Source organism: Anomalospiza imberbis, chromosome 1 (genome assembly GCF_031753505.1).
Source record: "Anomalospiza imberbis isolate Cuckoo-Finch-1a 21T00152 chromosome 1, ASM3175350v1, whole genome shotgun sequence".
NCBI classification, from domain to species: domain Eukaryota; kingdom Metazoa; phylum Chordata; class Aves; order Passeriformes; family Viduidae; genus Anomalospiza; species Anomalospiza imberbis.
In genome coordinates, this window is record NC_089681.1 from 147,416,862 (window position 1) to 147,477,809 (window position 60,948).

Consider the following 60,948-nt stretch of genomic DNA (forward strand, 5'->3'; position numbering starts at 1 on the left):
TGCAAATATGAGACATTATTTAGACATAAGAATTTTAATTAAAACCTCTATCCATCCTCCTACTGCATTCACTGTTACCACTGCACTCACAACATTCTGCACCTCTCCAGAATGATCACATCCTACTGTGTTTTTCAGAAGTTCACATGAAATCTGCTGTCACAAATATTTTTCTGAATATGAAACATCTGGAATGGACAAATTAAGCAGTTATGGAACGTTCCTTGTACAAGACACTGTGCAATGATCCAATAATCTAGGACTTGTCTGTCTCTGAAAGTCACTGGGGAAAATGCAGGGATGTGATGTCTGAAAGCTCATCAGTGACTCAAAGAAGATAAACAAGGACCAGGTGTCCGTGGTCTCCACCAGTACAGGAATTAGAGACCAACAAGCAAAACTAACAGGCAGATGTCTTAAACAAACACGAGGATGTGGTTCATTAACCCACGCACAGTTGGGCTGTGGAGCTCCTTGCTGCAGGATGCTGTGGATGCTAGAGACGCACAAGGGAAAAAGGAATTCCTCAAAAAGGAATCAGGCAAGCTCTCCCAAATAATCCATCCGGTACAGGAGCTAAAGACACTGCTTCAAAAAGACTCCATGCAACATATGGCTAAAGCCTTCAAGTATCCAATGGAGATTTTTTTTTTTCCTATTTTTCAGCTTTTTTTTCCCTGCTTTGTTTCCAGCTCTTTTCATCTAGATGGGCTAATCCAGCAGTCCTTAAGCATTTTTGGCCTATTTTACTGTTTGAATTTAATTTCCCAGCAGGATTTTGGTACTCTTAGTGAAACAAATTTTGCCATTACCAAGAGATTAGAAGAAAAATCTACCTAGCAGGCTAAGAAATCTCCATGGAGAGAGAGAAAGAATGATATTCCTATTGTTTTCATGAACTCATATGCCAGGGGGCACGAGCTGCTGTATAAGGCTGGAGAGATTTTACAAACTAGACACATTCCTCAAAGTCTATCAAGAGACCTGAAGCAAAAAGCTGCAGACACAACTCTGTGGATAAGGAAGGTACTAAACCACCTCTCACCAGACATCAGGGAAGTGAAAGACCCACTTCAGAATTCCTTTCTTTCTCCTCTCTTCCCTGGGCATCTGCAGGGGACCACTATGAAAACTGAGATGCTGCACTGGTGGACTCCAGGTCAGACTTTTAAGCCTGCCCTGCTCCTCAGCCTGGAAGAAGATGCCCCCCAAAGGGTTAAGAGTTGTTACTGATGCTGTTTTGGTGCCATATGGTCCTCATCATCTCCCTGTTACCAAGGCAGCTGCAGCAGATGCACCTGCACGCTCAGCCCCTCCTGCTGCATGTGCCCAGGGACAAACCTGAGCCTACCTGCCTGCCAGGAAACACAGCACCAGGCATCCAGCGGGGCAAATGTTCAAGCATCACCCCACTGCCACGCCAGGGAAATCGTTGCTGTCACCAGAAATTGACTGCGACACTTCAGGGCAACATTAGTGCTAATAAAGGTTTGTTACCCTCCTCTTGAGCTGTTCTTCTAATCCCCAGGACCACAGAATATTGGATAATGCTTCCCTTTGTGTTCTTAAGTGAAGCCTGTGAGCAACCGGATTCTCAAAGATGAGGAACCTTGACATTTTGGGTTGCACCACTGTCTCTGTGCTGCTCTCTGAAGGATCATCACAGAGGTTCCATTCGCTGGCTTCATGTCTTCCAAGGAAGAGGCAGATCACCAAGTTCAAAATGCTTCATTATCTCCACAAAGAGCTATGTTAATATCAAACCCAGTTGTCTCCTCTGGAGACCCGTAAACATCTTTACAAGACCCTTCTAATTGTTTGTTCACTTGATGTAAAATGTTAACGTTATGAAGTCGGGCTCACAACGTGCCTCATCATCTGTAAATGGCTCATTCTAGTCCCACTTCAGCCCAAGAGGAGAAGAGGAGAACAGCTGCATGGCACAGCATATTCCCTCTCCAGCTAAAGAGCTGCCTAGGCTGGGTTTGAGGTGATCCCTGGATTGGGATGGCTTGCAAAGGTTAATAGCAGAAAAAAAAAAAAAAAAAAAGGCAAAACAAAAAAAAAAAAAAAAAAAAAAAAAAAAAAACAAAAAAAAACAACAACCACAGTTGCTGAGGAGATCTAGAGGTCTCAACTTGTCCACAGGAAATCCACAAGTCGAGGGGGAAACAGAGGAGCGAATTCCCTGGGAAATTGCTGAGATTTCTTTATTAAGAGAACATGGTGTTGTGTGCCTGGCTTGAGCCCCAGCACAGTGAGCTTTTTCAGAGGGCTTGGTTTGATGGGAACTCCATTAAAACCATTTTGTTGGTGCTGGAGGGACTGAGGAGACTGAAGGCTCAGGTGCCTGTGTAAGGCAGCTCAGCTGGGAGGCTCTAGGCACTGGTTTCTGCACAGCCAGCACATACAGACATGCTCTTCCTGATAGTGATTCCCAGCAGGAACCTGAACCAGGCTCTGGAAAAGCTCCATCCTTACTGCTGACCTGCCTGGACTTCCCCCTGACACCCTGAGAGTTATGAGAAGGAGCCCACCTTGATACCACTGAAAAGTCATAGAATGGTTTGGGTTGGAAGGGACCTTAAAGATCACCCTGTTCCAGCCCCCTGCCATGGGCAGGGACACCTTCCACTACCCCAGGGTGCTCAAAGCCCCATCCATCCTTGCCTTGAACACTCCCAGAGATGAGGCATCCACAACTTCCCTGGGCAGCCTATTCCAGTGTCTCATCACCCTCTGAGTAAAGGATTTCTTCCTAGTATCTCATCTAAACCTGCCCTTTTCTAGGTTGAAGCCATTTCCCCTTGTCCTATCACTCCAGAGCCTTGTCTGGCTCTCTTGGAGCCCCTTTACTCTTTGAGGGGGCTCTAAGGTTTCCACAGAGTCATCTCTTCTCTCAGCCTGATTCCGGATCAGAGGTGCCCCAGCCCTGTGAGCATCTCTGTGGCTTCCTCTGGACCTTCTTGACTGGGTCCATGTCATCTCTATATTGGGAATCCCAGGGCTGAATGTAGTATTTCAGAGAAGGTCTAACAAAAGCAGACTGGAGAGGGAGAATAAAAAATAGTGACCTCTTAGAGGTTCCTAGAGCATGACATTTTATGAAGACTCCAACTAACACAAAGTATAATTGTTTAATTAAATTTTGAGGGCACAGTTGACAGAGGCAGAATGATATCTTCATGGTGAGAGCTGACATTGGGTCCTTCCCTGCTTCACACCACGCCCAGGGTGAGAACAGATCACACAATCACTGGAGCAACAACTGCTATGAACAGCAGCTGACTCCCACATCCAGCTCAGTTCGTGGTGTCAGAACCCAGGGATGGATCAAACTGCCTTCAGAGTTTGTTGTTAAAGCTGTGTCAGTCTGATTTTTGCTTCAGGCTGGACACAGTTTACCCGGGGGGACACAACTGAATGTCTCCCAGATGGCCAGGTTGAACTTCTGCCTGAGACAGACTCAGGGCTTCTGGAACTGCACATCCCAATGTTCAGCTCACTGATAACAAACCAGTGAACACCAGGGCTGGGAGCTGCACACAGAGTGGAGACTGCTTCAAAGCTGTGTGGAGAACAGATCCCTGCCTCCCCTCCCAGCACTGCAACCAGCCAGGTGTGCTGGGACACATCAACCCAGCCAGGAGCAATGTGGATCATTCGAGATCTATCTTTTGGTGTGGAAGCATGAACATAATGAGATCTTCCACGCTAGCTGATTTCCCCCCGGTTCATCATGCTGTGAACTTGGATCACAAAGATCTCCTTTTTATGTATGGTGTCCCCTAAAGAGTGGGGACAAACCCTCCAATCTTCACTGCTGAAAAGCAACTAGGGCCAGTGCTCAAAGCCAGAACAGCTCTGGATCACACAGTCATAGAATCACAGAATGGTTTGCGTTGGAAAGGACCTTAAAGTTCGTCTAGTTCCAATCCTCTGCCATGGGCAGGGACACCTTCCACTAGACCAGATTGCTCAAAGCCCCATCCAACATGGCCTTAAACACTTCCAGGCATGGTGCATCCACAAATTCTCTGGGCAGCCTGGATGTCCCAGCACCACCAGGCTACCTATAGTTGGATACCATTGCAAACCCAGCCACACTCTCATCCCCCTTAACTGGCCAGCCTTAAACAAAGAGCTTGCTAGAGCTGCCCTGTCCTCCTTGAAGACCCTTTCCTCTGGCAGTGTTGCAAACCACCCTTGCCCACAGCCGAGTGGTGCAGCACGACCTCACCCAGCACCGTGTTTTGCTCAGCACACATACTTCTCCCTCGCTGCGGTCTCAGTGTTGGGATCATCAGCTCTGTGCGTGTGTTTTTGTGTGTGTGTTTGCACACCACAGTGGAGTAAACTTTGATCTCTGTGAACACAAGCACTGCTGCCGCTGCGGTGGCTGAGGGAGTGATTTGCTGTCACTCACCACTTTCAGCACACCACCAGCAAACAAGCCTGGAAAGTGCCAGGGGCTAACAAACCACTCCAGATCCTGCAGGGAGTGGGTTACCTTCACAGTGCTCTGCCTCACTGCTGGTTCTGCTAAATACTGCGCTGAGCTCTTCAGAAATGAGGATTTTTGATGCAATCAGGTGCAGGCAACAGCATCTCGGAGGGGTGAAACAGCCAGGCTCAGCCTGACCTTTCAATCCTGGGTGACTGCAGCTGTGACTCCGGAGCGGGATGAAGCCAAATTAGTGATTTTCAGAAATGTTTTGCTGATAACAGCAATCACTCTAAGTTGCTGAATGAATGCAGACACTGGTGCCCCGCTTCTCAGATAAAAAGTGATTAAAGTCTCTTTAAGAGCTTCTAAATCTGCTCTTCAGAAATTCCATTAAGCAATCTAATTAGCTAATTCTATTAACTGATTAGGTGATATTAATTAGTTAATTTAGGGGGAAAATTTATAAAGCTATCGAAGGAAATACAGAAAAAGGAGGGGGACTTTCGGCCAAGAGCTTCCTTTCTTCACCCCCACAGAGCCTTAATTAGAAATTTTAATTAGCCATATGCTGGGGGTAGGGAGTCGCTAATGGACCTCTGCTCTCCCCATCCTCTCCCCTGCTAGTCGTGTGTCTACTGGCAATTCATGGTGTCCAAAGCAACTGTGGAGGTTGGAGGCTTGCCTTTTGGGTGTGTTTTCTTCCCTTTTAGTCCAGGCTGCACTGCACAGTGCACCAGACTACTGATTTAGGGGATTGAAAAAAACCCAAACCAAACCTAGTGCTTAGGATAGAGCACCACAGGGACGCTCTGAACATGGACCCCTGGTAGCCTCCAAAATAATTTTTCAATTTACAGCAAAGGCCCTGGGAAGCTGGCAAGGCTCCTCACCAGCTTTACAGGGGAAAAGCCCCAGGCTGGGGGTCCCCAGGCTTCAGTTCACACCACTGCACAGAGTCTCCTGCCAGAGCACGTGGGTGGCCTGTGGATGGCTTGAAACAAAGGTGGGCCAGTTTCCAGGCACACTCCCAGAGGTCCAGGGTGAGGACTCAGTCCTGGCAGCCTTCTGCAGCATCAACCAGACTGGAAACTTGGCCACCACTGCCACTGTACCATGATTTCAGCTCCCGGTGAATACTGGCAGTGGTGCAACTGAGCCTGCAAATCCTACTGACCTGTGAGGATGTACAGGACCTCTAAACATGCCAGAATGATTCTCACTGTACCCAGGTACATGTGAACCCAGCATACCAGTCTGTCACCAGTTCCACACACAACTAGCAGGGGAGGCAAGAAATCTCTCACAGCTGCAGAGATTTTTCCTGAGGCACCCATGGAGGAAAGGCTCAGCGTGCTCCAGGCACCTCTCTAATGTCCGCTCTACCTCTGCTTTCAGCGTCCTTTCTCCAAACACAATGATCCATGAAGGGATGGGAGTGGGTACCAGTATCACAGGACCTCCAAACTCTCAGTGAGGTGCTGAGCTAATTGCACCCCAGCCACTTAAATAAGACTCCCACATTCATTAGCCCTAGTAACCCAGGTGGGCAAGGGCAGAGGCTAGGGAGCTGCAACATGAGGGACAGGGTCAGGGTGAGGTGACTGTGGAGAAGGTCCTGCAAGCCAGAGCCCTTGTGCTTGAATCAGGAGCTTCTTGGGACAGGGTTGTCTCATGCATCACGTCTGCAGCACTGTGAGAGACTGCTCTGGGATGAGTTCTGCCACAGAGCAAATGCAAATGAAGTCCTGGGCCGTGGTGGCTCTGTTAATATTAATGCTGGCAGCGTTTCTGCTGAAAGCATCGGTGCCGCTGCCTGCCTCCTCCCGCGCCCACCCGTAGCAGCTTTCTGAATCCAAGAACTGACAGCTTTTAGTGTAAATTTTGAGGCTTTAAGCTTTCCAATTATGCCTGCACCACGCTTTCAAGTCTTCCCCAGCAACTGTCAGGTTCACAAGTTTTCAAAGGGGAAGGTGAAGATTGGTGAAATCCCAGGAACTGGGGCAAAGCCTGGGGGTGGTGTGACTCAGCCAGGAGCACTGGCAAGGTTACACTGCACTGCCTTGCATCCTGATGGCAAAGGTGGGTGTCCTGGCAGGGAAAGGAGCTGCCCCACAGCATCCAGGTTCCCAAACTGATCTCCTCTGCAAGACTCATCTCCTTGCATGACTTCATGGCCTCAACCACAAATTCTTCCTGCAAAGTGGAAGCTGCATCTCTCACCTGGGGGATGAGCAAAGTGACTTCCATGCTACAGTCCTGCTCCATCCCAAGGCCATCCTGAGACACACATCAGCATGGAGCTTGGTCTGGGCTTCATTTGAAAGGTGAAGAGCCATCCCAAGTAATAGATATTCCAGAGGCTCTCTGATGAAACCAATTTCCACCAACCATGGTTTGGTCCAAGCCAAAAACACACGGGTTTTAAAAAGTATATGGTGAAGTGACTGTTTACTGCCTCTCCTGAGGGGATTCAGGGATTGTCCTGCTTACATGGAGTAAGTCCACAACCACTGTTTGTAAAATCTCATAGGAGAAGCAGTGTACACTTCCCCTGTTACTCATTGCTTTTTTTGAAGGTACCAGCCACACCAAAACAAGGAAATCCATGCCCAGAATGATCCAATAAGGTAATTTGCACACTCAAAATGCACACATGCCATGACCTTGAGAGCTCTACCACTTGGGATACTTCTTACCACTGGGCTGGGAGGGAATAAGGAAGTCCAGAGTTTCCCAGCTTCTTAAGCAATAAGATTCCTTTCCTTCCAAGCTCCCTGCTTTCCCAAGGCCAAAGAAACAGTATTGAGCTGATTTTAATGTTGGCCTCAAACACACTCCTATCAGTGAGTACTATTAGGCAAATCTCTGCTGCAAACCCACCTGTATCCCAAGATACATCCCTGGAGCTTGCAGACCTGAGGAACAATGCTCACCTTCCCACCACTTCCTGTCAGTGTAAGGACAACAGTCTGGGGACAATAAGGACAAGGACAGGAGACCTCTTCTCCTGAAAAGCAAAAAGTCAGCAGTGGAGAGCTCTGGGGCTGACCCCACTGGGAGCTACGTGCACAAAAAGCACTGAGCTGGAAAAGGGCAAATTTTGAGCTCAAACTGTCAGAACTGGGCACCACAACTGAACTCAGCTTCATCAAGATGTTTATTACTATTCCAACCCAAACTTGTTGGTTTTTGCCCTGTATCTTTATTCTGTACCACTCTACGCACTCATCTAGGTCTGTTGAGTCTTATTCATTATTTCTCAGGACAAATTCTTTTCTTCCTCACAGTTTGTGGGCACAAGGAGACTCCAGATGTGTTTTGTCCAGTCTGTCTCATCCTTCTTATCAAGTCTCACACAGAAATAAGTGCATTTTTTTCCAGTGGTGTGTAATTCCATCATCATCCCCAGTAGAGGATGTGAAATTGCCATGGTTTGAAAATGTTTCTCACATCTTTATGTCCCACTAAGAGATGGACAATACCTGTGAAACCTCTGCTGAGAAGTGTCTTAAATTTTGCTTTCTGTGGAAGTAATGCAGGAGGACAGCAAGGATGTGCAGCATTAAGTTTAGGTTATGGAAGGCTCCCATGTGGGAATAGACTGAATGGCTTTGAATTCTTCCTCTGAAAGGAAAGAATTCTCTGAGGATATGATATTAGAGGTTGTAAAACCATGAATAAGAAGGGGAAATATTAATATTAAACAGTTGTTCATTATTTCCCATTCCAGAGGATCCAGGAGCACGCCGAAAATTTGCAATGAAACACATTTTAGGCACAAAAGTAAGCACATTTTCCCAGTGCACATAGTCCAGCCACAGAACTCATCGCTGCAGGATGGTGGCTGGGCCAAAAGGCTGTTTGAAAATTCAGAAAAAATGCTGGATACATTGACCAGTGGCTGCCAAAAACCTTGGTCTGGTAGCAGCCCTCAATTTCAGGAGTCCTCCACTGCAGATGACAACAGAGGGTGGCTTTTGAGGGAGCCTGGAGGGGGCACAGGGTGGGCTCTGAGGGCATCACCACCCTGCAAATCCCGTTCCTTTGCCTCTCCCACGCTCAGCCCGCGCTAACTGCGGCTCAGAGCGCACTTTTGCGAGGATCCCTGGAGCAGCAGAAGTTGGTACTAAAGTTCAGCTGTAACAGGAGCTTTGTTTAGCGGTGCTGGGACCAGAAGGTCAGCAGCAGCTGCTCTGCCAGGCTTTAACCCTTTGCTCACCCCCACGCGCTCGCCGTGCAGAGTTTCCTGTTCCCCAGGCAGCCTGAGGAAGAGCCTTCTTTTACTTTGTTAGCCCCATTATCCATCAATTTTAGCTCTGTGACAACACCGTGGGGCCAGCCTGCCTGCAGCTCTGTCAGGCTGTAATACAGTAGCCAGCAGCAGCTTTTCACTGCTTTTTCTCAAGCAACCCCAGTGGCACCAGGAAATTTTGCAGCTTGTATATTTGCAAAGTGCTGTTCAAATGGTGGAGCTTCTCCAGAGCCACGGGGTAGCACCACTGCCAGGATGTTGAAATCAGGATAAACCAGAAGTGCTCAAATGAAGTCACAGTTTGCAGGAGATCGGTGTAGCAGTATTTCCCAGTGCAGATCCCACCTAGTTTGACTTTTCCTAGGCATCTGCAGGGCTGGGGTGTGCATGTGTTAACCCGACAGAAGTCGGGGAGAGTTCAGAGGTGACTATAAGCAAGCAGAGGAATCTCTAGGAAGCCAGGATGTGGAGTGACTGAAGTGCACAATGGATATCCAGGAGTCCTGTGGCTGCCAGACCCCATTTTGCACCCTGGCACTATCCTGGTTGCACCAGACAGCACGGTGGGCACGAGACCCTTTTTCAGCACATCTATCCTTTTAAGCTGTTCTTGTCCTTCTTAAAGGATAGTCACATCGCTGATGCTTGTTGGGGATGGGTACAGCCTGGGATAACCCCCAAAATGTGCCTGGGAAATGCCAGTAGGACCATGCCAAGGGCCTTCTTACAGCAGGGACACTCTTGTGCTGCTGTGGGAGCCCATGCTCAGGACCTGCATCATTTACCGGTCAAGAAGCAGCTGATGCACCCACATACTCTGGCTGCTCTCAGCCCTAAAGATCACCCCCCAGACCACCAGCATTTGCATTTTCTGCAGCTCCTGAGCAACCAGCCTGGCCATGAGCTGCACCAGACCAGCCAAAGCTTCAGCTCAGCCCCCACAGCCCTGCTCCCTCCAGGGCAGCGCCGTCTCCAGCCCTGGCAGCACGCCACGTCCTGTACACACGGCCAAGACATCTCAGAGGAGATAAAACTACAGCTTCCCAAGCACTCACCCACCCTGCCAGGCCCAGAGCCACGTGCCTCCCCGCTGAGCTGCTCTCTGGGTCAGCTCGTCTCATATCACAGCTCTTCAGCAGCCCCTGCCTGGCCATTCAGCTACAGTCCCTGGAGTTATGGCTTTAAATTATACTGCTGTGTAATGCTGATAGCCTTTGCTTCCCCAGCCTCCTGGCTGAACAGTCATGACACTTTGAGCAGAAACCTCAAGGAATTCCAATTTACTCAGAAATTGTCCCCCCGTTCACCAGTGTTTGCTGGTGTGAAGCTTCTCTCTAACTTTGCCATTTAGTGCAAGACTGAATCAGTGCCTCATAATGCTGGCCATGTCACACACAGGGTTTCTCATGTCACCACCTGGCAGTACTCACTGTCATCTCGTGATGTAGCTCTGGGACAACTGTGCTTTTTCATAAAATGCTGCAGGACTCTTTGTGCCCACTCAGAATTGGCTTGGAGGACTTGGGCACATCTGAATCACCAGCAGATGCTGCTTGGCAACATTCCACAGGGGCTGGTGGAGTACACGCCATGCTCAACTGGTGACTGTGTGGAGGCTGCTTCCCCAGGTCACCAGTCTTCCTGCTTGTGATCACATGAGGAAAAGGCCTTCATGTACAAGGATGCTTCAGCACTTTCATTTCTGTCTAGATTTCTACCATGAGCATTTATCAGGCCAGACTTCCGTGCCATCAATGTATTAGAAAAAAGAGGTACAGGAGAGCCTGTTCAAGGGAGCAGCCCCAAATAAGCATTGCTGCCAGTCTGGAGGAGCTCAAGCAGCGTGGTACAGCCACAGCCATGAGGCCCATGTGCACCTACATCCCAGAAAATCTCCATCTGCCCACGGATGAGTGTAAGGAAAAAGCCTTTTATGAAGCCATGGAGGGGAAGTGGGATCATGTCCAGTGTGATGAAGACACAACCTCCACCAGCTTCACCGTGAGTCGCTGTGGTGAATTCAAGCTCTGGGAATTCAAGCTCTGACATTTCACAACACACCAGATCAAACTCTCCACGGAGGTGAACAGCATTCAGCTGCACCAGAGTTATGCTGGGGGCCAGTTTTGATGTGCCATTGTGGAGGGCAGCAGGAGAAGGCAGATGTTCTTACCTGATCTGAACCAGACCGAGAAGAGCTGGCAATCCCTGATGTGTAATCGAGGGCCAAGCCAAGAAACCCGATCCGTGCTGGGGCTCCAGCTGCTCTTGCACTACATCATAAAACCTGCTCCATTCACCTGCTCATATAACCTGATTCCAGGGGGGAACAGCCTCCCTGACCATCCCCAGAGATCAGCTGTGGCCTGATGAGTGAAGCTGGCCAGCCCCTGGCATTGTAGCTAACACTGGTTTCCCACTGCTCAGGGTTTGTTAGCATGCTTCTAGCTTCCACAGGATGAGTTTGGGGCCTTGGAACTGTCTTCTCCTTCACTGTTCAGTGGTCAGTAAATCCACAGAGAGATGCAAGCCACGAGAAGGTGCAGACACAACTTTCTGCATGGGCACTCAAGACTGGCTCTTATAACACCATGAGCTGGGATGGGAATGCAGCCAGGGATGAATGCAAGGATCTTTCTCTCACTGTCCTCTAGAAACAGGCAAGGAAACACAAACACCATTTGCAAAAACAAGAGTGATTTTTCAAGAAAATTTCAGGAATATTTATCTAGACTCAAGCAAAAGTCCTCAAGCAAAAATAGCTCTTATTAATGACACTCTCTATCAGAACAAAGCTTGATCCCTTCAGATCCTTGGGGTAAGCAGCAAAATACTCAGGACCAAATGGAGGTAGATTTCTACATCACTCTCACCTTTTCTTTCTTTTTCCCCAAAATTCGCAGGAATGTTTCCACAATGCAGCAACATAAAAGGGAATATGATACAACAATATCCTGTGGAGAGGCAGCTGTAAGTCAATTATGAGCTACCTTTAAGCCAAGAAAAAGCCTCTGAATTTAAGAGGAGAGACACCAGTGAAGTCCTACTGGGACAGACTCTACAAATAAAAGAAAGAACATTTTTGCTTTTCTTTTGAAAAGCACAGAAGAGCAGCGCTGGGCAGTAATAAAGTTTTCCCTGTGATCCATCAGGGCACTCAAAGACTCCAGAGGAAATGTACCCTCGTCCAATAAATGATAAAGGACACAGCATTCCCCCTTTCCTCGCTGGTTGCTGTGAAGTCCAAGTAGATGCAGTGACCCACAGCAAATGAGGGTTTGAATTGACGACTCCATGACCCAGACTTTTCCAAGAGCTCTAGGAAGCTGTTCCCCAACAGAACCTTCAGCTGGTCCATTTGTTACAGGATCTTCTCCTGCCCCCACAGCAGGCAGGATTAAATAATATCAAGGACATCTGCTGTCTGCTGTTCTTTTTCTTTCATCCCTCCCCCAGGCAGAAACCAGTCTGGCAGGAACTCCAGCTCCCTTGCATTGTTTTGGATCTCCCTTAGGCAAAGAGGTGGAGAGGAGCCCTCCAGGTCACATCCAACAGTTCCTTTTAGCAGTGTAATTGTAAATATTTGGGACCAAAGCCTTCTGGATCTACTCAAACCTGCCTTTTGCCAGTGAAGAAAAAGACACACATGCCAGGGAGTGTTTTGTTTAACACTGTGTCCTGGCTCTTTCCTAGCTTTCCAGGTACCGAGAGGGATGGGAGGTGACCTCAGGCCAAGCAAAGTCAGTCTGTGGTCTTTCCCACTGGAGGCAGTGGGTAGGATCAAGCCTGGAGCCCCACAGCATCCAAGCATGTGACAAGCAGAATAAATGCATTTGCCTTCTTATCACCAGTTGCAATGGACCATTTCACTTTCCTGCCTCTGGTGCAGAGTCCAAGCCCTATTCCAGAACTCCGAAAGAGTTCTCCACCCAAAACCTCCAAAATTCCTAAGGGGTTGGCACCAGGAAAAAAGTCCCCACATCTCCCTGCCCCAAAACTAAACTGTGACTCTTGGATTCCTGTACACCACTTGCAAATAGGAAAAAAAAATTCTCCTTTCTAAGAAGATGTGGTCACAGCTCCTTTCCAGGTGCAGGTGAGCTGTCATGATAATGGTTTGGATAATAGGATTGGACTCCCTTAGCCTGGATCCAGCCTTGCACCCTCGGTAGATACCATTCCTTCCAACAAGGTAAGTTAAGGCAGCAGAGAGCGGGAGTAGATCCTATGTGCCATGTGCATGTGCTTCAGCCCTCCCAATAACTTCTTCCTTTGCCTTTCCCTCGGTAAGACGTAGATCTTGTACTTTGTCTGGCCCTTGTCTCACTCATTTCCCTGTCCCTGCAGCATCAAAAGGCATCCCCATAAGTGCTGGCAGTGCAGTAAGAGTGTTTCTTGTTGCAGGGCAATTGATTTCACTGCCACTGAGGCAGGCAGCATCACTGGGGACTGAAATAACTTCAAACCAGCTTAATTGATTAAGCAAAGCAGCTGAAATGGATATTAGGACTGTGTATGGGGCATAAGTATGAAAGGCAAAGAGCATGGCAAAGCACATGAATGCCAGCCTCCAACTGTGCTGAAGGGAGGGGAATGATAGGAAAACAGGGAACTTTTTTCCTCATTTCATTCAATCTCATCTTCACAGAACTGGAGAATAATTTGGGCTGTCAGGGACCTCTGGAGGTCTGCAGCACAGTGCCCTGATCAAAGCAGGTCTGGGTTCAAGGTCATCTCCAGTTGTTCAGGGCCTTGCTCCAGTGAGTTTTGATTCTCTCTGAAGATGCAGACTGCTCACTCTCCCTGGGCTTCTCTTCTAGTGCTTCAGTGCTCTCATGACAAAGATGCTTTTTCTTATGCCCAAAATGAATTTCCCCTGATGCAGCTCGTGTCCATTCCATCACCCTTTGTTAAATGTGTCTTCTCAATATCCCCCCTTCAAACACAGCAAAAAGCTGCCTTACCCCTTTTGCCTTCTCCTTAGCTAAACATTCCCTTTGAGCCAGAGTTAAACACTTTGACTTTTAAGTGAGAAAAGCAGCAGCAATGAGTGCTGGATTTTGGTGGGAGGGGTTGATGTCACCTCCCCTTCCAGCTGCTCTTCACACTTTGCTTTCCAGCTGAAATTGTTCAGCAATTTGTAGTTTGAACGTGTAAATGTGCTTCTGATGACCAAAAGTCACATTTCTCATCAAACTGAATACTTACTAGAGAAAATGTACCCAAGGAAAATCACCAGAAATTGGGTTCCTTTGAAAAATTTCACCCCTTCTCAGCATCCTCCCCCTCAGCTCTCTTGGGTGTTAAATATTAAAGTAAGGAGTTGCTGGCTTTGATACAGAAGTAGTAATTCTCTGCCTGAGGTATTTCCTTTCTTGGCTCTCCTCCCTTTCAACTTGGAGTGATTTTTTTTTTTTTAATTCTGTAGTATTTGCCTATTTCCAACACCTCCCCCACGTGGCATGATGTCAAATCAGCAGCAAGCAGGCCAGCAGGAATGTGTGTTCCCTTTATCCAGGGCTAGAGTGGAAGTTTGTAAGACACGGTTGATAAAATCATCCTTCTGCAGGCCAATTGCTCAGCAGAAGTCCCTCCTGCAGGAATGTCACCGTGTGCTTCCCACAGCAAGGCAGCCAGGAGGCTCCTGCTGTTACCAGCAGATGGTTGGAAGGTCAGCCACCACAGTGCCAGGGCTTTCTGGATGGCTTCCCTGGGATGCAGGTGAGCAGAATTATTGCTCCGTGTCTGGGAAGGAAATGCAAGACCACAGCCAAAATTGGGGAGCCCCTCAAAGTGTGTTTGGAAGGGTCACCTCTGTCAGAGCCAGCACAATTTCCAGTTGTCCCAAGCCCTGCTCAGCTCTTGGCCTCTCTGCAATCCTGTGAGGGAGTGAGGTCTGCAGGCCAGCTTGAAATTTCCCCCTTGAAATTTGCTTTTCCTACACAAACTCCCTCTTCTTATTACTTTTGTCCCATATCAAAGGCTAAGAGAACAGCAGTACCTTGTCTGTCTGAGAAATGAGATAGAGGCACATGTGAAGCAAATGATCCCAGAATCATTTCCTTAACCCACTAACACATAAATGAAAGCACTTTAGTTTCCTCTTTATTTTTTTCAAAGAAACCAAATCCTTTCCTGCTCCAGCTCAAACCAAGTGTTATTAAATCAGCCATCAGAAGATGACCAGACTCAAGGAATCAGATTAGAGAGATACCCACAGAGGAGGTGTGGCTCCCCACACTTGTTACAGCCCTAAGCTTCAGCTGGCTCCAAGGAGATTAAAAGTGCAGTTCTGGGCTCTGCTCCCAGACCTGGGACCTGATCTCTTCCTGTCCCCAGCCACCCAAAACTTTGTGTGCAGCCCTCACCACATCAGAACAACATTTATACCCAGTAAGGCAGAATACACACCCTTCTGCTTGAAAAACTTCAAGTAACATGCATCAAAAACTCCTTTAGAGAGGGAACTGAACTGGTGAAGACTCTGGACATGGTCATGGGACGCAGGCTTCAGGAAGATGCATGAGCTATGAGGCTTCTGGTGCCCTGCACCACTTTCCCTAATGCTGGGGACAATGGTGATCTATTTATTTCATTACAGACCTTTGTTGTGTTTTAAGTTGATGCTAATTAGAAATGTCTCCTTCAATTGCCACAGTAATACTGATTTAGTTTAATGTAATTTTAAGTGGACTGAAATGTTTCCATCTATAGTATTTCTCTCCTGCTCGCCTGCAAATAAGAAAGATAAATGCAGATCAACCTGACAGATAAGCCAGACACGACTGAGGTGAATTATTTAGACCAACTAACATTTATCAGGCAGTCATTGCATATTCCCATATTCCTGGAGTGTAGCTTTCCTGGACTACAAAAAGAGAGTGTAGGTCTTGATTGCAGAAACCTGAAATACATTTCTTGCCATAGGGATTATTACAGACCTTTGCAAAACAAAGATTTATATCTTCAAAAAGCCCTGTTGCCACATATTTTCTAGCAAAATCTCACTCTGCAACCTGGCAATGGAGAGTCATCTGTATTTTCAGTCAACTTCATCAGCTTCTTCTTGATCTGAGATCCTGACCCACAAGTCACAGTCTGCCTGAGGTGGGCATGCAGTCCCCTCAGCAAAAATGCATTTCCACACTCAGCTGGACATCTTCCCTTCTTTGATTACATAAATAACCCTGGGCAGAGTTTATCTTGCAAACAAGACTCTCAAATCTAGGCAGCTGTGTGCCCCTGCCTGCACATGAGCTAAAAGTCCAAGGTCCCAGAATTGTGAGCAGAGATCTGGGCCTGGGTTTGGTTGTTCAGTGGACACCTGACATGTCTCAAGATTGTCACATACCTGCACACAGATGGCAGCTGCATGCAAGGACCTTTGGGAGACCCTTCTGGGGCAGAGTTGGAGCCCATACCAGGGTTCTGAGACCACCTGAAAGACACAAAGGCAGTGGAAAGGGAGTTGTGACCCTCCCCAGCCCAGCCCCATGAACAGAGGGAGCAATTCATGTGCTCAGCTGGTGCCTGTCCATTCTGGACAAAGCTGATTTTCCATTCTGATTTTCCCTCCCAGCTTCCTTGGCTCTATTGAATGACTCCTCATCAGCTACAGTGGTGGAGAGCCGAGACCTCATTTGGACAGAGAGCATTAGATGCCAAAATCTTTTCATCTTAATTTCACCCGGAATTGCCTCTTGTGTGCACTGGACCAGGTCACATCGCCCTCAAGTGGAGGATGATCACAGCGAGCAGCCCCAGACAGAGATCACCCAGAGGCTGTTTTCTTTTGAGAACACTAAAAAAAAAGCAAGGATCTACCCAGTCCTGCAGGACAACGTGTGCTGTGAAAAAGCTGAGTTGCAAGAAGACAAAGATTTCAAAAGACAGACCAAAACAGCTACAATGGAGAAGGCCATAATTCATGCTGTCGAGCCCCCACCATAACTCAGCCACCTCGTGCAGTTCCATTATGATAGCATCTCACCCAACTCAACATCAAACAAAAGGTGGTAGCAAAGCCAAGACTATAATTCACCTCTCCTGGATAGCCACAGTGTGCATTAACCATCAGAGAAAAGTGTTTGCTTTATGGCCTGACTCAGTGTCCAGCCAGCGTGCTGAGTGAGGTTGGGCCCCTCTGCTGAAATATGCAGGGTCTTGTAAAAAGAAATCAGAATAGGAGATCAAACTGAACTGATGTGAGCAGCCTGACTTCTGGCAGCTTCTAGCACCAGGGTGCTTGGCTTTGAAACCTTACTATTGTTCTTGGTTGGATTTTCTCCAGGTTACGACAAAAACAAAAACAAACAAAATCAAAGCAGTGATGTAAGAACAAGAGCCCTTTTATATGGAAATTTACTGACGGTGCCCACTTACTTCTAGAGAGAAAAATCGGAACCTATAGATGAAGGTACAGCTCTTGGCAGCTTGAAGGAATGACTGGTGGTAGTGACAGGTGATTATCTCCAGTTTGGAGGCTTTGCCAGAGCACAGTACTCTGTGTACTCTGTGTACTTGCTGGAAGGGAGAAGAATGCTGGAAACAAAATGTTATGAATCCTTCACCTGGGTCTGGAAGGAACATTCCAGCAGCAGCAGCACCAGCTGACCTCACAGGACAGACAGGAAATGCAAAGCTGGGATCTCTCCCAGGAAAGGAACCTTCCTTGCTTACATACTGTCCTCTTTCTGCTCGTTTTTTTTAACCCCTTCTTATCTCCTGTGTGGGTGGACCTGTTGCTTGAGATTCTCCTTTTCCTTGTCTCTATTCTCTTCCTCAAAGTCTGCTCCTTCATTCAGTCTCCCAATTTATCCTGTAAACTTGATCTTCATGCTGTAGAAATGGTTGAGCTCTCCACTCAAAGTGAGGGGCACAGACCTGTTCCAGGTTCATAACAAACTGTTCTGGATGCCTTGGATGTACCAAGAATATGGTTGGGGTCAAAAGAAAGTGGCTTCTGAAACAAGTCTTATCCTCTTGACTTACAACAAGTATGTTTCCACTGCAGCATAGCCTGTGCCTAACCTTTTCCCAGATTCCTCTTCTAATCTCAGCCTGGAGCAGCATGTGTGCAGCCCATTTTACAGCACAAGGACCTAATTACATTTTCCAGCTGTGCAGCAGACTCCTGCAAAGCAAAATAAAGCCTAATAATGTACATTTCTTAGCTACCACTCTTGGCCCTCTTGGAGCAGTCCATGACTCTCAGGCTGACAAGTGGGCTGAAGGATGACACTGCACCCTTCCACTTTTACCAGGAGAGCTCTTCCTCTTTCATCCCTGCTGTTCTGATGCATCAGGCCATCCTTTTCCACCCAAGTCCACTTAACATCTTCTCACTTTGCTAATTACCCTCTGGAAGGCACAAAAATTAACCTATGCTCTGCTGAACCACAGAGCAGATGATGAGTTTTGCCCTTCCCTTCCTGCTCTTCCATCTTCACCCAGTGAGCCATTCCTCTGGGAAGGCACCAGCCCCTGCCAATGTGGAGATGAGCACAGGCACAAAAAGGGAATCCAGCAAGGAACAGTCGGTCTGGGAACCAAAGCAGCTGCTCCAAGGGTGCTGGATAGCAAGAGGGTCACCACAACGGTGTCACCAGAACAGAGTCACCACAACAGCCAAGACACGGCACGGTGGAGAAGTGGAGAAAGGGTTTAAATGCAAGGGAGAAGAGGAGCAATGCTCTCCAAGAATCCCTTGCTCATCAAAACCAAAAGCAATCCCAATGAGAAATGCATTCCCCAGGCAGCCACAGTGGGTCTGTTGAAGGGAGATTCATATTCCATCCCCTACAAAGTTTCATGGAGCATTTCATGGCATGTAAGGGATCATCTACTTTATCTCCCCTCTACAACATGCTGTGAGCCAACCCCTTGTGGAGCTTAACAAAGTAGATTTGGAAATATTTCTTCACTGAAAAGGAGGCGACACCACTGCCAGCTGCAGGCCAAGAGCTGCAGGTACCAAGGCACCCCAACCAGAGGTACCTCATGGCCTCCTCCCTGCGGGATGCTGGGGGTTCAGGATGTGCCCCCAGATAATCCTGAATCTTAAGATGATTCTGCAAACCAACCTATTTGGCAGCAGAGAAGCCTGGATGCAGGTAGAGCTGAGCTGCAGAGCTCTCTGAATGTGAGCCAGCCCAAGCATGATGGGCATGGCAGCTCTGGCCCAGCTTTGCTCAGCAAACCAAGTGGAGTCAGTGCAAGATGGATCTGTCATGACCAGACCAATCTACAAAGGATCACCTGGAAGGGCATTAGGCGCCCTGTTTAAACCTAACCCTTAGGGAAATGCAGCATGAGTTGGTCTGGCCAGTAGGTAGAGCCTGAGAATGTCAAAGGTGTGAAGTGTTTGGGGCTTTTCCTGGGGAAAAGGCTAAGAGGAACAGCTTGAGTGTCATGCAGCCAGGAAACAATTTTTTCCTTATTCAGATTAAGACAAAATGGTGTGATTGTAGCCATCTGTTTCAGCTAGATGAGGATATTTTAAATTATTTTTTAAGAAGTAAAAGAGAGATCTGATAGCCCAATTGCATTCCTGTCCCCAAGCTGGCATTCATACAATGTCCTCCACCAGCAGATGCCACAGCCTTGCATGAAATTTAGTCACAACACTTATGCCAAATTTCTAGTAGTCAATTTCCCTACTATCCTTTAAAATAAAAAAAAAAAAAAACCACACAAAAAAACCCAAAACCAGACGAAACAACACTGTAATTCCCTTTTGATTGTAAGCATATATGTTTCCTTGTTTTACATTGGGTTTATTTCCATTTGTGTTAACATTTGCCTACAGCTCCTATCAGTTCCACAAGTAACTTTCCCATGCCATATCTGCCTTGCTTTATCCTTTGTTTGTCCATTGTAGGAACTGATTACATTGTCAAGCAAAATTTGCTTTAATCTGTCACCCTGAAAGCCTAATCATTTTGGGGCAGGCTGCCTGAATTATTGTGAATGATGATCTCATATCTGTGAATCAAACAGGTAAATAGAGGAGAATACCAAGCACCCTGAGGATGCTGAGACCGTACAGACTCCGGACACTTTTGAGTTGTGGCTGAGTTAGTGACAGAACTTTGAGGAAATTCATGGTTTATGGACTATATATGAAACTTGCTTTCTGCCCTAAAGGAGGGAAGACAGCTATGTGGCTTTCCCTCTGCTACCTGCAGCCTGCACTGCCTGCCCTCCTTCAGGTGCCAGAATCTTCGTTTCCAGTGTCTGAGGACTGAGCTCTCACCCTGGGTGGGCTCAGGCTTGGATCCCACATCTGATCACAGCGGCAACCCCCTCATTACACAAACCCTCTCCCCCTGCCAGCAACGACAGCAGAACTGACTGCAACTTTTCCTCCCCCACTGTCCAGTTCCCTCCTGAGAGAGCCATCAGGGCCACCCATGCAAGACTCCCTGGGTTTCCACAGAAGTCACTGGGATGTGCTTCCACTCGCTGTAGGTGTGAGCTCAGCAGCAAGCCAGCCTTGCTGACTCACAGGCCCCACGGTGGCTCCGTCACCATCACCATCCCGCTCCAGATGAGTCACCAGGGTGAGTCACACGCTGCATCTGCACTGCGTATTTATGGCAGCTTTGCATCAGCCCTGACAGCAGGGAAATTGTTTGTGTGGAGTAACCATGGAGAGGGAGGAAATGCTGAGGAGAACTGAGAGGTGAGGGATGAGGAAAAACCAACAAGGGAAAGCGTATTCCACCTCCACAGCCCTGGAGTACAAAAGGAAATGTTTGCCTCTGTGGTAGAAAACCCTCTCTTTTCCATGATGTCCCTAACTGGGAGAAGTGGAAATGCTGTAAGAAGCAGCCTTGCAGGGTCTGGAGCCCCTGCAAATCCCACAGGGAAGTGTGTTGGCACAGTGGATTCGGCTCAGATGAGCTTTTCCCAAAAGAGCTTTAAGCAGATGCATCGAAGGTGCCAGGCAGAGTCCCCTCACCATCCTTTCATCTCACCCTGCACACTCTGTGATCATTTGGCTCAAAAATCACAACTAAGTGATTGCTAAGGGTATACCCCAAAGCCCCACTGCCTTGCTCTTGCTGATGGTTTGTGAGATCAAGGGTCAAGAAGGCAGGAAAAGCAATGGCTGTGTCACTTAGGTCCTACTGCAGATACCTCAAACTGTCTTATTCCCACCTTCAGCGTGGTTGGTACCATTCAGAGAACATTTACAAGGAAATTTTTTTTTTTTTTAAATCCCATCAGCTTATTCTTTAAAGAAAGATGAGATGCCTTTTTCCAGGAATAGTTCACACCATAGGACTTTTAATAGGCAGTAAAGGATTATGATTTTATTATTATGTTTTCATAAATGGTTAATCAGCCAATAGATACAGCCACCAATAAATGTTCCCATACATGTGGGTTTAACATCTGTTAGAGGTAGCATTTGTACCTACACTATCACTTTACCCTGTATCAAACCAGTGGATTAGTCATAGGCATGGTCAGTTTTTCAATTTTATTATTGGTCTCCAGATCAGAAACACCTTCAAGCAATGGGTTTTACAAGGTTGCACATCTGGCTACACCTGAACATTATTTATTTGTCTACCTGCCTTGTAGAAACAACTTCTCTCCCTTCAAACAAGGGGAAGGGGCTGACTGTGACACGAACCCCAGTGAGATGGGGCAGAAAATATTCCTGCCTCTGCCTGGGTTGTACCATGAATGTTCACAAGAAATAGAAATAAAGTCTTTTCCACTGCAATACAGAGCTCAGCTTCTCCTTTTATTTGCAGCAAAAGTCAACTGAAAATGTTCTTTTGGCAAAGATAGGGTGGATTTTGTGGTTTTGGGTTTTTTGGGGTTTCTTTTAATCACGTAAAGCCAAGAAAGCAGCAAAAGTAAGTGAACATGTTTATAGACAGATTTGTAAGGCAGAAAAAGCTGTACTTTGCACCACTGAGAACCAATGGGCACACAATGGGTAAACACACAATGAGAAGAAGCAAGTTTAATTTTCTTTCCAAACAAACTAGACAAGGGAAAGATTATCCCCTCCTTGGAGCTGCCTCTACGAAGTTTACTGCCGAAACTGCTCCACCTTCCCTCTGTGGTGTGTTTACCTTAGATTGCACATAAAAATTTGATATGCCAAGGTAAAAATAGCTGCACATTCTATCAGACAGAAGATAAAGCTCCTTTTCACGTCATTTTATTTAAATGTACTGGTACTTTTCGAACTCCCTCATGCTGGGACCAGTTTCCAGCCAGTCCATACAGCAGCAACTCAGTCCCTCCAGGCAAGGAGTGAGATGTGCTGGTGGTTACCAGCTGCAGAGGTAAAAAATGCACCCACGGTGCAGGGACTGAGTGCTGAAAGCTATTAAAGACATTTAGCAGCTCCCTGAATAGTGTGACTTCTTTCAAGCCAGGGTCTGTCTCAATTCCCATGTGGGAGGTTCCTTGCTGCTGCTGGCTAAAAGTGTTTCTTCGAACACAAAACCACCTATGTAAGTGTTTCACAACCTCACCAGGCACTCAAAATCCACAAGTTAGTAAAAGCTGCCCAAGGTTACTCTCCACAGCCTAGATCCTGGCATGGGAAATATTTTTTTTTAGTTACTTTCCCAGAAGAAGTACCCTGACATGACTGGCTGTCAGGTACCTCAGGGTACAGAAAACCTGTTGGAGTCCCCTTCTCAGAGCCAGAAAGCCAGGAGCAAACTCTGCCTGATGAGCACTAAGAAAGGCAGGGATTAACTTGATATTTGGCAGAAGTGAATTTACAGCTTGTCTACATGATGATGTTATTTCAAACAAGAGGAGAATGTGAATTAAAGGCACAGTGGTTGTTCCAGAATGGCTCTGTTCATGTACTCATTTTTCCTTTCAAAATCCATGCTTCTTTCTGGGAGGGGCTGGGACAGAACAGCTGTGCCAGGCAGGTCTCTGGTGACATCAAAGCCTCAGGGACACACGTGTGTGAAGCACAGGCACTTGCCCTGAGCCCTGGGAATGTTGCTGGCAGCATGACAAGGTTGAGGGTCAAAGGCTGAATGGGAGAGCCAAAATTCATGCATGTTAGTGCTGAGCTGTGTCTGCCAAGGGAGACTGCCCTGGGCCAGGGAGAAGCTGGGGTGTTTTGCCAGCCTGACATCAGAGCATGGATATGAACTGATTAAACCACTCAGGAACTGAACCAGTGTTACTTTTGCATTGGACCAATATAAGTACATTTTTCATTCCTTGGTCTCTAAAACTCTCTGGAGCAGGAGAACACATCTGGAATGCTGCACAGAGGCAGAACTTTTGGGTTCTTCACATGGGGCGTCCCAAGCCCTCCTTGTCCACGGTGAGCTCCTGCTGCCCCACTCCCAGGTGTGCTTGTCAGATGTAGCTGTGAGGTGCTTTTCCAGCACCAAATCATGCCCACATGTGAATATCTTCATGAAAGCAAGTTCCCATCTTATCCCCTTAAAGGTTTTTGAGGTCCTGCTGTGATTCGTCCCACCCAAAGCAGACGTTCAGAACAGATCAGGGGAATCCTTCCTGCAAGGAGAGATTGCTCTCTGCAATCTCTCTGCATCCTGCTGCTCAGCCTGAAAGAGCACGATCCCCCCTCACCAACGGACGGCCAAGGGTAGAGAAAATGAATCTCAACGAGAGGGATGTGGGGGGTCAGCAGACATCTGAAAAAACAGCTACTAAAGCAGACTTCGGGCCCTATATCTGTGATAAAGAAATCTGTGTGGTGTGTTTCAAGCCCAGCTCCAGCTATCAGCTTCTGAAAATGAAGTGTATTTGGATTCAGGTTTGGATGAAAAATAGATTTAGGTCAGAACCTGAATTCCTTAATGTGTATCTCACTTTGGACTTCATCTCCCAGTTCTTTAAAGGTGTGTCTTGCTTGTGACTGGAGATTGAGAAAAACCCACAAAATAAAGTAAAAATTTTCCTCAAAGACTAATGTTGTTGAGATCTGGCAGAAAAATAGAAGACAGGTTTTATTTTGTCAACTGTACATAAACACAGGCATTTCATAAACAAGGAATTGATTCAATTGTTTCCAGAGGTATGAGAGTGGGGGAGAGAGCTGAGATTTAGCTATTAAAGACAATCTCAGGAGAGGGAGGGAATTAGTCTCCAGTTGAGCCAGATATTTCCCTCTCAAAAAATAAATGAATCAAAGTCATGCTCAGTCAGCCAAATTATCCAAGCAGCTGCTGGCATCCCTGGTTTCTGGGGTTTATGTGATTTTGAGAGAGGAATGCTGTATTCTCTCTAAACGGAACATCCTGAAGGGGGTCAGGATTGCAGAGAGTCCCAGTTTGGGGATTTTTAAATAAGACAAAGCTGTTGAGTCTTAGAGCCACTCCACGCTCCAGATGCATGGATTTGATTTGTAGCTCGCTGTCCAGCCCCCTTTGGACTCGATTGTGCCTGCACCGCTCCCTGTGTGGGTCACTCCCAAAGCCACTGTGGAACCCTGCCCGTGCTGGGAGCAGCTCTGCAGTGATTCCCGCTTTGCCATAGGGGGGTCCCACCCCTTGGTTCCCCACTTTGCTTTCGCGTCCTCTGCTCTGGTTCACACAAAGTGGGCCAAGATGCATTTCACAGGATCACAGGGCCATAGAATGTTTTGTGTTGGAAGGGACATCTAAAGGCCATCTAGTCCAACCCCCCTGCAATAGGCAGGGTCACCTTCAGCTCAGTCAGGATGCTCAGCCCCATCTAAATCTTGAATTTTTTCAGGGACAGAGCATCCACCACCTCTCACAGCCAGCCTGTTCCTGTGCCTCACCACCTTCATTGCAATATTTTTCTACTTTATGTTTAGTCTGAATCTACCCTCCTTTTGTTTAAGACTATTACCCCTTGTCCTGCTGCTAGAGGCCCTACTAAAAAATCTGTCCCCATCAAAATTAAGTCACTTAATTAGCTCTGGGAAGGGTGCTGCCCCACACAGCTCCTTAATCCCCTCTCATTATGTAGCAACCACAGCAGCAAGGGCACAGATCAGCATCTGCTACACGACCTCAGCTCCCAGCTTCCCTCCGAATCTCCAGCTGGTCCCATGCAGAGCAGCCAAGAGCTGGTTTTTCACAGCCTCGTCCCTGGAAATGTGTAACTGGCTTGAAACACTTCCTTCTCCTTTCCAAAGCTGTCACACAGAGTGTGGCTGCTGAGGTGAGCCAAGGGCTTGGCAGGTCCAGAGGTTCTGTGCGTCCCCTTGGTAGGACCAGATCATGCTGATGTAAGGGTACTTGAGCTCTGTTTAGCATTCCAGAGAGAGCAGAGAGCTCCCAGACACAGAGGGAAGGGACATCAGCTGAGCTCAGTGTTTGAGTCCTTTCCCTGGAGCCCCCACTTTGCAGTGACTCCCAGGAGCACAGCAGGGCCCAGAAGTGTCACTCACTGGGGGCATTCCCACCTACAAAAGCCACCTCCAAGCACCACCCACACGTAACAAAGTCTGTGGAGTCCAAATTTCCCCTCGAAGCATGACAGCATCCCCTGGCTGCCTTCCCCTGCTCCCTGACTCACAGCCTGAACTCAGCGCCAGGCAAGGGGCCAAGGAGGAGTCACAGTTAACTCACAGCTCCCAGAAAACCTCCTTCAGGAGGGATTTCTGCTCAAGGACGGCATGAAGCAGCTCCAGAGGCCAACCCTGCAGGAAAGGGCGGCTGGGAGCCGAGGGAATGCTGGCTGCTCACCCTCTCCTGCTGTGCTGCATCCCACTCCATCCCACTGTGCTGCCACTGCAGCTCAGGCTCGCCCCTCACCTGCCCTGCCGTGAGCTCAGCCTTGCTGGGGCTCAGCCTTGCTGGGGCTCACCCCTCACCTGCCCTGCCGTGAGCTCAGCCTTGCTGGGGCTCAGCCTTGCTGGGGCTCACCCCTCACCTGCCCTGCCGTGAGCTCAGCCTTGCTGGGGCTCAGCCTTGCTGGGGCTCACCCCTCACCTGCCCTGCCGTGAGCTCAGCCTTGCTGGGGCTCACCCCTCACCTGCCCTGCCGTGAGCTCAGCCTTGCTTGGGCAGAGGGATTGGGCTGACCCCAGTGTCCACCCCAGCTGCCTCCCTGGGCTCTCACTGATCCTGTTAGTGATCCTGGGGATGCCACGGGGTCCGGCCACTGTCACTGCAGGCCCCCAGCCAGGTAATAATTAGCACTGACTCCATGATTGCAGAAGGGTGATCAATTGCTTTATTATATCATCCTGTACTATATTATTCTATGCTTCTTAAGAAACTCAGTAACCCTGGCAGCCCATCCAATACAGCTTTGACCTAATTGGTCAATCCATCCAAACACCATCCAGTGTCCAATTAAGAAATCACCCTTTGGTAAGCAAATCTCCGTGACACATTCCACAAGTGCACAACAGCAGGTACAACAAGTGGAGATAAGAATTGTTTCTCATTCTTTCTCTGATCTTCTCACAGCCTTCCCTGGGAAAATGCCTGGGAAAGTCTGTGCCTGCTCTCTGTGGCCAGAGAGCTGCTGCCACATGCCACGGCCACCCCTGGGGATGCCATGGGGACTGCCAGGGCTGCTCCAGGTGAGCCTGGCAGGGGTGGCTCAGCCAGCAGAGCACCCCTGCACAGAGGGGGAGCCTGCCAGAATCCACCACTGACAGCAGCCCCGGCTGCCTCAGGCAGACCAGCATCTCCTCTCCTGGCAGTGCCAGGAATGGGGACAGACAGACACTGGGGTTTGCCTGTGGCTGGCACAGCTCAGACCCTGCCCTCCATCACCAGAGGTGGAGTTCAGCAGCTGGATGTGAGCGATTCCCCCCTGGAACAAGTGCAGGAGGATGGAGCCGTGCCAGCATCCCTTCCCTTATTCTGGCGGCTCCCCACAGCCTTTACAAAAAGCAGAACTGGGCAATGAGAACTGGCAAATATCTGGCTGAAAAAGTTTGTTGGAGAATACCTCTTTTTGGGTGGATATTTTATTTTTCCTTAACTGGCATTTCTGCACGGGCACAGGGACGTGGATTAAAAAATACACTTGCAACAAGAAGGGCTCTTCTTTGTAGCAGTCTGAGCCCTTGGAAAAAAACTTTCCCTGTGAGGAAAACTCCCACTTCTGGGGAATATGCACAGAGCATTTAGTCCTAGGATTTGTGCTTTGGGAATATTTCTATAAGTCCTGGACTTAGTGTTCACCTGCTGTTGGTCAGATCCCAGTGTAGCCATCTGGATCCACATTGATGTCTGGGTCAGTGTGTGGAAGGTTTAGACCTGTTCAAATTAAAATATAAAGAAAAGAGGGAAAGATGGAGACCAAGGAAAAAAAAATGTTTTTTGTAAAAGGTTGTCTGAAAAATGGATTGCCATCAAAACCAGAATGGAAAATATGATCAAAACTGAGGGAGGCAGTTTTGGTTGAGAAAGATCTTGAACTTCCTGGGCAACCAAAGAGACCTAGCCCAGACTTGAAACCTGGCATGAGACTCACACATGGAGTGACAAATGCAGAAGCTTATAAGCCATGCCATATAAATAAGGAGGTCTCAGAGCATCTCAGCACAGGTCCTGATGAGATGTGAACAGACTCACAGGCTGTGGGAGACGGCATATGGCCTCGCCACTTGCAGTATCAGGGCTGCAATGAGCCAAGAAGGTGGCTTCTGGTCTGGTGGCTCTTTACTGTGACAAATGGTGTCACTGAGTCCTTCAGCTGGATGCCATCTGCCCACCCCACCTGCAAAGCTGGTCTGGAGCTTTTCAGCAGAGATGCTAAAAAGGTTGGATTTAGGAAAAGGTTCCTCACTCAGAGGGAGGTTGGGCACTAAACAGGCTTCCCAGGGAATGGTCACAGCCCCAAGGCTGCCAGAGCTCCAGGAGCATTTGGACAACGGTCCCAGGCACAGGGTGAGATTTTTGGCATGTCCTGTGCAGGGCCAGGAGCTGGATTCAATGACCCCTGTGGGTCCCTTCCAGCTCAGGGTATTCTGTGGTTCTATGGTGAGAAACCGTCATTCGAGCATTGACCCTGGAGGTATACCCATGGACAATTGGGTGGCATTTATCTCTCTCCTGGTGTATCTACTCTGCTCTCAAATGAAACAAGTGCAGAGACACTCTGGGCTTCTGCCTGCCCCTCTGCTCCTGGCACTGCACAGCCTGCTGCTGAACCCTGGTTGGTCTTGAGCCAGGCACAAAGAAATCACTATACTGGAGCAGTTCCAGGGTCAAGAACTCCCTTTACAGCTGTGACCACAAGCAGGTGCTCCAGAGGAGAGCGAGAGGCTCTCTCACAGCTTTTGCTTTGCCCCTCATCCTCACATCTGCTTGCTGCATTCTCTCAAAACACACACGATTTCTTTGGTTTTGGTTGCTGTGGTTGAACATGGCCACGGTCCCTAACAGGGCCTGCAGGGTCAGCTCCAGCACTAATGTCTGTAATGCTCAATTAGGGAATAACTAGCCCTGGGCAAGCCAGCTCCTGTCTGCAGGAGACGGAGCCATGAAGAATCACCGCCCATCCATTTCCTCCCGGTCTCAGGTTCCTTCAGAAGTTCAGCTGCACAAAGTACAATTTTCCAAGCTGTGAGTAGCCAGGGGCACTTACCATCAACAGCCTTGACCTAGAGAGGTTTCTCCAGAGCCACCTGGGAATCTCAAAAACCTCCTTCTATCGCATTGCATCTGACAGCAACTCATAAATCAGCCGGCAGTGGCTGGCAGCCCCTTTGAGGACCCAGTCCCTGTTTGTGTTTGCGATGAAGCGTGTGCTCAGGTGAGGAGGGCCCGGGGGAGGCAGCCAGCTCCGAATGCAGCTGCTGGCTCCAGGGGCATCCACGGCTCCCACCCTCACACGTGGGACTCGCCTGGCAGTCACAGCAGTGGTTTCACCAGGGCTGGACCCAGCCGTGGGTTGTGCACTTGGCTGCTCAGTCAACCCCTTCAACCTCCCCTGCAGCTGCAGCCACACCAGGGAGTGCTGTCACTGCCTCCCTCCCTGCCAGCAGGACTTCACCTGATCATGTCACATGTTTTTTTCTGTTCTTCCCCAGCAAACCAACCTCTCCGTCTCAGCAGAGATCCCATGTGCAACATTTGGAGGTGATTTTGTTTGAAATTGGGATCAGCGCTGCAAAGTAGAGCTGAGTTCACCACCACCCCTCTTTTCCTAAATCTCTGTTTAGGAATATAGTTTGATCCAAATCTCTGGATTTTCATATTATGGAAAGAATCATAGACTAAACTGTGCTGGACCAGTTATTTCATTCTTTGAGTAAACTGAAGAATTTATTTGTAGAGCTAAAAGTAAAATCAAATCAAATCAAATAAAATGAAACATAAAATAAAATGGAATAAAATAAAACTGAATAAAATAATAAAATAAAGCATAAAATAAAATGGAATAATAAAATAAAAAATAAAATAAAATAAATAATATACAGTAGCTAAAAGAATAAAACTCTGAATCTTACCAGTATCAGATCCCAGTGGATGTATTTTCATCTAGAAGAAATGCATTGCATATAGACTCAGGGCTGTTTTGTCCATATGAAGATCATGGGAATTTTGCCATTTATTTCTGTATAAGAAATAAAATGCTAAATAAGGAGCAAGAGTCTGGTTGGCTCCTGACTGAAACTGTCTATAAAGGGAAATCATCCCAGGCTTTCTGTCCAATGACTGCGTCCTCCACTGAGTCTCACACAGGTGATGTGGGTTTGGAAAAGTCCAGTGGGTTGGGAATTGATGGTTTGGATGTAGCTGGCAGCTTCATTGCATCCACCCATCTGCTGCTGGTGACAGGACATGGCACTGTGGCATGTCAAAAAGATTGTTGGGTGACTTTCTTCTCTGTGCACCTGCTCCATGGGGAAGTGCCTTTGGAATCTTTTCACTGCGTGTGGGGAAACTGGAGAGAGGGAGGAGTAATGGAAATCCAAAGTGCCCATGGGAAACACCAGGACAGTGTCTGGGGCTATTCACTTGCCAGGCTGAAATTGTCCTGCTCTGAATGGAACTGATAATTCTACCACTTTGCTCACCTGACAGCCCAGGTGAAGATGACCTTGAGACATTAATGCTCATAGTGTGCAACCAGAACTCCAGAAATCAATGAGAAACCAAGACTCTCTACAACCTCTGGGCCACCAGATCCTTGATCCCCATCCAGTCAATGGAAAGAAGTATTTGTTGAATAGTTGAATAGTTAAACAGTGATCCCTTCTGGCTGACATAGGGGTGCTTGCACTAGCAGTCAGTCTGAATTGCTCTTTTCTGAACATCAGTGACATTGAAAACGTCTCAAATACAGTTTTAAACCTCAGTGATCCTTGTGGGTCCCTTCCAGCTGAGCGCACCCTGTGATTCTGTGATCTCCTGTCATTTCTTCACTGATCGACAGTTTCAACACATAAAAATTCTGCTAAAGCCTGAACTTCTATCTCTTCCCCTCCAACCACCTCCAGTTCATGATTAATGTGCTGGGAGAGCAAGTAGAAGCTGATCTTCAAGGAGCAAGGAGTTTGTTGCACAACACACCTCCAGCCCTGCCAGCAGCTCTGTTTGACAATTGCAGCAAATTCATAATCCTTATTCTCTGCGAGCACTGAGTCCTTGTGCAAGGGACCACGAGGTCTGGGTGAAACTTTCTTCCATGTTCAGAAATGATAAGTTCTTGATAGTGAAAGTTTGAGCCCAGATTGTGCCACTTAGTCATATATGTTGATATACAGCAGCAGCATAATAGTAAATAACAGATTTCCATTCCTCTTCTTCCTCCCCTTGGAATTTAAGCTGAAACACAAAATCTTTCAACTTTTGTTGTCCTTCTCCAAAAGAAGGGAAACCCATATTTTTAAGCAGCTAATTTGCAGAGGAGTGCTAAACAAGATGAAGCAGAGTCTGTGCCAAAGGAGTGGAACAAAGATTTCACATTTGCTCAGCAAAAAGCTCCCTGTTCCTTGCTCAGCCCTCTTTTGTTATGGGATCAGTAAGAGACATAGTTCAATTGCAGCCACGAGTGACCTGACTAATGTTCATATCTCACAGCACCCTTCAGATCAGCAAATACATTTGCATCCTCAGGGATTAGCTCCACTGCACAGCCTTTCTATAAACACCCTTATTTTATGCAAGTAAGCACTGGGGATTACCCTTGGCAGCCCCACCCTGCTTTGTGTCCCATTTTCTGCTTTCCTAAAGGCTTAAAATGACCAACCCTTCAAACATTTTCCTGTGGATGAAGTGCTATTGAAACCAAAGCAGTGGCTGCCTGGATAACTCTCTTTTCCCCATAGGCACTGCAGAGCCCTCTCACCAATAATGTGATGTTCTTCATATCAGGTCAACTGTCCCAAGAGATCAGGAGTTCATATGCTCTGGTTGAAAACTGACTAGGGGTGAGAAGACAGGAGGAAATCCAGTCTGAGCAGAGTAAAGTTTAGGGGAGCAAAAAAAAAAAAAAAAAAAAATTCAGTGAAAAAGTAGAGCTAGGGAAAGAAACCGTCCTAGAAGACAGCACAATTCAACTGTTTGTTTGAAAAGAATAACAAGAGTCAGAGAAAATGCAGAAGTGGTTTTACAATGATTAAATATTAAAAATAATCATAACAAACTGATGGCTTGAGGCAAAAGAGAATGAGGAGATGAATTGAACTGCATAGATGAAAAAGATGGCTAAGGCAGAAGTTTCTGTAAAGGAAGCTATCTTATGAACAGGCTAGAACTCAGAAAGGAAAATCCCATGGCAGGAGAAACACACCGAGACCAAGATTTTTTCCTTTTCCTTGGCCTTTGCTCCCAGTGAGGGAGTTCTGAGACACTGTGCCATTTCTACATAGGCAGTTGGGATTGCTGAGATTTCACATCACTTGCATACTTGGAATTCCTGGTGAAGGAGGAAAGTAAGGCTGATTTCCCTTAGTAGTTCCCTGTCACCTTCCAGGTTGCTGGCAGATCCTGCGTTGCTATCAGACCCTTCTCCAGCAGCCTCCAGCTCTAGGAGTATTTATTTTCTTTACTGTCAGGGCTCATATAGGTAAATAAATAACCCAATCCCAATAAATGATGGAGCTCATGCAGTTGAGGACCATGACACCTGCTGGGATCAGTGGCTGCCTGTGGCCCATGGGATATTGAATGGAAAAGGGGCAAATGCATGAAATCTGAGAGGGAACTGGAGACTGCTGTGATCTGTACCCCAAGTCCTAAGGCATGACAGATCTGGGGCATTAATAGCTCTCACAACCTCCTCACCAACACTTCTATTAATTTGCGTGTGATTTTGGTAACAAGAAGAAGCAGAGGGGGAACTCTTGATGAAATAATCAATGGAAAACATAATGGGGACATCTTTATAGGCTGTAAGATCCATGGAAGCCACAGGCAATTAATTTGCAAAAAAAAAAAAACACCTTTAAGAAACCTTTTTTAAAAATCATTCTAGAAAAGCATAACACAGCAGGAGCTGCACTTTTCATGAAGTTTTGTAACCCAGTCCAAGGGAGCCCATTTTGTACTTTATAGCCCTTATGTTCAATTTTTAATTATTAGCTTTTCCCCCTTGTAAATTTAAATCTGCTTCCATTACATTGAGGCAACAACAGTGAAACCCTCCTGTAGCTAATTTAACACCTTTAAATTCCCATGGAAGGTAGCCAAAGCTCTCGTATCCTGATGGACACTAAAGTGCCTACCTTATTTTAGGGAAGGCAAGTTCAAATCCTGCTATGGCCATAGTTATTAAAAGACACTGTTGGTTAACATTTTGTTGGTTTTTTTCTATCAAGATGGCTAAAGAATAATCCTTGCTCATTAAGATAAAATGGCAGTGAAATAAGTAGCAACTCCAAAGTACCCCATCTTCCCTAAAGATCATCAGCTTGATCCCGTAGGAATGCACACAAACCAAACTGTGACCTATGAAGCAGCCTGATGCGCTTACAGCAAACATCCTTCCACACCAGAAGACACCTTTTCAACCCAAACTTCTACTATCTTGGTTGAGAAGGCCTCAATGCTTAATACACATTATCCTGTACATTTAACAAACATGAATAAGTCAAATCTCAGTTATATCTGGAAGGAGACATACTACCTGTTTTATAGGTCACAACTCGGTTCATAAAAACTAAAACAGTTTGATTTTCTTTTGATGTTCCCATCCATCCTCAGGTTGTATCTGGGTTCTGTGGGTGCCTTGGGTGTGCTGAGGGTACATGCATTTCCCAGAATCAGGGATTGTCTGAAAATAAGTTATCAACAGCTATTTTTTTCCCTCTTCTGTTTCCTCCTCAGTTTCTGATTACATTCTAAGAATTCTGCACACATAGATTCTGGAAAAAAATACCAAAATTCTTTTACCAAATAATTTTGATGAGTAATTCCTAGATAAAACTCCCCAACACCACTTCACTGTTGGGTCAGTTACCAGGATTATTCAGTCTGAATATTGCCTTTTTTAAGGTCTTTTAATTTGTCAGTACTCTGGTGGCCATGTGGAAATCTACTTGCATAATTTCCTCTGCAAGTGGCATTTCAGTCTGTGAGGGAAGAAAAGTCTGCATGTATTTATATGTACATAGAAAGACAGATTTAAGCCTGTACCCCTGAATTTGTTGCATCCAAGCAGAGACACATCAGTTGTCCTTTATTGCAGGTACATCCAAGAAAGATGCACACACCAGCAAGTGACCAGACCTGTGTGCAAGATCCTTCATTAGGCCAACCAAAAATGCTGAAATGAGCAAATGAGCTGCCTCAAGAAATCCTCTCAGAGCCTGGGGAAGGGTTTCCTTAATTTGTGGATTTTTCTAACAGTTTTGGTCTAATAAAAAAATTTTGGTCTTATAAAAATTAACATCTTGTTGTACAAGAGTTGCCTCACTTGTTTCTCTTGACCACCAGTGGTCCAAACCCACCAGATGAGATGCACCAGCTCTCCAGAAACCAGGTGTTTCTCAGACTGCTGGAAACACTCCACTTCCTGAATTCAGAGCAGTTGTAATAGGAGGTTTTACCCACTACAGGGGTCACTTCTCATCCTTGGTTCAAATCACCTTTTATTCTGATGATTATTAGTCAGGCTTTTACTCTAACTTATGTATACATAAAGCTTAATGAAAAACCCATGTCCAAAAGTGGTCCAAAATGCATGTTTATGATACAAAGGTGGCTCGTGATGGTTTTTACTTGATCTTAAGTACAGTATGTGGCTTTATTTCCTGACCTTGTGCACACCGTTATAATGTGCAGCTACTCTACCACCAGCTCATTAGCCCATTGTAAAAATCTCTGAGATAATTTAAGGGTGAATATAGTGAGGGAAAAAAAAAAGAAAAAAAAAAAAAAAAAAAAAAAAAAAGCTTTGCATGTGAAAAGGAAAATAGTGGGAGGAGGGTAAAATCACCAGGGTGAAGTACAACATGTTCAGCAGACTCCTGTCCCTTGGCTGCCTGCCCGGTGACTTTCCCGAGCGGAGCTCTCCTAGCAACCGGTCCCCAGCCGCTTGAATTTTTATGTATCGCTATGTCGGCGGTGATGTCACAGTTTCCATAGCTACTATCAGTTGGAGGAACGATGACACTTGTGCTGCTCAGTAACTGAGAGGGAAAAAGAAAAAATCAGAAAAAATGAAAATTGTCCCGGCTGAAATATTCCGTGGAACTCTGGGAGCTGGCGAACGCGAAGCACGCGGCCAAGCTTTTTGCTGATGGAGCCTCTCGCTCCTTGCGCTTTGGGCAGGCACATCACAGCTGCTGCAATATTCATCCTCCCCTAAGTGCTCCATTGTAGAAATTAAATATTGTTATTAATTAAACTCCCCCATCCCACAGGCTGCCCAGCCCTGTCTGGTTAGAGCACGCTTGTGAGAAGAGAGCAGGCAATCCATTTGTCATGCGGTGACAACTTCTGGCATCGGGAATGGAGTGTTTCAATAAGAGAAGGCTTTGATCCTATTCATAACAGAGTATTTAAATAATTGCTAACCAGGCAGAGACTTCAGGCATTATCCCAGGGAGTGTTGCATTATTGCAAAAGGTTAAACTGAGCCATTGGTGCTCAGGCAAAAAAAAAAAAAAATTAAAAATAGGAGGGCTTAAGAAATTTGGTCAAGGGATTAAGTTTAAGGCATGGCTTTGCTGATGTGAAATAGAGCAGAGACCAGGAGACGGTCTGAACACAACGTTTCCTGAGAATGAGCCTGGAACATGGCACAGAGGAAAAAAACACAGCACTTGCAACCTCACAGCCTCACAGTTTGGATTGCAGCAACCTCCAGACTCAAGTCAGGGAGCTTTTGACAGTACTTTGAATTTTACAAAAGTACAAAACACTGAATATTCCCCACAATGACAATGTTGTTCTCCGCATTACCAAACCTTGCTCACTGCTTTGGGGGGCTTCACACATAATAAGTGATTAAATGCTAATAATAAACCTCTCAGGTACTGATAGCAAAACTTTGAAGAAGAAGCAGCTCCCTTTTCACTCAGTCAAGCCACATCTTTCCCACTAGGGTTATTCTTAGCATGGTCTATCAAGAAAATCCTCCAGAAACAATACTGGGAAAAAAATCTTGAGAACAAATAACCCTGAGAAATAACATTTTGGCCAGTGTTTGACAATGTGTGGTTCTTAGATGGGATGTTGATGGGATGAAATAAGCTGGGAACCTTCCCTGTGGTAGGGAACTCTTGTGTTTGTAACTCTTTGGGATATGCCTGTGAAGGGAGTGAGCTGATCAGCACATGCTCTTCCCCAGCCTCTCAATGCAAATCACTTCCCCCAGAGATCATGTCCTCCCTGGTGCTGTGACCACCTCTGCAGTCTGTCTCACAGTTCTTCATGGAGCTGGGACCAATAGCAATTCCCTGAGATTAAGATAACCACAGATTCAATTTAGGCACTTACAGGTAAGTGTCTGGCATCTAAATGCTCCTTGCAGTGGGAAAAGAGCCAGTAAATACTGCTAAGACTCCAGGGTGCTGTTCAGGGTAGACACCTGCAGAGCAAGAGAGAGAAGTTCCCCTTACAATACAACAAATCTTATTCTGTGCTAAATATTCTAATTTTCACTAACCAAACTAGTACAAGATACAAATGCTATAGCATTTACCTACAGCCTATAAGAATCATTACATTACCTCACTGTGTTACATTTTAAGCCCTAAAAACTACTCTTTGGACCCCTTCTGCCAAGCTAGTAGGGTCTGCTCTGACCCTTGGACCTGTCTGCAAGCAAAGGGTATTGTTTCGTCAAAAAGGGATTACTTTCAGCTGGCCATACAATTGTTTTCCAGTTGTTCAGTAACCCAGGCTTGGTATCTCAAAGCCTACATTCATTTCAATCTTGCTTATAGTCTCCATATTCTCAAAATCTTTTGCCAAGCAATCATATTTATAAGGCTTTCCTGTTTCATCTTCCCAAACAATCAGGTATTTCAAATTTCTCCAGAATCTTCTTTCCTAGTTCTCCACATGCTTGTAGGCATCTTCATGCAGATGTCATACCCTCTGAGCTGCTTTCCTATTGTGTTTTCTATGATAGCTGTGGCCAGATTCAGTTCTCATGTGTTGTCGTGCACCATCCCTTCAGGTGCCCTACACGTCCTCTCTGGTCTCCAGCTGCTGCTCCAAAACATCATAGGTCTCCTGTAAACCCTTTGTTCTCATCTCCCATCCCTTGTGGCTTTCCCTGTGCTGTTCCCACACTGGAGAGCTTTCCACAGAGATTTCCAGAACAGAGGCCATGCCCTTGGTCCCTATTTCAATGCTCACCATCCAGGCTTTGCTGCAGTGCCTGAGCAGCCTCAGTGATGCTGCTCCACCTGTGTAAAACATCCCCATGTGTCCTTTAGGCCTGTGTCCCACCCTCCAGCCAGCTGTGCATGGCACCAGCCTCCCTCTGCCAGCCTGGGGACAGACAGACACCTTCCAGACAACTCAGAGAAGGAAGATGTAAATTGTACCCACCAGTACCAGAGGTGCTGAAACAACCACGTTCAGCCAGACAAGTCATTTCACCCTTGTAACACTGTCCCTCTCTGAGCAGTGAGCTGGGAAATCAGAACACGAATTCGCACCGTGTCGCCCTTGCTTGCTTTATTTGAGATCCCTCACAGGCCAAGGCAGAGCAAGGTGGGCGATCTTCACACGATCAGACAACTGCACACGTGGCAAGGGCTCTGTGATTCCACGACCTACAGGAGTCACAAATCCACATATCATTCCCCTGAATGGTGGGACAATGCCTACACTCACCTCTGAGCCTTTCACACAGGCACTTGTGCTTTATTTCCCAGGAGATAATTAGATTTGCTTGCATCCGTGTGCCTGCTTCCAAGTAATGCTGGATATGCTATTTTCAGGCATGATTCAGAGTAACCTACAGCAGCAGCTCAGGGTTTTTTTGGCAAGTGTTTTGCAACAGCACAGTAAAGTTTTTAATGTGCCATCATTTCTTTTCAGTTGTTAACACAGATGTCTGTTGAAAGATAATGTTGCACATTACAATCTTTCAGGCTCCAGCACAAGGCCACTTTCTCCGAAATGCAAGTCCTTGGCAGGATTAATCCCTGAAACTCCGTCTGAAAATGTGTAGGAGCATTTCTCACAGTCCTGATGCCTGCCTAGATAAGACCAAGCTTGTTAAAAGTGTGAATGTACACATCTGTACATTACACACGCGATTTTTTCGAGGAATCTCTGTAACTGCACTCTTCATGCAACGATCTGCACGTGGGAATGACTCCCTACATATTCACTTTGGTCATTTGCAGAGGTCCTTATGAGGAGCATATGTAGAACTGTGATTGCTTTTGTGATCCAGAGACGTGACCAGCAAATGAAATCACCAGACAGTCCAAGGCTCATTCAGGAGGAATTAACCACTGATGGAGGATGTGAATGAAGGAAAAAACCCAACAAAGTGAGAATGTGCACCTTCAGACTTAAATGCTCAGCCCAGCCTGGCTCAGGCATGGAGAAGAAAGCCTTCTTCTGGCTTGGTGCCCCATAAAGGGCCATCAAATGTCCCCTGCATATTACTCTGAAGCCTGACATTGTGATTTCCTATTGTCACCAGTCAACTCCTTTGTCCTTATGCATAGGAACAACAACAGAGAGCAGTGGACAGCAGAAGCAGCTGGAGAAAATTCATCCTGGAGCTGGTGACTGCAGAAGAGAAGCCACAGGAGTTAGCTAGTGAGGTTCTGGTGCCCCTCTTAGGGTCTGTGTGCAGATGTCTACCCCTCAATGGCCCAGCGTGGCCGCCAAGACTTCATGCCCATCTCCCTACCCTGATTCTCCATCACCTTTCACCACAGCTGTATTGTTCTCCCAGTCCTTGGTCTCCTCCATCAGTGCACAGAGAAGGATCCTATCCAGATCCCTCAGGCATCTTTTCTCCTCTGGGACAGCCCCTTGTCTGAGCCCAGAGTGAGAACAACACTTCTTGCAAAGTGAAACACTCCTTGGTGAGAAAATGTCCTGGACCTCCCCATCATTCTCACTCCCTGCCCTCTCTGGGTGTCTCCAACTATCCCACCCAGCAGCTCAGCCCCTCCATGCCCTGGCAAGCAGGATTTCCTCTCAGTTCTGCGGCATCCTGAGCCTCCCAGCGGATTCCCCGTGGGTTGGGGGGCAGCGTGCCCGGGGGCTGCACGGGGCTGGCACCGAGCGCTCCGGAGGCGCGCGGTGTGAACCGCCCTGAATGAAACGCTGTTCGCTCACGGGCCTGGCTCCCATTGTCACCCGGTGATGAATGGGGCATCAGCGCGCCGCAATACTCTATTTGTTTTAGAGGTCAGTGTCACACTGAAGGGTATTCTTCACACACCCAACCGGGGGGCTGGCGCTGACGTGACCAGAGTGGTAAGTGCACCGGAGCCCCCGGTAGCTCCCATTGTCCCGAGTGGGAACAGAGCTCTTTTGAAGACCTTGCCCATAAATTATCTGACACCCTCCCTGCGCTCCCCCCACTCTCTGCCAGCTCCCCGCTCATGCTCTGATTCAAACACCGGCTCAGAGGTGGTGGGCTTGTGCTGTTGTTTAGGGCTTGCTGCTGTCTGGGGCCTCAGCTTTGCTCCTGAGGGAGCTGTGCAGCACCTGGTGTGAGCCCCCAGCCCTAGTGAGAGGATATCATCAGCTGGGTGGTGAAATTCTTTCTTTGTCTCTCTTTTCTCCCCCTCCTACATCTAAGCATCATCTAGTCTGATCTGACAGCCCACAGGGGAATGCACAGTGCAGGGGCAGGGAGCAGTTGCTGGAAAGTCAGCATCAAACAGGACAGGAGACCATAATTTTGCCTGGCTTTGGAAAAAAGGCTGTTTAGATGTTTCTTTCTTTTCCTTTTGCTGGTGCTTTTGAGATTCCCATAGGAGCTACAAGTCTGAGAGACCACATGTTGGGCTGGTATTTCCAGACAGGACACACAGAGGACTGGCTTGGTACAGGTATGTTTAAATCCTCACCTCTCTCCCTTCACAGGCAAAGGGAGGACCTACATGCTGATCTCCATCTGTCTAGCCAAATTTTGAAGAGGTTCTCCTTTTCCCAGTCTTTGTCTGTCCTGGCTGCAAGGGAATACACCAACCAGGGACCATGTAAAGCAGAGAAAGGGGACATTGCAGAAATAGACCCAGTTTTCCTCCTCATTTGGCCTGAATGTAACAAGCAGACACACAAAATGGAGGCAGAGGTCAATATTTTTGAGGATGAAGTTGAGACATAAAGCTTTCCAGTTGCCAGACCCACATGTCTTTGTTTAGTTTTAGGATGATGCAATGCCAAGTCCAGATGCCCATGATGCCTGGGCAGGAATGCCTACAGATGGAGAAGACTCCAGTAGGCTTAAACCTGATTGCAGTATGTATTTCTTAACATTGACCATACCAATCACTTGTCATGGCTCTGGTGTGCAGAAAGTCATGAGCCTTTGCAGTCAGACAGGTTAGAGCCAATGAATTTCCCTGGATTTTTCTGTATATCCCATCCTTGGAGAAGAAATGACCTTGATTTCCAGCAGGACATCCATGGTTCCAGAACATCTCCATTTGGCACAGCACACCAGAGTTATTGGAGCTTTCTGCTCCTTTGCACAGTAACATTTGCTGCCATGTTTCTTATTGAGAGTCAGGAATTTGTGATCTTTTGCAGTGCAAAGATCTGGAGAATACTCACCAAAAATAAAATAGTCAATAAACTCCAAAACTGCTGTATGTGCATTGCTGATAGAGAAGAACAGCGAGGCACCTCTCAGTCCACCCTGATAGGATCTGTGGTTGGGAAGGGAGTGTGTGTGTTGCACAGCAGATACCCAGTGTGGGGACCATGAAAAGCCTTTTTTCTTTTCTCCCTGAGTGGCTTGTGTTGCTTCAAATGAGTCTTTCTGTCAAAACAACCTGGCCTGGTGGAAGTGTGATTAGATATGGCACCTACCCCAGTGAAGATATCTGCACAAGGGGTACAGGCTGTGGTGGGAAGGGGAGGGTGTGTGCTAATTCTTCCATTGCTGGTCTCCTCTTTGAGGTCTCAAGGCTGGCAGAAAGCATGGAGTAATTAAGTTCATGTCACAATCAAGTCCTTTCTCATGTGCCTGGCTTGTCCAGAAGAAGTAAAATATCAATGAAAGTACAATAATGAGTTTTTTCCAATACAAGAATTGGGGGCATCAGAGTGGAAGGAGCAGAAGATCAGTTCAAAACAAGCAGCAAAAAGTTCTTCAATCTGTGCAGAGCAGGGCTGCAGGTCACCCAAACCCATGCAGTCTGCATACCCCTGTTCAAATAAGGAAGTAGTTTATGATACATTGCAGCAATTTATTTAAACCAGGGAATTCTCATCCCCCAGGACTAATTCCAGGAGATGGGACACGTCCTTGGGTCCATGTTCTTGGTGGATTTAGCTAGAATGCAACAAAAAATGAAAATTAAATCACTCCAGATCCTGTGTTGACAACATCAAACAAACGGATGAAACAGGGAGAGAGGAGCAGGTAATTAAACATATAAATGAAGAGCTTATGGCCCACGGAGGCTCACGGGGACAATTCTGTGCAGTCAGTAAAGGAATGTAGGTGATCACAACTTCCCCAGATGTGTGGAGGTAGAATGAATTTCCAGTGCTGTGCACTGATCAGAAGGTAAATATTAACACTGGGTGTGTAAAAAGGGGGAAAGATATGACAGGGTGTACAACAGTGAGCATTGTCTTACCTGCACATGAGCAGGTCTGGGAACCCAGGAGATCAGGGAAAAGCTCCAGTGATAAGAAATCTGGAAAACACTCAGAAATATCAAACTCTTTATTTTATCCAGGACAGTAAAAAGTGACTTGAGTGTCCCTTCGGGTTCTGTGTGGGGGTGCCACACAGATGTGTGGCAAAAAACACATCTGTGTTTTTTGCCAAAAAAACACAAAAAAAACCCCACAAATAAATGCCAAAGAAAGAGCTGGCAGCAGCCAGAGGTTAGAGAGATGTGTCAGGCAGCATTTGCCTAAGTGTAGGCAAACACATCTCAGTTTAGTTAGCCCTGGTATTGCAAAGAGATCCCCAGCCAAGAGTGAGATTCCTCCCAGCCTAAAGCAAACAGGTGAAACAGGGAAGATGGAAACCATGACCAAGTGGTTTTTTCCCCCCTTTGAATCAGAAAGGACTCTCAGGCAATCAGTTCAGCTGTGGACATCTACACAGTAAACACCCAGATTTAGGTAAGATGAATCCCACCAATTCAGGCTAGAAATGATGTACACACCTTCTGATGGCAAAGGTAATGAACCATTGCGACAACGTATCTATGGATACATGGATTCTCCATCATCCAGGGATTTTAAATGAAGACTGAGCATGTCCTTACAGAAAATGCTGTAGTTCAATCAGATGATGAAAACCAGACACAAAGTGGCCCTGGACCATGAACCTTTCCCCTGTGTTGCATGAGGATCTGGCAAAAACCAACTTTTCCAGTCTTAAAAAGATTTTGAATCAATGTCACAAAGAACTACTAAATATTTCATCAGTTCAAGATCTACAGATCATGTTTCATATTCAAATACACCTTGTACAAGGCCACTTGGAAAATTAGTATTTTCAGCCTCTCACACACTCCTTTTCCTTTTCTAAACAAGAAAGCAAAGCTAGCAAGCAAGAGAACTACTATGCATAACTATGGCTTGGGTCTTTGCTAGAGTTGAAATTATTTTTGTCTTGTCAAAGGTGCAGCAAAAAAAGTAGCAGTGGTCTTGTAAAAGCCAGCATGAAAAGAGCATTTGGTTCTGTCAGGTTTTTCCTGTGGTGCTTTGTTTTCATAAGTTGCCTTGTTTGAAAGAGGGAAGCTGTTTGGCCACAAAATGCAACTGTCACCTCTTGCAGCCCTGAGACTTAGAGCTAAAAACATCAGTGGGAAGAGGGGGAGGGGAAAGGACAGTACAGCCTGATTTGAAAAGTGGTCTGTTTAAATTCTCCTCCAAAACCACAGGGGAAAGGGGCAGCCATCTCCATCCCAACAGCCAGAATTGTGCAGAAATGCTCTTGGCACAAAGGACTTTTCTCGTTTCTGGAGTGTCCTGTTGTGAGAATCACACCCACACTGTACCTGGATGCGGATTATCTGCTAAATTTTTTTACTTAAAAAGTGCCAGTTAATTGCACCTCTGGCTTTCAAGGAAGTATCTTAATAAGCATGTCCTCTCTGCCAGCATGGCTTGTCCCACAGGTGTCCCTTCAGCCACTCCTCTTGGAACTGCTCCACTGTGCTGGTGGCTCAAAGCCCACTGGAGATGGGACTGGGATCTGCCACACACTGTGCATGAAGGAAAGAGGAGCTGACACACACTCCAGCTGTCCTCTCCTCCCAAGTTTATTTGTATTTTTCTGAGCTCAAAACCCCAACATATTCAGATAAAGCAAACTCATAGGGTTCTTCAGTGTAGCATCAACTCCTGGCTCACAGATAATGTGATTGCATGCAAGAATCGTGCTTGGCTCACCACATTTTTCTTGCAAGCATAACAACAACATGATGGTGAGGAGTGACCACAGTTGGATCCAGAGCAGCAATGCTGTGGTGAACAGTCCTGGATACAGTTATCTTTTGAGTCACCCTTCCTGTCAATATTTATAGAGAAATAAAAGGCTCTGGCTGGAAATGAGGAAGGTTATTTTACTGGAACAACAGGCACATTTTGGCTGCTAAAATCATCCACAATGCCTTTTAAAAGTGATCTCAGGCTGTGAATCTATCACTGGACATGGTGACTTAGAAACAACCTCCACAGCTTGAAACGCTGAAATGTGGATGGAAGGCTTTTTTCCATATTAGTGGGGAAACCTCACTCAAGAGGAACAGTCAGTCCTGCACCACCTTTGCTCTCAGTTTCCTGGTCCATCACTTGCTTTCCAAGGTACGACTTTCCATGCAGGTTTCAGACAAGACTAGCAGATCTGAAAGCTGGCTGAAAACTTGAATACTATGGAATCATAGAACCATCAAATTATTTGGGTCAAGGGACCTTAAATATCACCCTGTTCCAGCCCCTCTGCCATGGCCAGGGACACCTTCCACTAGACCAGGTTGCTCAGAGCCCCATCCAACCTGGCCTTGACCACTTCCAGGGATGGGGCATATCTCTTTTCCTCATGTCAGGGGGTTCAAGTAGCCCTGAACAGGGAGGAGGGAGCTATTAAGATACCTGGCTGTGACCTTGCATCTTTTCTGCACTGATTGCACACCTTGGCTGGCAGGTTCTTCTAAGGTGGTTTCTCAGAGTCTTCTTTCAAGACAGTTTCACTTTGTCTGACTGTACAAGTATTTTGCATTCAGGAGTTCCATGCAGAAACAAGGGTATAAGATAATAGAAGATGAATATTCTACCATGCCATGTGAGAGACCAAAGTGAACAGAAGAATACAAATAACTCCTCTAAAGATATTAAGTGGAGAACACGCCTCTCTTACCAAGTAAGCAGGAGAGGAACAAAATATGGGGTTCTTGCTATTTCTGGCTTGATCTGTGGCAGTAAATTAGGCAGTGCCAGGAAATGTTCCTTGCTAGTGGAACTTGATGAGACATACTTTTAGATCATCAGCACAGTCCCTGGCTGGTTTATGCTCATGCAAACAAGCACTGTCCCAAACAATTCCTGGAAAGACCCATTTCCAGCAGTCAGCTGTGAACTCCCTTTTCTTCGAATGCTAACTGAGATTACTAAAATAAAAATGGGATGGCGCAGGCTGGTAAACTTTGCTATCTGGGTTTGACTCAATAGTACAGTCAAGCTGCTAAAACCTTTTGGTTTCTTGCCCAGATCCATCCCCTTGTGTCAGGAGTGAAGAAGACCCAGGTGATTCTGGAGCCTCTCAAACCAAGGGAATTCCTTCCAGAAGATGGGTATGGGTTGCACCCTCAGCATCATTTTAGGGTCAGGAAAAAATAGAGCAGGACAGAATATCTTCCTCCAAGGTCTAGTAAATAGTGTCAGCAAGGCCTGACTCTTCATATGTGTGACTTCTTCATATGTGGGCAGCTGTGGGCTCAATGGAATTGCTCACATACAATGCGTAGATGCCCAGGGGCACAAACACCACATTGGTTCCAGAGGTGGATGGAGAAGCTGCTCAGTGCTGGATCCCAAGCAGAGCCAATGCACTGGAAGACTCTTAGCACTCATCTGTTTGTGCTGCTGTATCTCTAAAGGACACAGGAATTTAAACTCTTCCAGTTACCAGCTTGATTCCTTTTGTGCATACATATCCTCATTTATTAAAAAAAAAAAAAAATGGTTTGTTTTATTCCTGGAAAAAATCTGTACTGGTATAACCAGTATTGCATAAGGGAGTGCTACTGACAAAACAAGAGCATTCTAATTAAACCAGCATATCAGAAAAATTAAAAAAAAAAAAAAAAAAAAAAAACCATACTATGCTCATCAGCTGTGGAAGCAAGAGACAGCAGCTGCTCTCTGCTCTCCTAACCAGAGTGGAATGAATCATGGCACTCAACCTGGATTTGCATCTAATTCAACTCTCTTCTCTTCTCTTCTCTCCCAGTGACTGGGTTGAAGCCCATCCTGCTCTTACACAGTGAGAATGTTTTAGCTCCACCCAGCAATTCCTCAAGCTAGCAGTAAACTTCCCACTACTACAGAGGGCTTTAATATGTTTTTTAAATGACGAGCAAAGCTCTGCAGAGCAGCAGCAGCAGTAGCATGGCATCTGCAAGCAGCCAGTCTTATCCCTCCAGCTCATTTTTCAGCTCTAGTATGTTTCTTGGCAAAATCAACTCAGCAAATGTCCAGATTTATAGAGTTCAGCCACACAGCAACCTTTTTCAGGGCCGCATGAACAGCTGTTATTTAAAGCCTTTTACTGTGTTTGTAGAAAGGAACAAAGAGCATTTTTCCATTAAAGATTTAGAGCCTTTTTGTGGCAAAGTACATGTCGCCCTGAAGGACATCTTGAGTCTTGCATATAGATGCATCCTGTGCAACTTCTACTGCAGGACCAACGGTTTGGCTCCTGGTAGTGGGAATTTTTGGGAATTCTGATCTTACCATTAGGTTGTAGGACAAGATCTTTCTCAGGGCATTAGGAAGTGTCTCCCACACTGGTGTAATAGGGGTTTTTGTTCTGCATTGTACAAAGCAAAGCAAAAGCACAAGAAATATCTCGGGGACACAAAACAATTCCCCATGTCAATGCAGTGCTCTTCCCAAGGACTTAGAGGTCAGCAGCAAGGCATAGACAGACATTTCTGGGCACATATAGTTAGGAGGCATTAATGTGCTGTCATTTCTTCAGCAGTTTGCTACACCCTCTTCTGAAGGGCACTGCTCCCCACCCCTGAGACCTGTGAGCATCTTTAACAACATCTCCTGGATTATCCTGGCTGAACAACTTTTACCTAGGCCAGGCCAAGGCAAATGGGAAGAAATGCAACTGGGCTGACCCTGCCCAGGAAGAAAGGACAATGGAACAGTTCTCCTTTTCTGTGACTTGGCCTCAGGCAGACTTTCAGCCCACCTGGGCTTGAGAAGCCTGTCAAGGTGGGCTCTGGGGGAGGATCCGGGGTGGATTCTATGCTTGGCAGAGACAGCATCCCCCTTAGGAGCAGAGCTGACTTAACCTGGGAAAGAGAAAGGGGCAGAAAAGGGGTTTGGGCAAGAATAGGTCCTGCTCATCCTCGTGTTTTGCCCCTCTCTGTGTACAAGCATCCCTGTGGTCTCTTCATTCCAGAGGAAGTTGTTGGTAAAGGGAAAATCTTCCCTGCAGTCTGCTTCCTCCCAAAGGCATAGATAGAAGTAAGCCACACCCCCCCACACTCCACTCTTTATCCTTTCTATCTCCCATTCCACAGCATTTCCTATGACAGCTTGATGGGAAGGTGGGGGGGGATGTTTTTGTAGGGCTTTTTCCTTAAAGGCAGCTCAATCCCCATTTATGTGCATCCCCTGGGCTTTAGTGCACACAGTGCTAATGGAATGCTCCCATGAGGAGCTCATTCCCAGCTCTGCACATCGGGCACAGTGGGGCAGCAGGAGCAGGCACTGGGACAGCACCTTGACTGATCACCCCTCTCCCCATTCCGTGCCCGGGTGTGATTGTGGAGGGGAGAACTCTGCTCTGCTATGAACAGATTCCCTGCCATGCCAATAGTGATGCCAGTAGGAGAGCTTTAGTGATTTAAATGATGTACGTGATGGAGAACAGCTTGATTAATTCATGTGAATTGTAACTACTTAGGGCTCCATTCATCTGGAATGATCTGTGGTCAAGTCTGCCCACAGGAGTCACAAAAGGTGCCCGGCTCCAGCTGCAGGTGATGCATCAGTCACCCCCTCCCCAGGACAGAGAGCACAGAGAGCTGTTTTGTTGCTACATCAGTCACTGAGAGCAAGACAAGCACCAGGGATCTGCTCCACGGCAGAGAAGAATGGTGAGCTCCACCAGGCTCCTCTGCAGGGAAGGGGCTGCAGTCTAGGGGTGTCTAAGCCCAGCTGGATCCTTCCAGGGTGAATGGTTTTTCAGAAACGCTGCTGACTCTATCTGAAAAATCAGCTGGCAGAATGTACATCCAGTGTGAGGACATCTGGCTGAGGCTGAACCCTGGGCCAGACACGGCTTCGACACAGTGCTCGTGGCATCACCGAGTTTGGTCTCATTACTCCTGCACTGGAGGGAAGAGTTTGGCCACAGACCCCAAGTGAAACACGTGGATGAAGGATGGGGCTGTTTGGGTGAAGAAGCCAAGGTCACACACAGACCCTCACCTCTATCCAGAAGCTGCTTGGTCTTCTGGTTATGTGGAGGACATGGGGTCTTCATCCTCCTTAAACTTAAATCTCTTAGCAGCAGCAAAAGCAGCAGAGGGCGCGTCCTGGTCAGCTGCTGAATCCAGCACGTCCCTTGTGTCACCTGCAGCACGAGGAAGATGTGGCTCTTGCTGGCAGCACCGGTGAAGACAAAGCCAAGCCCTGGAGAAGGCTGGTGCCTTGGTGGAAGGTGGAGCCGGGATTCCTGCTCCCAGCAGGGCCCAAGGCTCACACACACAGGGTGAAGCTGTCGCACTCCAGCCCTGCGGCCGGGTTTGTACCTCCCGGCACCCTGCGGCTGCGGGCACCACCTGTCCCCACGGAGAACAATGGTGGCAGTCCGGGACGCGGGGTCGCAGTGCCACCGTGTGGGCTCTGCCAGCTCCCAGAGCACCGAGAGAGCGACCTGGGCTGTTCTGACCTGGATCGGGATGCCTCCAGCTGCTGACTGATGGACCAGGGAAACAAAGATACCCCGGCCTCCCTGAGGATGCAGCGCTCCTTGACTGGGATCACTTTTCCCACTCAAGTCCTGCGTGCTGAGGTCAAACATTTGCTTTTCTTCCAGGTTTCTTTAGGCAGGACCCTCATCAAACTCTCCCAAAGTGTTACCACCCTTCTGCACTCGCTGGGCTCGGTGTCTGAGGGGCAAAGGCCCTACACCACCTGTAGGTCAGCTGTAGGAAGCTGTACAGCTGTAGAGCTGGGCTAAAAGGAAGCACAAACCCCCTCACACCCTTCAGTGTGTGGGACTCTTCTGTCACCACCCCATCTGCATAAACCCCATGATGCTCTCAGGCAAAAACACCCTGCCCTTGCGTATTTTAATACCAGCCAAGTAAAACCATGTGGCAATGTCTTTGAGCTGTTGTGCTGCTACTTAAGGGACCTGCACGAAAGGCTGGGAGCAGTTTTCCTCCCAAACCTTCCAACCCTGTGCACATGCCTGGTGAAATCCTGCTGCAAAGCTCAGCACCTCAGCGTGAGCCCCAAACACTCTTCAGAGCTGACACCCATCTTTAAAGCCACCACAAGACCTGGGTCTGCAGCAGCTGGGAATCAAAACAGCAAAATTTAACAAAACAGAACTGAGCAAAAGAGATTCATTTTTTTAGGTCTTTTTTTGGTGGCAAAGAATTACTCTCCACTGACCATTGCCTTTGTAATGGATGGCCCTTCCCTTCTTCTTAGCCCCCACTGTCAGGACAGGCTTCAGAGTGCCCTGGTCTGCAGCTTACCGAGGACCTGTGTTCCCTCTTTGGAGCCACAACAATGTCAAAGTGTCCAGCCTGCTCCCTGAGATAGCCGCAGGAAGCCTTCAGCCTTGGTGACGGTGGCCTTGGTGAAGGGAAAAGACAGGAGGTGCCTGGTCCTGGGCAGGAGGGTCTGCTGTTGGATGTCCTGCCACTCTACTCATCCTTGGTGCAGCAGCTCTCTCTGAGCCTGTCATCACCAAGATTTTGCTGGAGGGAGTCTCAGCAGACAGGAGCGACCTTCCCCATGCCACAGCGCTGAGTCACCAGCAGGATTCCCAGCCAGGGCCTTCCAGGGGACACAAAGCTTTCCTTCCCCAGGCCTTCCAAATGTGTCAGCTTCTTGGAGACTCTCAGGCCTGGGGCTTCCCCAGGAATTTCCCAAGGAGCCTGGCTGGGCTGGGACTCAGCACCTTCAGATGATACTGACAGCAGAAGAGGCTCTGCAGCCCCCAAACGCCACTTGCCCTCATTGCCACAGGCAGCTGAACAGCCTCAATGCAACCATCAGTGAGGAAGGAGACAGCAAAGGCAGCTTTTACCTCCAACCCATCCCACTCCTGCAAGAATTAAATGAAAGTTGTGTGCTCCATGGCTGGCTCAGCTTGTGTCTGAGCTGCACCTCTGGGAGATGCCCCCTGGAAGTTCTTCAGGGCACAGCTCCAGCTGTGGGGTGTCTCTGGCCAGGTGGCACAGGGAAGATGTTCTGGGCTTTCAGAGCTGCAAAGACCTGCCTGGTGCTGTCCCTCTGTTCTCATGGAAAAGCTGTGCAGTCCCCAGGGACCCTGTGGAGGAGTAGAGAAGTGGAACTGGGGATGTGTCAGCAATTACTTTGCCTTCTGACTGCAGATCAGGCCAGTGAGTGACAAGAATGAGCAGTCCTTAGAAGTTTTGACCCAGATGGTGTGAGGTAGGGCAGAAGGTGAAGGGCAGGAGGACACTGAACTGTGAAATTGAGGGCTTATGCTAATATTAGTTGGGTGTGGAGTGTTCAGACTGGTGACCCCATGAAACTCAGGGTTGAGGCTGAGCTGTCCAACATGCCTGGGGCTACCGGCATCAAGCACAGCACTCAGAACGGCTCCCCTGTGCCCATTTTCTCATACTTTGGCATCCATCAGAAAATTCCCCACTAGGGAACATAGTAGGGTGTTTTTTAAATCATGAAAAAGTATATTGTGGTTACAGCAACCATGACTTAAGACCTCAGCTCTCCCCCCTGGGGCCCTGTGGTGAGCAGCCCCCACAGCTGCCTTGCAAAGTTGTGTCACATAAAGTGAGCTCTCATGAGCAAAGAGGTGGCCTTGAGGTTCTTGTGGCCAAGTTAAACTCAGCAGCTGCCAAAGCCCTTGGCATGCACAGCTACAGGTGAGTCTGCCCTGCAGCAAGCCCAGAGAGCTCTTTTGGAGAGCAAGCAGGCCAAGTGCGGGATGTGGCAGAAGGCACAGCACAGACACAAACTGCGCCAGTCCAGCAGGAATGCGAACAGACTTCACTTGACATTTGCATTCATTCAGCTCTCCTTCCCAGTAACTGCCCCTGGAGAGCTCCACACACAGACCAGAGCACTGTGGCTTTTTTCCCCCTTGTTCTCTCTGCTCTGAGTTCTTGTCACCTGCTCACAACATGCAGCATCAGGACTTCTTGGTGGAAAGGGTCACAGCCTGAACAACAGATCCAAGATCACTTTCCCCACACCTTTTGACAACAGCTCTCACAACTCATCATTTAAACCTGTCCATTCCTACAGTCCGTGCTACTTAGCCCTTAATCAGGCTAAACATCAGATCCCATCCTCACCCCAAGACTTTATCTCTCAACTTTTCCTGCCCATTTCCCTACCTTGTGTCCACCTTACGTGCTCAAGCTGGGAGTGTTGCACGGGTTACTGACAGCTGTAACTGTGTAGAACTCACCAGCACAGAGTTCAGCTGCTGCTTCTGCAAAAATATGAGTGAATAATTATTTTCAAGTTACTGTCTTGTTATCACGTTTACAGCAGACCAATAAACTTCAGAGTGAAGCACAAATAGGCTTGAAAATGTTTACAAGCTTCTCCAGCCATCCACCACTCTGGCTTCTGTATGTCACCTCCTCCTGCTGGGGACAGGACTTGTAGGGAGGTTTTTCACCAGGTTGGATGGCATTTCCCTATGGAACAGAGCAGTTGTACTGAATTAGGGCTGTGCAAGAAAGTACTGTTGCAATAACACCTTCAAAATCCCCTCTCTCTGGGACCTCCTGAGAAACTATTCCATGTTTTGTGGTAACTTGCAGGCCAGGACTAAGGAGGCATCACACATGGTTGGATCCACTGGCCCTGCTACCATCCAGGGCTCCTGGCATCCCTGTCTCCCTCTAGCAGTGCAGAGAGGAGCCCTGATGCAGTATTTTATTAGTAGAAAGGAAATACACCTCCAGAAAGCTTCCAAAAGCCTAAGGATTTAAGATGCTAAAGAAACCATAATTCATAGGCAACAAATGCTGGCAGACTGAGTGCCAGTAGTGCCATCTAACAAGAGAGTGATGGAGCAACTGCTCCCATTCCTCATCTCCAGCACCCAGGGGCTGTTGCATGCTCTAATTGAAAATGTGAGTGTAGAGGAGTCTGCTCTGTACAATCTTCTCAAGAAAAGGCCTATTAAGTTTAATAGATCTCAAGTGTTCCCAAAATCTATAAGTAATGAGTCCTCAGGGAGCAGGGGGAGAAAGGGTCCTTTAAAGCATTGATCACTGGAACTGTAAACCACAAAACACAAATCGTGAGTGCTCTATTTAATTTCATTCAACTATTTGGTAGAAGGAGACTTCACTGAACACTTGTGCCCACAAACTACCTGGTTTTCCCAACAGTATCACATGGTGTGGGAAAAACTTGTGTCCCTGTTGAGTGCTTTATCAGGAACAGCACAAACCAGTGCTGAGCTTTCCTTAACTGCACCCCCACATTCTTTTGTCATAGCCTGAGAGCTGAATCCTCCAGGGGATGGTCCTTTGCACTCCCTGTGGATACTGCAAACCTGAGAGAGTCCCAAGAGCTCTGCCGCCCTTGCTTAAAGCTCCCACAAAGTGCTAATTTTGCCAAGGTTAGGGATGATGCTGTGAGTAGCAGTGATCAGAGATGAGCAGGTTGAAAATGCTGAGCTGCCCATAGTGTGGAATCTAGAGCAGCACATGATATATGCAACCCTGATGCATCCAGGGGTTTTGCTTTCCTCCAGAGGTTGCATCATAAATGAGGTTGTTCCAGGCTGTGAGCTTTGCTGGAGCTGTAGCTCTCTTCAAGGACAACTGAGGAGTGCTCTGGGTCACATGATGGAAGAGTTAATGGAGCTGCTCTGTAGAGTTGGTTCAAAAGAATCCTTTTCCTTGCCTCATTTGGGAAAATGAGCATTTGTTCTACTTTAAGTTTCCCATTAATTAAAAAAGTCCTCTCATTTAATTTACAGGACAATGTTCACAACTCTTCGGTGGGAGGGCAAAAAATGCACAGAGAAAATTGATAACAAAAGGGCTGTGTTGCATGTGTTATCACATGGACGGTGATCCTGTGATCCCTGTTCTCCACAGCTCTGCCAGCACATGGATACCTACAGATCAACCTCAGGGGCTCACACCTCGGGCAAAAGTGCTTTTCACTTTGCCTGACACAGGTGAGAGGGAATTTTCACAGCTGGAACCAGGGATGGGTGAGCGAACAGAAGGGCAGGAACACCGTGATTCAGGAGAAGACAGCTGTCCCCAGCCTTTTATACTGGGACATTTTTCACTAGGATGTGCAGCCATTCCTTTTATTGACTGGGAAGCCAAAGCTAAATCAGTCCTTGGGAGTCCCTCCTGCATTACTATAACACTGCAGGCTACTGTTTGAAGCAGGAGATTAATGCAAAGGCTAAAATCAAAGGGTGGAAGAATAGTGGGAAATTGCCATATTCAGAGACTTTTAAAAGAAATAGGTGCTGAAACACGAAGCACTGTAAGGCAGCTGCCAGTCTCACCTTGGCAGAGCAGGCTGGGCAGGGACAGCTCTGCCTGGGGCAAGTCAGGTACCAGCTGCAGAGACTCTCCTCACTCTTCCCAGCACCAGGAACCACACAGGGCTGCTGCCTCCAGCCCTGGTGCCACAGTGCTGGGCACAGCATGGATGGAAAACAAATGGCAAGATCATTTATTCCGAAAAGACCTCCCAGTCTAAACGCCCGGAGACACAACAGGGAAGAAATTCCTTGGCTGAGCTGTAATCCTGTGCACAGGATCTGGCCACACAAATGCACTCCATGTGGCAGTGCTGCTTATGAAAATGATGGATGTCGCATCCTCTCCTTTGCAACACACCAGAAGCAAAGCTCAGGTGGATTTCTGTGCTGAGAAATCTGTGCCTGCTGCCCAGGCAAGAGGTGTACCTAAGCAGATGTGCTCCTGCCATCCCTCACTGTCAGACCAGAGGGAGCAGAGCTGTGGCTGAAGTGCATTTGCAAGAGGACTTTGCAGCTTGTCCCCAAGGCCCTCCCTCATGTCTTTGTGGCTTTCCCAGGGTGGGATATCATTGTTCCTTACAGAAAGGCGTTTCACATCTCTGAGTTCACACATGTGCCATATATTTGCTCGGTGAGCAAAGACTTCAGCTTCCCAAGGCCACAACTGTGTTGAACACAGGCAGCTGGCAGGAAGGGGCAGAGGGCTATGTGAAATATGGCCATGGTGAGAAACAGTCTTCACTTCACCACAGCAAACCCAGAAAGGCTTTTCAGGCACCCAGGCAGTGCTGGGCGTTTTCAGAGCCTGGGGACCCCACACCAAGACCCTGCTCTGAGTCCACAGCACCAACATCTTCCACAGGAGGGAAAGCCTCTTGGGTTTTCACCCTCTTGCTTTCAGTTCCTTTAAAATTCTATGGAAAGGGGATTTCCAAAGAACTGATCATGTTCCTCTGTTACCACATATTGTAGCCAGTGTGCAGCACTGCCCTTTTTTGGCCTATGCTGGAATTTGTGGCTCTTTCCCTTGTATTTCTTCCAAATTTTCATTCTAAAATCCCTTCACTGAAAAGACTGGAATCTGTTAGTCAGGCAAGGTTAGGTGTATCCAGCAATCCTCTTTTTCATAAGCATCCTTGCCCTGGTGCAGCTGCTTGGACCATCACCAGGAATATGTCCCTGTCTATTTGGATCATGAGGGAACGTGATCTTTCATGTTTTAGGAGATTTACATATGGCATTTTCTCTACAGCAACATAACAAAACCCCACCCAAAGTCTCAAAGCTTCCAGGAAGTTCAGATATAAATTTTACAATTTGGGACCTATTTTTGTTTGGCTTTGTTTTTAAAAACCCTTTATTTTCTCCCTTTGATGATTTTCCCTGCTGTTGAGGACAGATGAAAAGCCATCAGAGACAGCACTTTGTGGCCTGGAATTGCTCTCCAGTGCCCTGGTCCAGCTCTGCACCCCATCCACACCCCAGCTGTGTGCTGGGAGGAGGCAAGGAGTGGCATGTCCCCTTCCCCAGGCCACAGTGGTGAGGTGAAATGTGTCCTCATGTCTGGATGATCAGGGGACCACAATTGCACTTAACCTGCACTCTGGATGCCACCACTTCAAATGGGAAAGCAGGAGGGAAATTATGGCATTTGCAGGAGAAAAGTATCCTCTACCCTGGTAGGGTAGCACAGGTCTGAGCTCATTTTCAAAATATGCAAGACACAGAGAAAACCCCCAGGATTTCTGTGTCAACAGCTTCATCTCCAGAGTCTCCAGAGAGGAAAAGCCTCAGTGTGAGTATGTTGTGACAGCACTTCACAGGAGTTAGGCCAAGATCAAGCCGTGTGTCCTAAAGCCATCCCACCTGCAGTTCCCCCTGGTTCAGCATCACCTGGGGCTGTGCAGGACCCTCCAGGCTGGGGTGCAGGTGTGTGGGCAGCCAGCAGGAGATGCACACCTGCCTCAAGCTTCTTCCTCCCCCATTTTGCACCTCCTGGCACAGGAACATCTGTCATAGGGAGAGCAGCTAATTTGTCACGAATGAAAGCTAGCAGAGAAGTGTCCTCTCCCATCTCCTCCTCCCTGGGAGGACAGGAACTGTCTGCAGAGGTGCTGAGAAAAGGAGCTGCTTCCTCACTGTCTGAATGAGAGCATCCCCAGGAGAAAAAGAGGTGGTGAGTCCAGACACCTGACACTTGGTGTGACTTGGCTGTTCCCCTGTGGCCTAGACACCAAGAAGACTCTTTGACCCATGGAGCTGGTGTCCACAGGTGTCTATTCTCAAGTGACAGAGTCATAAAAATTATACACAGGGATTTGTCAACAGTCTGTGAAATCTCAAACAAGCCCAAACCTTGGAGACCTGATGGCTTCATGCAATTTCCCTCCTCTCACAGATCCACTAGGATTAGCTCAATAATCAGGCTGAACCAAATCAGAGCTCTGCATGGGCTCTATGTAAGCACAACTGTAGAGCAAGTGTCATAAAGTGCCATAAATGCATCCATAAAGTAGAGCCATCTATCTAAACACATGCACACACACCCACAAAAGATTTTTTTCCCCTGACATTGTATCTGCACATCATCAGCATTTGGCTTATAACATGATTTCTGTTATCAGAATCTCACTTGTAAAGTAATTTGTCTGACCGTCGGGTTTCTGTGGAGAATAAAAATGCGACTTGAGGAAATTAGAGGGAGGAGGCAAAGTGTTTTCCAAGTGATCTCAGTGGCTGAATTTTTTTTTTTCCCAAACTTAGTAATGGGTACTGCTAGGGAGAAACCTTCAAGAGCACATGAAAACATTAATGAAGGCTGGAATGATGTCTAGTATCCAACCCAATAATTCTCCTCCCAGTAATTTCTTTAAGACTCATTCTTGGAGTTCAGTAGGTCATAAATTTTGCCTGCTCTGAAGTTAACTGGATCCACAAGATGCAAATGTATTACTCATACACTGGTTAATTTGTATGCTCATTGCTTTCCAACCTCTCCACAAATTGATTTTCAGATTCGTTATTTAAGCCAGGAAAATATTTCCTGCCTCGTCCCTCAGAAGGTCACAGCACAAAGTGGTGCTGCTGGCTGCCATGGGGAAGCAGAAAGTCAAGCAGAGGGCTGGAGAGCAACTTTCCCCATCTCAGGCTCGGGCTAAAGTCAATCAAGATGCAAACTGCACCTGGGAGATGCCTGTTTGGAGTTGTGCTGGGGCAGGGAAGCAGAACTGCAGGGGGTGGCTGGGCAGAAGGGAAGCAGGGCAGTAAAACAGCTGAGCAGCACAGGCCTGGCTGAGAGGGTGCAAGCTGACAGCTCCAGGTGCCTCCTTTCCTCTCACTTTCATCTCTCTAGATTCATCTGCCACCTGGAACCCCACAGGTGGCTTTTGTCGTCTCTTTTAGTAGGCATATACCGATTTTTTAACCCATTTGAAGGGTGTTGTGCAGGCTGTAAATGTCCTTGCTGGTATCCTGCTGTTGTCCAAAGTGCCGCTCTGCACATTTAGAATCTGGCTTGAGATGCTGCCAGGCACTGAGGTGAGATGTCCGTGCTTTTCTCAGGCAGGGACTGGGATCCAGGACCATGGTGTGACCACGGGGTCAGGTCCAGGGCTGCCAGCTTCCAGTACCTCTCCATGAAAAGCTGTCAGCACTTGGAAATGTGCAGGTCCACCAGCTTGGAAGCAAGGCTGGAATATGGCCCCATTCCAGGCCTAACCTCCCTGGCTCTTAACGGTGCTTTGGGATGATTAACTTTCACCTGGAAGCAGGAGATTGTAACAAAAGGGCACAAAGGTCCAAATTATCTTCAGACTTAATGAACTGAGTCATTAGCAGAGATTCACCTCTGATTTGCTTCAGACACAGACCCCTGGAAAGCTCTCCTGCCTGTCCCTACATGTCCCTATTAAAGAAGTTCCTCAGATATTTTAAGGAGTGAGTTTCACCTTCTCACAGGTTCTCATTACATTCCTCCCTCACCCTCTCCGGGCTGTCACATCCACGTCTTGGTCTCTGCTTTTGCTTTCTTTTCTCATCTGATTACATTTTTGCAGTGATTCTGCAGCCTTTATGTACTGGCTCCCACTCTGTTTGTATTCTAGGAAACATTTACTGCCTATCTGCCTTGCCAGCACTAGGATTGCGCACCATCCCTTGGGAACAATGAGAAATGATGTGTCAGGACTCACCCGCTTCCCAGCACTCCCTGTTTACTACGAGGACCCCATGGGCAAGAGAACAAATAGATTACTACAATTTATATCTCTCTGGATAATGTCTTGCAGCTTATCTTCCCAATTGGAATATTGTTCACTCTGTTGGGCCCCTTTCAGCTATGGAATTGTGTGGTAGTGGCATCCACAGTGGTGAAAAATTGCTGGCTTGAGAGCAACAGCATTGTGGGAAAACCAAGATTTCCCCCTTTTTTCTATCCTCAGAGGTGCTTGTTATAATGTGGTGGAAATTAGGGCTTGGTGGGAAAAGGTTTCTGGGTCCCATTAAACCTCTTTATTATTTCCAAAGGTTGCCCATTCTTCAATGAGACAAAGCACAGAACTTGCACTCTTTAAGATGGAAATTAAATTATCCTCTTGGCCAGGACCCAGCACGGTGACAGGTTGCTTCTGCCCCACTCTGGGATGCTGGGGCTCAAGTCCCTGTTGCTGATATGTCCAGGCCAAATGGTGAATGGACCAGGGTGGCTTTTGGTTGTCCTGAAGTGGCTCTGCCTCTTTAACTGCCTGCTGGAAGTGCTTCATTTTTTATTCAAATGTCCTTTTGAAACCATGACTTGATGCTGGGATTTCCACATCCCTTGGCACTGAAGTTTTGGAAAAAAATATAACCTGGTCAGTGATATGCAGATCTGAGCAAGGTCCTGCCTGTCCCTAAAATAATTTCCAAGACTGCATAAATTTGTAGTTGGGCTCAGTGTTCTTAAAAGTCTTTTCCAACTTAAATGATTCTATGGATATGTGTTTCTAAATTTGATGAAAAGTGGTTTATGACCATCATAATTTTCTGCAGAAAATAGGTTTGTCTGAAAAATTCCCAACCCACTCTAGCAACAGTATAGCACAGAAGCACAGCATGTATTGAGTGATTAGCAAAGTCCTCCTCCCCTTCATCTTTTACCTGCTGTCTTTATTTTCCAAAATCTTCCTAAAATGAAATCAACAATCACTCTCAGGGTCCCCTTCACCTCTCAAAATACCTTCAAGGTCACCAAGCGACCATGTCATCATGTTCTGCCCTAAGCCACCATTGTGGTGGTCTCAGGTGATGTCACAAGCCATGTGGCCTCAGCTTTTTTCATCTCAGACCTCAGCTGGGTCTTTGGCTTTTGCTGCCTCCATGGTAACTGGAGTTGGGAGTTCTTTGACTGAGGACTTTTTAATTAAACCCATTGTGCTCTGTCCTGCCAAGATGGGTGGTTTGAAGGAAACAGTGAGAAAGGACGTGGCTCTTCATGCCCACAGAAACCTCTGCTGCTTGTTCAGCCTGCGACTCCCATAAAGAAATTTCACTGGGAGAGCTCAGACTCCCATTGTTGCTCAGCCTGCCCTCAGTGAACACCAACAACCTCTGCACCTCCCAGCCTGCACAGCACAACTCATCCCTCCCCACACTCACTCAGGAAAGGCCTGAACATCCTTGTCTGAAGGCTCCTGATGCAATCAGTTGGATGGAAACCCTCATTTAGCATTCCCCTTCCTGCTGACACGGGCAGCCTGCCAGGCCGACAGCCTTGTGTGTCCCTGAAGGGCAGCGCTGACACGAGGAACCCGCTCTCCCACAAGAGCCATCTCCTCTGGCAGCCTCATTCACTCTGCCCAATCAATCCCAACCCCATTCCCAGCAAGGAGGCCTCGTTAATCCTGGCAGGATGGAGAGGGAGGTTTGTGGTCCAGTAGATTTTCCTGTAGGAGCAGGAGCGAGACCACCAAGCCTTGCCCAGTGACCACACAGATGGAAATAACCTTTGGCCAGTGTTGGCGTGGACTGGGCTGGATGTTGGACATGGTGCTGCTGAATAGAGGGGTTGAAGCTGTCTGGGGATGAGGATGCAAGGAGACTGTGGGGAATTGTTTAGGAAAGCTCTGAGACATATTGGTTGAGTGCTTCCATTTAATTATTCACTCTGCTTAATTTGCTCTTGGACAAGATGAATCGTTCATTGACTGTGCAGTCTGGAAGGAAGTCCTTCCTGCCTAAACAGACTCAGCATTAAATGGTAAAATAAATGAAGGCCAAGCAAAGAAAATTCCTCTTCTGTGATTGATCACGTCAGAGCAAGATTCTTTTAGGGAAGCCAGAGGTGATAGAACTATAAACACAAATTCTACCACTTGGCAGAACAACTTTCTCCAGTTTTTCCTTTATTTCAGTAATAGATTTTTTTCAGGAAATTTTGTTTTTTCAGAAAACACTGCACTGACAATGTTGTCAATGTCACTGCAGATGATGTCAGCTGGAGGTCTAGATGGCTGAGTAGCAAAGGCAGAGCCAATCTAAAAATGCTGGGATTTGTTTTGGCTGGGGTGTCAGGAGGCATGGTGGGAATCACCTTTACCTGCTTCAAAAACCTGGAAAGTAGAATTTTCAGACTGTCTTCAGAAATTCTTTCAGAATTTTCCTCCTGTCTTCATAGTCTTCATCATCTCTGTTTACAGAGAAGTAGCACCCCTGTGGGGCACCTTATCTGACACTTCCCCCTCAGGGTTCTGTCTGAGGAATCACCTTCTGGCTCATCTCAATGATCTTGGCTGCAACCACACAGCTACAAATTTCTGGTCCTGTCAGCCCTATTTTGGGGGTCCCCTCCTGGATCAGGCACTGGCCACCCACTGGCAGGACACGGGCAAGTTGGTCCCACCTTCTGCTCTGTCCTATGGAGTTATGAAATATTTCAGGACATTTGCTAAATAGCTGCAGGTACTTATGGGCTCTCCAGCCCAGCAGGATCCCCTTCTACATTTGGCTTCAAAGCAGTAATTATATAAATAATGAACGGGTGGATTTACACAGGAGTAAAGCAGCAACATCTTCAGCCCTTGATTTTTAACCACTGACTACCAACAAAGACTTCTGGCAAACTGGAATTATTCATTTACTAACCTCAACCCTTGAACTAAATGACTGGCAATCATAACTCCAGTGTGAAATCATTCAACCCTCATTTTCAGGTTTTTAAAATAAACAGGACCAAGCTTCACACAATACAGATGTTAAAATTCTTCCAACACAAATGTCTGAGCCCAGCACATGCTACATTAATTTTATTTTCCTTCTTTCATTCTGATTAAACTGTCCACTAGTAATTCTTTGCCTCTGGCCAAAAGCAAACACAACTCTGCCACTAATAGGAATTGAGTATGTCTGCATAAAAATACAATTAAAGTAACAGTACACTTCACATTTCATGCCACTCAAATTCTCAAGTAGGTCTGTTATTACAGGATTTCTCATGCATTATTAGAATTTTTTTGCATTACACTCAAAGCAACGGATTTTCTCCTCCGGTCAATCAGCATTAAATATAATGTCATGCCTTATCTTGGCTTGAAATAATAACAATTAAAAAATCCTGTCCCAGATGTTTAAGATGTTTTTTCCTCTTCTGAGAAGGGTTTAGAGATGTGAAAGATTTTCCCACCCAGCATTTCAAGAGACCCATGGATTTTTACATTTTCTGGCAAAACCCAGAATGACCCAGACAATTACACACTAAGGAAGCTCTGATGAGGGGAGTGAAGTCTGATTTTCAAATCACTGCTCTGAGCAAGACAGAGAGGAGGTTTGACACAGCATCTGTAACTGGAGAGGAGACTGCTTTCAGCACTGACCCACTTATCACACCACAAGAAGGGAAAGGGATGAGCCTTTTCCTCCAGCTTTAATTCCTACTCTGTTCCCAAAGCCAATTGGACTTGGGAGCCAAAGCTTTGGCTTTGAAAATGATCATTTCGTAATGAAAAAAGGGCTGTCCAGAAAACTGCTGCCCAGCAGTACTGGCATCTGAACTGGGCCTGGAAACACCAGCACAGCCAACCCAAGGGTCAGGCCTGTCCTTCAAAGAAAACTTCTCCATCCACCAGGGAGGAGAACTCAGCCTTCAGAGCTCTTCTTCCTGAGCCAGTCACTCTAACTCAGCATTCCCCAGTGTCTTTCCATCACAAAACCATTTGCACCCTACTAAAGTGCTGTCACTTGGGCTGGGGACAACCTGCATTCACACTTTGCAGCAGGGGCAGGTCGATGTATTGTGGACAGTGCAGAAAAAGCTGCATTTATTGGGGTTTGGAAAGGTCTTTCTTCTAAGAGCCTTTCAGACATGACACTGAACAGCTGTGAAGGAAGAGAAAGAGCTGGAAAACCAAGAAAAGGCTGGTTGAATGAGCTGAGTTGTAAGAATTCTCTGGCTCACGTGCATGAGGTTAAAGGCCAGAAGCTCTGCAATGTTTATGTCAGCCCGGTGTTGTTTAAACACTTGTGGAAAATTGTAGGTTTATCTGTACTGGGTGCATTAAAAAAAAAAAGCCTTGATGCAGCAACTCATCTCACAGCTCCCTCAAAGCAACCTCTGAACCTCATTCTATAGCCAGTTAATTCAATTGCTTCTTTTATATCTGCTGGAACCAAACTTGAGCAAAAAAAGCTCAGCCACCCTTTTTATCGCCTGCCAGCACACAGCAGTCATCAGAGAAGGCTCCAGTAGGTCATAATTTAGTCAATATTTTACTTTGCAGAACACATGAAAACCCTTTGAC

At 47.1% G+C, this 60,948-nt stretch overlaps 2 long non-coding RNA genes across 5 annotated transcripts; one reads left to right on the top strand and one right to left on the bottom strand.

Annotated features, from left to right (window-relative positions):
- Positions 1-33,976: 33,976 nt before the first annotated feature.
- LOC137464056 (uncharacterized) lies at positions 33,977-57,475 on the bottom strand. 4 transcript variants are annotated; one of them, XR_010994065.1, is made up of 7 exons: positions 57,314-57,475; positions 56,223-56,331; positions 56,023-56,081; positions 50,054-50,140; positions 45,659-45,761; positions 36,723-36,839; positions 33,977-34,238 (listed from the first exon to the last, which is right to left on the bottom strand). It is a non-coding gene; the product is annotated as an uncharacterized lncRNA (long non-coding RNA). The 4 variants fall into 4 exon arrangements; XR_010994064.1 differs by lacking the exon at positions 36,723-36,839; XR_010994063.1 differs by lacking the exons at positions 33,977-34,238; positions 36,723-36,839 and adding an exon at positions 39,359-40,543.
- Positions 57,437-58,442, top strand: LOC137464073 (uncharacterized). The gene is made up of 2 exons (XR_010994068.1): positions 57,437-57,637; positions 58,344-58,442. It is a non-coding gene; the product is annotated as an uncharacterized lncRNA (long non-coding RNA).
- The last annotated feature ends 2,506 nt before the right edge of the window (positions 58,443-60,948 follow it).